At 41.1% G+C, this 72,089-nt stretch overlaps 1 protein-coding gene and 1 long non-coding RNA gene across 2 annotated transcripts in view; one reads left to right on the top strand and one right to left on the bottom strand.

Annotated features, from left to right (window-relative positions):
- Positions 1-1,016, bottom strand: part of LOC134475904 (uncharacterized) — a 3,139-nt gene extending 2,123 nt beyond the window's left edge. The window contains exon 1 of the long non-coding RNA XR_010047230.1: positions 937-1,016. This is a non-coding gene — a long non-coding RNA (uncharacterized LOC134475904). The remainder of the gene's footprint in view (positions 1-936) is intronic.
- Positions 1,017-40,778: 39,762 nt separating this feature from the next.
- Dnaja2 (DnaJ heat shock protein family (Hsp40) member A2) lies at positions 40,779-65,447 on the top strand. The gene is made up of 9 exons (XM_003469346.5): positions 40,779-41,282; positions 42,626-42,685; positions 42,981-43,204; positions 46,328-46,408; positions 46,715-46,848; positions 49,656-49,852; positions 62,476-62,620; positions 62,749-62,876; positions 63,722-65,447. The coding sequence occupies exons 1-9, from the start codon at positions 40,794-40,796 to the stop codon at positions 63,911-63,913; spliced, it is 1,650 nt and encodes a 549-aa protein (XP_003469394.2). The 5' UTR covers positions 40,779-40,793; the 3' UTR covers positions 63,914-65,447.
- The last annotated feature ends 6,642 nt before the right edge of the window (positions 65,448-72,089 follow it).

Raw genomic sequence — 72,089 nt, 5'->3', positions numbered from 1 at the left:
GCCCGCCCCAGGGAACAGGATCCTGTCACCTCTCCTTCACACACAACACGACTCCCCCGCCAGGCTCAGTGTCTCCTCTTGTTCTTTCTCCAAGAGGGAGCAGGGTAACTGGGGCTGTCATCTGCCTAGCACACGACACAACTGTGTGGTTACTGGCTGTCTGGGGTTGGTGCTCACCCCGAGCTAAATAGCCATGACATTATAATAAATAAGAGGCTCTCAAGCTGTGCCTGGATGGTTTAGTTAGATTTAAAGGTTAAAAACAATTTAACAGACCAGATGTTTAATTCTGCACAATGACAAACCCGACTCATTCATCTACATTTCTTCTACTTTCCACTTGAATGTTTTAGAATAAGATGGGCTGGCTCAACCTGCCCACAGCAGAACCTACTGGATGACTTTGTGTGCCCATCCTTTATAGCCAAGAAGGCAGAAAGGCTCTGCCTGAGAAGTCTAAAGCAAGGCCACAAGATCCTGTCACCCCTCCAGGCTGGTGGGACCCCCATTGTCTACAGGGTCCCCTGGAAAGATTTCTTTCTCTAAAAGCCAGGGGCTATATGCCTTCCTTAACCTTGATTTTAATGAGAAAGAGCAATAAGGAACAATTACTGGGCCAAAGATCCCCAGGCTACAAGGCTCTGGCAAGTCCAATTCATCACCCTCTTCTTGTTTCAAACTCAGACTGGCTCTTGAGACTGCGTGAAGTGGCCTCAGGAGCGCTCTCCCTGTGCCTGGAGCCTGTGACGTCACAGAGCACCCACATCACCCGGCAGCCCACTTACAAAGCTTTGGCTACTTTAACTGCTCCAAGTTAACTAGACTCTAATGTGCAGCATTTCTCTGGTCTCCACTTGAAGGCTAAGTTACTTTTTACTCGTTGCTGAGACAAAATACCTGAAGCCCAAGTTGGGAAAGGAAAAGTTTATTTCTTACAGTTTTTGGAGGTTTCAGTCCACACTCAGTTGGAGTGCGCCTGCCTGGGCCACAGTTTATGGCTGCCACCAACAGCAAACAGGAACCAGCAAAGAGCAAGACACACCTTCCTGCCATTACACCACATCCTGGCTCCACCTCTTTGTGGGTGGAGCACTGACACCATCAGTACAAGCACTAGACAATGAACCATCACAAATGCGCAATGCAAACTCATGAGTCCTGGGGGACACAGACATAAACCATGACAAAGGGTAAATTCATTATTCTAATGTTCACTGCTAAACTTACAATTTTATTTGCATGGAGAAAACTCATGAAACAGAAACGATAGATAAGACTGGAAAGTGACTTTAGTATTTGGTGATTTCAGAACCTCCCTCCCCTTCAGCCTCTGTTACTGCTTCATCCCTGGGCTGGAGTGTAGGGTGGCGGCAGGGTCAGCCTGACCCAAGTGGTTTCAGAACATCTGTTCTCTGCTCTGCCAAGGCCAGGGCAGGACAGGGACAGCTCTGACCCTGGAAGCCCTTTGCAGGAGACCTTTGCAGACATCAGCCTCCTCCCTGAGTGGTGGCTGCAGGGGCAGATGTCCCTCAAGGATGCCTCTCTGCTTCAGTTAATGAGAGCACTTGGTGCGGAGTGGTTGGGCCCAGCCCATGGACAATGAGCACCAAGCATCTTGGGGCCTCTGTACTCCTTCCCTCGCCACTGTCCATGCCCCTGCCAGGCATTCACTGTGAGTCTAAGACCACAGCTGCCAGCAGCCTTCCCACCATTGCCCTACAGAGGAGTCAAAGTGCGAACGCGCACCCCCCCCCGTGTCTCTCTCTCTCTCTCTCTCTCTCTCTCTCTCTCTCTGCCTTTCCCAGTTCCCTGTCTCCAGCAAGAACTCTCCACTCTCCAGCCTTCCAGGACCACACCCAGAAACTGAGAAGTTTCTTTGGTTTCTCTTGAGATGCTCTTTTGTCCTCGGCTGTTGTGGCAGATGCTTTTGGTACCTGGCCCATGTCCTCTGGACTGACTGCATTGGTAGCATTGCCACCATGACAACTGTTGGGATCTACCTGGGGAAGCCAGAGAAAACTATCTTTCTTGGCAAGACAGAAGGGAAGTGGATGTGGTGGTACCAGCCTGATATCCCAGCACTTGGGAGGCTGAGGCAGGAGGATCGCCATGAGTTCAACTCCTGTCTGAACGAGCTAGTGAGATTCTGTTTCAAAAAAAAAACAACCAAACAAACAAGACAAGTGGGAAGAGCCAGGAAGTTGGAACTATTCAGAAGCAGTCTCCCATATTGCTGGAAGGCTTCTCATCTCTCTGGGAAGTGTGCCTCGCAGGACTAGGCCATAAAGGTACGACCTGATTCAGAGGTGCAGGGCAATGTGGGGTACTGCTCCAAAGTGCCCAAAACTCAGGGCAGGTAAGGATGCTTCCAGACAGCTTTGAGGACATGATCCTCCTGCCTAGACAGGTAATCACACACAAGCCAGTACAGCACTATACAAGAATGTAAATATGTGATAACCACCTGTGTAAGAGCTAATTGATCAAGATGTGAGGGGCTCTTGCTCTGCTCGGCTGCCTGCTATGGATATGTTGCTGACCCCTGCTTCTGTGCACCTCCTTTGGGGGCCTCTCACATGAATTTACCCCTCAGCTTTCCTGGCCCAACAGGTAGGTACTTGCACAGGACCCCGAGCTCGGAAGGGCCTGGAGGTGGGTTTTGTACTCTGCTGCCACCACTTTGAAATTGAACCCACAACATGCCCAGAACAGATCCTCGGTCCTTTTTATTTCTTTTAAGACCATCTAGTCTCAAATTGGAAATCATCCTGCTTCAGCTTCTGGAATAACTGGGATTATAGGCATGTACCATCATGCCTGCTTCACTTTGAAATTCTTCACAACCTGTGAGCGAAAGACCTGCATGCCTTCAAGCTAGTCCTGCTGGATTCCCTCCTTCCTCCCTGTTTGGCCTCTCCACTTACCTGTCACTCTTTGCTGCCTCACAAATAAGCACTTCTACCCAGATTCTTGCTCAGCTCTGTCCTGAGCCCACTCTGCATGCATTTCCTGGGTGCTGCTGGCTTCACTCCATCACAATGGCAGCTCCTGTGTTTAAACTGGAGATTTGTACACAGAGGCCTAGAATCCTCTTCTACTCCTGTATATATTTTAAAAATTCCATAACTATTAAAAAACAAAACATCAACTGCTTCCCACTGCTCCATGCTGTGTTTTTGTTTTGCTTCTTGAGACAGGCTCTTACTAAGTCCCTAACTTGCCCAGTCTGGGCTCAAACTGGTGATCATCCTGCCTCAGCCTCCCAGAGTGCTGGGATTTTGCTACCATCTGTTGCTCTCTTCATGGCCCAAATCCCTGTGGCCCATAAGAGCTGTGCAATCTGGCAGCCTTGGGTTCTTCCTCTCTAGCAACAGCAGTGGCCCAGTCTTTTCCTCAAATGCATTGTTCCTTTTTGCCTCAGGGCCTTTAGGCATTCTGTCCTTCTGCTGGGAAGCCTGATTCTTCTTCAATATTTCTTTGCCTGCTTAATCTCTCTCTTTCTTGTTTTTTTCCCTGCTCTATAAAATAAGGGTTGTCTTATTTAGCATGTGTGAGGCCCTGGATTCCATTATTTGCAAAAAATAGAAATTAAAACATACAATGACAAAAAATATTTCCTACCTCCTAGGATTTTCCCCTATGATTGTTATTCGGGTACAAGTTCACCCACAAAGCAAACATTGCATAAATACCTGCTATTATTACCATGAAAGCCCTGCTGTTCCTCCTGGGCTTTCGATACCCTTGTCAGCCCAGTGAACTTAGCCACCTTCTGTGGCTTCCTGGGGCCCTGCAGGCCCTCAGTTTCTGCACTGGGGAGAAATGGAAGAGGACCAATGCCTGGAAACAGTGCCCACAGGCCACCCCCAACTGTGGTAAGAATAAGTAATCCTCAAAGAAATGGAGGCCCTGCTGTAAGCACCAACATGACTGGCCAGCCCCAGCAGTGCCTCTGTGAGTCAGAAGCCCCAGGCTAGAGCCTACCTACTGGGCTGGTTCCATCCAGCTGTTGCACACCACACACTTAATCAGATTCTACATGCAGTCATCAGAAATATTTGAGACGCAAACACTTCCTCTCGGGGACCCAGCTGACTTCTGGGCCTGCTGTGTGGCGGACTGGCTGTGTGTAATTGGCTGCCACTGCATGGCAGTGGTCTCACATCTAGAGCAAGCAGGGGAGGGTGATCCACTAGGACCAAGCACCAGTAGTATCAAGACTACAAGCCCCGCTAGCTGATTAACTCACCCCACAGCCACTCTTCCTTCAGGTTCCGAAGCTCAGAATAAAGGAAAAACCTGCTCCAGGGCACAGACAGGACTGAAAACTATTGTGGGCTGATCAGGCCCCAAATCTCCCAAAAGAGTGGACAGTGAAGACTTAAATAAAGGAAACAAGTGGTGTGATTTTCAGGGCTCCAGGAGGATCAAAACCCTCTTGCAGAATTCAAGATTCCCTTGGGGCTTAGACAAGGACCCTCTCTGAGCGACCAATATATAGTCAGTTTTCAGACAAGGAGAGGATTAGAATGGCAAAGGAGGGAAACTGAGCAGGACCTTGGGAGTGGTTCAAGGACTTCCCCAAGTAACAGATTATGTTAATTCAGAAGAGGGATCTTAAGTTAATTTAGGAGAAGTATCTTAGGAGAAAGTCTCCAACTTGACTTTTACTACAGGAGTGAGGCGCCTGCAGCTGCAGTCTCTATTTATTTAATTGAGGTTGGAGTCAAGTGTCCTCAGCTCTGGTCTTATCCTGTCCTTCCAGGTGTCACAGCATCAGGGGCCACTGCAGGCCCAGCCGGGACCAGTGACCCACAGAGGTTCACTTTCTATGAGTCTGCCGCTCATCTCCAGACAGGAAGTTCAGGTCACGGACAGACTCACAAGTAAACATAGAAAGGCAACTGGTTAATTTTAAACCTTGCGCAGAGCTGCTTCATAGTGGTCTCCATCACAAAACCAGTTCTTTTTTTTTTTTTTTTTTTTTTTTTAAGTTTCCTGTGCAACTCCAAAGAGTAAGTTTGAAAACCATTTACCTGAAGCCACTTTCCTCAAATCCAAACAAGATGACCATGTGACTTATCATTTGAGACCCTGGCCAGATTTCACATGGGCTTTAAACACAATCTGAATTCACTGTGAACCATGCCTGATCTTATTTCAAAGTGGCCATTTAGCATTTCAATAGAAAGCCTTATTTATTAAATCTCTCCTCCCAGACTCATTTATTCCAGGACGGTACACATTTTTTGGGCTCTTGTCCAGAGCCTCCTGGAGCAGAAACGAGCTTCTGATCACTTTGCTGCAAAAGGGAAAATGTTTATTCACTATGTGCCTTAGCCAGCATCCGCTGCTGGGTGGCAAATGGCACATTCCTTGTCTCCCTCTCATTTTACAGCAACAGTTTTGGCTCTAGGGGTCATATCAGGGTTCTTTTTTGGCAGAAAGATAAGGCCAAGAGCTGTATTACAGATATAGTTCCATGCCCTCTAACCAGTAATAGACTGGAATCATGTCAGAGTTTTCTAGAGCATAACATCCCTGCAGTCAGAGCTGAGCCTGACCAACTCAGGAGAGAAGCCACTGCTCATGAAAGGAAGATTCACTGAGCATATAAATGAAATTTTAATGAACTTCTCACCCTGAGTCTAATTTCAGGGGTGAAACATACTTAGATTATGCTTCTAGCAAATACTTTTCCCAATTCAAAATCTGGGCTTTTCACCAGAGCCATTTTTACTAAGTTCCAGCATCTATTGCAATAGTAGCTTATTTCATATGCACCATATTTCTCTCTGTTAAAATAGTATGATCAGTGGCCTAAGTACCTGCCTTGCAAGCAGGCAGTCGTGAGTTCGATCCCTGGTAGCAATAAAAAGACAAAAAAAAAAAAAAAAAAAAAAAAGGCATGATCAAATATGAAAGGGTTTTGGCCCAGATAGGACACTGTAGCCAGGAAAACCTCAAATGGAAGCAGGAAGCCCCTATCTCTCTCACCCCTAGGAATTTACCTGTGATGCCATCTTCCCACCCCTGGAAATTTACATATGGCCCCCAAACCTAGGACCAGTGGGCTACCTGTGCATCCCTAATGCCTTCCTTAGGTTCCACCCCAAACCAAGGCTACTTACATACCCCCACGCCACGTGTCCGCCAGAGAGATCACCAGATGCCAGCAGTGGGGGGTGCCAGTCATCTCTCTCCGTGTTCTCAGAATAAAGGCCACTTTTTGTTTTATATTTCTCATCTTTTGGAAATATTTTTCATCTTTTGGAAATAATCCTATCATTTGGTGCCGTGATTCGGATCGGCAGGCTATTCACTCCTGGGATACACCCAGTTGAGTCCCCAGCTGATTCACAAACCAGATAACATCCTGGATTAATTCCATGCTTTTTCCTCTCCTGAGATGTCCTTGTTGCCAGCTGCCTGCACTCACCATCGGCCAGATTGATTTCAGGTGAGCAGTCTCCAGGGAACTTTAGGCACTGGGCAGCCCCAGTCGACTGTTCCCCCTGTTTGCGTGGGTCTGTGCATTTTCACGTCCTTAGGACAGCCCAGGGCAGGGTTCTTTCTGGGCAAACCTGTGTCCACACTCTAAAATCTCTCACGTTCTTTGGGTTCAGATAGCCCAAAGCAGAGATTTTTGGACCGCCCACACTGAAAGGACCACCTCACTTCCCTTAAAGCCTCACACTTTCACAGGCAAAACTGTTACTGACCCCACGTGGGCTCCACTCGTAAATCTCTCAGTGACCACTGGAATATACGAGTTTTTGGAACCATAGCCGCCGTGTGGTGCCACAAATGAGTGACGGCTTGCTCTGAACCATGGCTTATTTCTTGCCTGAATAGTCAGTCATGGGAAACGTATTTTCTAACTCCCAAAAGATGCCTTTACAATGCCTAATTTCCAATTTACATACTTTAAAAATTAAAAGTACCATAAAAACTAAACAATTAACTTTTTACTGCCGGGAGGTCTGGCCAACCTACCCACTTAGCGGCAGTTGGCCCAAAGAAGGAACATTTGACCCCTGCATTCTCAGGAATTTGTATGATTTCTGTCAGGCTGGCGACAAGTTATTACAACTCCATTATATTCAGGTCTTTCTTATTCTGAGAACATGCCCATCTCTCATTAATTCTTGTGCTCCCGCTCAGATACTTTTAGCTAACTCTACTGCGCCACAAACTTTTCTGTCCTGCCCTCCGGTGTTTTCCCTGCCGCCGCCTGCCTACCCCCAAAATGGTTCCTTGCCGTTATCTCCCACTGTGGGATCCTCTTCCCCTCTGTCTCCCAGGACCCATAACTCTCCCAGCGGCTCTAATCCCTCTGTTAGTGCTTCCTCGCAGTCTCCAACTTCTTCTTGTGAGAATTCTCTATCCCCTACAGCATTCTCACCGCCAGCCCACCATACTAGATCTTGGTCACTATGTCCTTCCAGCAGGCCACATGATTGTTCCAGCTTGTGCCAGAATGGTCACCATGTTACAACCTGCCACATGGCCAGGCGCCACCATGTTCACAGGGGTCTCACTGTCAACAAGTGCCCCCTTGTGGCTCCTCTTGTGAACTGCAACAGCCACCCTGTTGCAATGCACATGACGCTTCATTGTTCTGCTGGCAGCAATGCTCTCACTGCAAGGCACACAGTGAGACGCCATCTGCCTGTGTTTCCCAGGGTGACCAGCAGCAGCTCTATAGCCACTCTACAGATGATTGCTCACATGCACCTACTGGACAGATGGCTGCCCAATGGCCCTCTGCTCCAGAATCTTCTCCTCAGGCTCTGCTACCACTTTGGGAGCAAGCTGGCCCCGAAGGACTTGCTAATATACATGTGCCTTTTTCCCTTTCTGATCTATCCCAGATTGCCCATAAATTAGGTCGCTTCTCTGTTGACCCATAGAATTATATCAGGCAATTTGAATTTATTACTAATTATTATGATCTGCATTTTAAGGATGTTTATGGGATTTTAAATAACATCCTTAGCTCACAAGAGCGAAATCAGCTTTCGCAAGCAGCTCAAGAAGAAGCTGATCACAGACATAAGGTAAACACCACTGATAATGACCCTGGGCCTACAGCTGTGCCAGAGCAGGACAAGCATACTAACTATAACAAGCTTTTTTTTAAAATTTTATTTAAGGAGAAAAGAAAAAAAAAGCAGAGAAAGGGTACAAGTTATACAGATTTACAGAAAAAAAATAAACAGTAGGAAATCACTAGTTAATGGATTACATATTGTCATCTTAGAAATAACTGTTCAAGTCACAAAATTAAAGCTTGTAAAGTGGACATTCCAACAATAATACTGCAAACAGTTCTGTTCAATGATCCAATAAAACTCTGTGATATCATTTCCTATCTTATACACTTAAATATACATGCAGTTATATCATTTAGACACAGCACTTTCTTTTCCTCTCTTTTGTACAATGACTATTACACATTTTGGGTTTCATTGCTCCCACGGTTCTTATTACTTTTTTGGAAGAGAGTAGAGCCAAATGTGACATAACAGAACAGAATCGGTCAAGTCAAAGGGGTGGACATAATAGATAATGTAAAAACATAATACAAGGTGATCAACAATGGTTACCATAATGCCTCCTGCTATCTCTAATAGAATTGCCTATATCATTAGTTATAATACAATTGAACAAAACAGTAAAGAATAAGACCGACAAAACCAAAGCATTGGAGACATTGTAGGTCTTCAAAAGGAGATAAAAGTCAACGAGAATGGGCGTTATAATGAATCTCATTATCTTCACAGCTGATGCCTAAACTTTTGAACCTGATACTATCCAGCAAAACAGAATAGGGGAACATCAGTCAAAAACAAGATGGTGAGAGTAATACAGGGCTTTAAATTGAGATAATGGAAAGTCAAAGTGGGTTACTATAATATATCCTGCTATTTTTTTCCTTTAATTAAAAGGATAAAAATGAAAAAGTAAATAATGGAGTGGAGATTGAGATAAAAGAGGGCATAACAGCGAAACAGTGCAGATCAAAACATAACCATTTAAGCAGAATAGTGTTTCACCACCAGATAATCCTGACCTAAAAGTAGTTACCATATTGTCTCTTTCCTTGAAATCCTTGAGTACAACTTCATATACTGTAGCATTAAGTATATCAAAACAATGTAAAACCATTTAAGAGAATGACAGCATTACAGAGTATTTAGAATTGACTAACAGAAAATGAACAATGGTTTCTGTATAATCTCCTTGTCTTTAAAAGGTTTTTGCTTATACTATCATACATAATAAAATCCAATAAGATACAACCTATTTAGACCATTGGAGACAGAAGAACAAAAGCTAGATGAGACTTCAAAACAAGATGATACTAAATCAGTATTACCTATTAAGATGTCATTTTCTCCAAATTAGCTGTTCCTATCATCCAATCTTCTCTGCCTCATTTCTGTTGAGCTCTTTTCCTGTCAGTAGCTATCAGTTTGTCTTCTTCATTTTGTTCTCTGCTCCAATTATTGTGGCCTCCCCACCACTATTTCTGGATTCTTTGTATTTTTCTTTTTTTAGAATATCCTGCAAAACTCTCTGTAGAGTTGAATTGGTGGTTGAAAATTCCCCCAGTTCCTCTTTATCCTGGAAGCACCTTGTTTTTCCATCAATTTCCAGGGACAGTTGTGCAGGATATCTCAATCTTGGCTGGAGATTATTATCTTTCAAAGCTTGAATTATTTCCCCCCACGCTCTTCGTGATTTGATGGTTTGTGCAGAGAAATCTGCTGTAATTCTGATGGGTGTTCCCTTGTAAGTGGTCTGTTTCTTGTCTCTGACAGCTTTTAATATTCTGTTCTTGTATTGAATTTCTGGAATTTTTATTATTATATGCCTGGGTGTTGCTCTGTTTGGGTTTAGGTAGCTGGGGTCCTGTATGCCTCATACATCTGAGTGTCTTTACCTTTTGCTAAATTAGGAAAGTTCTCCTGGATTATTTCTGTGAGTAGCTTTTGTAGTTCACTTGTTTGTGTCCCTACTTCTTCTTTTATGTTCTTAATCCTTAAGTTATGGATCCTCTTATCATCTTCTTGCCTTTGTATTATTGCTGTTTGTTTCTTTGTTATTTTTAAGATGTTTTTCATTTCATTCTCCCATATTACAAGTCTGCCCTCCAGTTCAGATAGTCTGTCCTTAGTTTCTTTCAAGCTGTTATGCCAGTCTTCGATAGACTTCTTAGTATCTTGGTAGTCCCTTTGAACCTGCTTCACGTATTCTATGCTTTCTCTATTTTCTCCATCAAACAATTCTCCCCTCTTTTTCTGTTCTTCCATTCCACCATCTGTTTTTTCTCGGGTGGTGCTTAGCATTTCTCTAACTATTCTGCATACTTCTAGCTTCAGGTCATTGATAACTTCATTCCTGAATTGGTCTATGAGGCTCTCTATATGGTGCTTTATGTCTATTGGTGCGGTGTCTGCTATTGCCTGTTTCTCAGAATTGGGGGCCGAGGAGCCTTTCTTGTTGCTGCCTTTTCCCATATTCTCTGTTCCTTATATATGCAAGCTTACATAGGAGGCCCAGCTTCTCTCCCTGTCAGTCACAGCCTGATTGAATTGCCCTGGCTAGGTGTTCCCACCTACTGCAGCGCACCAGGGAGTTACGGACCAGGCAGCCTACGTGGGGGACCCTCCCGGCCACCGTCAAGCTCTGGGATCTGGGTTGGACCAGCCTACCGGGTCCGCCAGCAGCGTCACGCAGGCCAGGCACTTTTCATCAATCCCGCCCGAGAGGGGGATGTGTGGCTGGAGTCGCCACCGCGCCCTGTTCCCGCAGGACTGCCCGGGCCCAGAAAGTCCTCCGCTGGAGTCAAACTGTGGTAGAGTGTCAGTTTCTCTCACTCACCTCAACACAAGTCAGTGCACACCTCCCTGCCCGTCCTGTTTTTGACTCTGTTCGCAGATTGCTGTTCTCAGAGCTTCCGCGCATCTCTCTCTTTGCCAAGCCGCTGTAGAGGCATTCGCCGTGTGGCGGGAAACCCAAATCACGGCTTCCAATGGCCCGGGCTCCAGCCTCCACACTGAGGCTTTTCTGTTTCTGCTTTAGCACCAGGACTGCATTCCAAATTGGTTTCTCTCAGCCCAGTTCATTCCTGAGTTAGCAGAGCATATCTCCACCTGCTTATTTCCCCTTACTCTGCACCCTTCCTGACTTCTGAACCAAGCCTTTCAGAGAGCCTCCGTAGCATCTGTTATCTGTCCGCCATGTTCTCCCGGAAGGCCAAACTTCTAAAACAGGCCCAGGAGGCTAATCAAAACCTAGCTGTGTTCCTAAATTGGTTTTCTAATCCTCGTGCCCCACGAGCAGTTCCAGCTTCTCACGCTATGTGGGGCCACCTCCCAGCCCCTCCCCATGTGCTGTCCCAGCCCCTCCCTCACCCGTGTGCCATTGTTGCCACCGCCTTACGCGTTTCCTGGGGCAGTCCCAGCCCGCCCCTGCACCCTACGTCCCGATGCTCCCCCCACCCCCATGCTGGGCCTGCTCTGCTGGCGTGCCGCAAAACAGCAGCTCAGCAGCTCCACTCAGGCATGCTTTTTTAACAATTCAGCTCCGCTCAAAAGATGCTATTTTTTTTTACAATTCTCAAACCATTTAATCAAGGTTATTGGCCACCTGATAATTTTACCAGCCTTGTTTATCAATCAAGGCCTTCACTAATCTCCTGTTTTAATGACTAAAATTAAAAGATATTTATCAATTCCTTTTGCTGTAGACCACCACTACTGTTATATGTTGAGCTTATTGCCTGCGGCTTATTGCCTACATTATACTCTGTTGTCGCCAATCTCCTGTTTAGGTTTAAAAACAAATAAATGTGTTCAGAATTTAAAAATATTAGATCAGTTTTGGTAAAAGTATTAATAAGATTGGTAAACCTTTACTGCTAAATGTTTCCACTAAAATAAGATTATACTCCAAAAGAGAGAGGGCAGACTGAAGCCTTTTTTGGGCAGACTAAAGCCTTTTTTGTCAAGTATGTAATTTCAGTAAAACAATGGACTGCCACATGGCACCCTAAAAAAAGCAGTATGCCATCCAAATAAAGCCTGGTCTCTAATCTAAAATGCCAATATTAAACTCCTGCATACTTACTTAATTTTACTGTAATCCAAATCCCAAACAAAAAGGCAAAACCTGACCTTCAAACCTTAGAGCGATCTTAATATGGTTTTTCATATTTTTAACACTTTTGACACTTGGAGTTCTGAGGCAGGTAAACCTACACAAGGTGGAGCTGCCTGGCCCCCCATGGACCATGCTCAAATGCAGCAGAAGACACTAGGCAACAAAATGCCCCATCCTGGCGTTCTTTGAGACCTTACTCCAGGGCTGCTGGACTGTCCTAGCCACCAGAGAGTGGGTAAGCCATCCTAACTTCTAGCCCTCACAGAAAATGTCAACACTGCCAGATTCATCACTGAGAAAAATTGCTGCCAATGACTGAGGGGGCTCAGGGCCAGCAGCCCCCTTTGTGGGTGTCCGTCTTGGAGTCCAAGTTCCACTAAAACTCTCAGGTAAGACATTCTCTATATATGTGGACATAGAGGCCATATATACAGAGTTCTTCCTGGTTTTCAGGCTGCTATATTAAGTCTTCAATCTCTATGACGGGGTATTGATGGTCAACCTATACCATTTACAAACAGGGCCTATTTCATGCAGGTCCCAGTCCTAAATCTTAAAATGCTTTCACTCCCTTGTGTTTATGCAGGCTCACTTAGACACACTGAGGCCTCAACAGCTTCCACCTGTTGTCGCTTGTGGACCTCTCCTCAGGGATATAAACCACCCCCTTCCTTTCTTATTCACCAATTTGTCAGCCAACCCTGGTCAAGACTGACAGATACATTTTGTCTTCTCACTTTGTTTATGCTTTTTCAGGATACATAAAAGCCTTTCCCACAACCAGGTAAACTGCTGATACAACCAGGTTACAGCAACCCATGCCTAAATCAAAGTTGCTAGACTGCCCTTCTGGTTTCGCATCACTCAAGCCCTAGATCTAACCATCCTTTTCCTACTCATCTCTGCCTTACCAAGGCCTCACAGCCACAGTTAACAGGCTAAGTCATGTTTTGTTATCCACTTTGGTTCCTAATTTCTTATGTTCTATTAATGATCATTTTTATAGCAGGACTCTTGACAGTCTTTCCTAAAGACTCCCACATCATGCGTAAGATAATCTTTATAATGTTCTGTATGATAACTGTCGCAGTTCTTTCTACCCTCAGCTGTCTGGTTAAACGTGACACCCCTGAAAGCCTAAACCCTTACCTTCCCTATACTGGTACAGCCACCTCCTTCCCTACTCCCCCTATTTTTTCCAGTTCAACTCCTAGACCAGAGACAAGTTTTACACACCTACCCTCTTAACTTTTATGCTTTCAGGTGGGGGAGTAATCAACACTCATAACATCATTTCCCCTAACCTTACACTTAATTTTCAGAATTCTGCCTTACCATGGAACATGTCTAAATCAAAGGCACCTTTCCTTCTACCTCACTTGGGTCCTTAAATATGACAGTGCCATGCCTCCTCATAATATCTTATCTCTTTGTTTTTCCAGTCTAACATATGTGCATTCACCAATGAAGTTGTCCTGGCTAAAACACCTGGCACCAGCTTCTACCTGGGCATCAACCTTTATCCCATGGACTCCCCTAGGCTTCAGTACAGCGCCCTCTGCAGCAGGAAGTAGTTAAAGAGAGAAATCTTCGCCCCTTTTCATAATAATAATCATAAGATGGAATATGAAAGGGTTTTGGCCCAGACATGACACTGTAGCCAGGAAAGCCTCAACCAGAACCAGAAAGCCCCTATCTCCCCTGCCCCTAGGAATTTACCTGTGATGCCATCTTCCCGCCCCTGGAAATTTACCTATGGAGCCAAATCTAGGACCAATGGGCTACCTGTGCATCCCTAATGCCCGCCTTAGGTTCCACCCCAAACCGAGGCTACTTACATACCCCTCATGCCAGGTGTCCGCCAGAGAGATCGCCGGACGCCAGAGGTGGGGGGTGCCAGTCATCTCTCTCCATGTTCTCAGAATAAAGGCCACTTTTTGTTTTATACTTCTCATCTTTTGGAAATATTTTTCATCTTTTGGAAATAATCCTATCAAAATCCATTTTATTTCAATGAGAAAAAAAGAAAATAAAGAAAATAAAACAGTATGATCCTCTTGTATTCCATTACTACTCACAGAAAGCCCTGGAGAGCAATAACTAACTTAAAAACTAAAATAAATGTTTAAATCCTTGTAAAAAAATTAGTAATAATAATAACAATATAGCCATACTTATTTAAAAGTAAAGCTGAGTGTGGTGGCACACTCCTGTAATCCCAGCACTTGGGAAGCTGGCACAGGAGGATTGTTGCAAGTTCAGGACCGGCCTGGGCTACAAAGTGAACTCAAGGCCAGCCTGAACTGCATAGTGAGACCCTGCCACAAAAAGACCCCCCCAAAAAAAGTATTTAAAAATAGATTGTCAGCTTTCCTGATGAGTTTTTTCCTGCAGAGTTGGTCAGAAAGGACTTAAAGTATCTCACAGAATTTTTTAATCTAGGAAGAGGAGACAAAATGACAGTATGAGGGATGCCAAAACATTTGAATATAGAGGAAACTTTCAACCAACTACCCCATGTCGAGCTATTTGTGTGATCATTTCCTATTCAACTGCAGTTTTTCTTAATAAATTAATGTGATTTGCCTGCCAGCTGCCAAGATCGTGTATCCCAACTTCTATCAGAGCTGGCAGGATGGTGTGCACCCCCGGGAGCCCATCCTCTCCAGCTCCCTTCCAAGCCCTGCCAGGGTTTCTGCCCTCTGCTGGCCCTGGGGGCTGAAGACACTCAGGTCCTTAATGAGAGACTCCACAGACTCCGAGGGGATATATAAAAGGCCCGAAGAAGCAGGAGCCGGACTGAGTCTGGGATGGGGCCAGGAGAGGGATGTGCACAAGGGTGTGGCACCAACGTCTTGAAGGGTGAACAGAACAAGTGACAGGTCTGATGCTGTCTCCAGGGACTGCGCTGGCTGCATGAGTGTTGCACACCACCTCACTCCACGCTGCACACCTGGTGACACCCAGCCCTCTCTCCTCACAAATGTCCTCTCCTCCCCTGTTTCTGGCAGGAGACTTCTGGCTCTCCCTCGACTTTCCACTTCTCAGTTTCAGTAACTGGCCTGTGGGCCTGGTGGTGGCTGTGGTGACAGGCAGTGCCTGTCAGTTGTCATGTTACAGTCTTGTCAGCTTGGATATGTCATCCTGCCCAGTACTCATTTCCAGTTCCTCTAAGCCAATGTCAACCTCCAACCTTTTAATCCAGCACTTTGCACAAAGTAGGGGAACAAGATTGATGGACAGTCATCAGGCCATAGGGGACAGGAACTGTGGGGGACTCTTCCAGATAAATGCAGGTTTGGTGCCCTGAATCTTTGTCCAAACATTCAGATATTGGTGGCCTCTTTTTGTTTGACTGCCACCCTTAATTCCAGTGTGCAGTGTACTCTCTGTAAGAACACTTGATTTGTGAAACTCTGCACTAACAAAACAAGTACCTCCAGGTTGCATCAGGTTTTATTTATGCCACTGAGCATTCTGGAAACTTCTGCAAATCATTTATTCATCAAATTTGACTTCTTTTTCTGCAGCGTAGTTCAATTATTCAAGCTCCCGGGGACACCTGCTCTTTCTTATCTCTAACCGGGGAAAGATTGCTGTTTCTCAGGGGAGCTCATCTTTTTCATATGTGTGTGTGTGTGTGTGTGTGTGTGTGTGTGTGTGTGCACAAACACCTGTCCTATGAACTCTGCAAGTGCAAACAGCCCTGTTATGGATTAAGAACTAGTGGTCAACTTAATGTTAGCTGAATCAAATCAGCAGGGCACTGAGCATAGATGTTCCACCTGAAGAAAGTTGCCAGCATAAAGAGACATGGAGAAGGAGAAGCTATGTGTTGATGCATTGAGGGTTCTCTACGTGTTGCTGTTTGAGCCGTTGGTTCTCCTGGAGAAGCTCTGTTCCTCACATTGAGCATTGCCTTCTGGCTCCAGAGAGGAAGATGTGAGGCAGGAGGATCACTGTGAATTTGAAACCAAACTAGGCTATAAAGCAAGTACAAGACCACCCTGAAGTATATAGCAAAACTCTGTCTCACAAAACCAAACAAAAAGAAATAAACAAAGTAAAATAAGTAGTTTGTTAACCTCATCCTCCTCTCAGGAATGGCTAAATGTTTTTTTCCTTCTGATCCCTGCTCGGATTCAACATAGTGTGTGCTCACAGGATAGCATCTAGGTCTTTAAAAAATACCAGGCAGGACTGGTCCAACCAGAATTTTTCTGGTTGCTCACGAATTCAGTATCCTTCTATTTATGCCCTTTCAGATATTTTTGAATTTCTATAAGCATTTTTATCCAAGTTTGAAACGTGTTGAGTTGTTTTTTTTTTTTTTTTTTTTTTTTTTTTTTTAGTACTGGGAATTGCATTTGAGACCTTCACAATGAGCTATATTCCCAGCCCTTTTTTATTTTTTTTATTTTGAAACAGAGTCTTACTGAATTGCTCAGTTGCCCATGGTGGGCTGGAATTTGTGATCCTCCTGCCTCAGCATTCAGAGCTGGGATTACAGATACATTCCACCACACACAGCATCTATCAAGATTTTAGGCACTTTCTTCATAAATTTACTTTATAGGGCTGGGCATGGTGGCACACACCCGTGGTCTCAGCACTTGGGAGGCTGAGGCACAAGGATTGCCATGAGTTTGAGGCCAGCTTGGGCTATGAAATAAGTTCAAGGCCTGGCTGAAATGCATAGCAAGACTCTGCCTCAAAAAAAATTTTTTTTTGGGTTACTCACTTGGGACCCCTTTGGTCTCTCTCTCAGACAGAAGCTTTCTTTCTTTCAATAAATATTTCTACTCTTAACCTCCATGTTTCCTAAAATTCATTCTTCAATTTTAGAGAACACAAACTTGTCCTGAACATATAGTAGGTCCGGAGTTTCATTCCCCTATATTATTTGGAGGTTCCACTGAGATCATTGGACAGAGACTTAAAGCTGTACAGCCATCCAGGATGAAACTGCTTGGTGTCTACCAAGGGCCTTTGGATAGACCCTCTGCAGAATATCTCTGACTGCCAATCAACAACTATGACCCTTTTCAGCCTGAAGAAGCCAGATGTGTCATCGCCCATTCTCCCTCACGGCAGTTGGGATACTTCTTCAGAGAGGGGAACATTACAGGCAACTGAGCAAGTTAGAAAAATTAAGGCAGACAGGGTTGGGCCCTTGAAGGAGCTGGCACAGAGGACCAGATGTCTGATGACCTTGGAGGAGATATACCTCTTGCTGTGGGCCAGATCTCAAGACAGAAGGCAAAACAAATGCAACCACATCCTTAAGTAAATCCTTAGAGATTAAATCTGGATCACCTTGAGAAGCCAAGAGTCACCATCCCAATCCCCTACAGGAGGAGTCACTGATCTCTAAGAATGCCTGCTTTCTATGTGTGTTGCCTCCCTATTTATTCCCAATTTAATCAATTTTATCTGACCTATTAATCTTATTAGCTAAATATAGCAAGTTCCTAGTTTTTCCCAGTTTAGACCCATGGTTTTACTTTATAAAAAATCCTGAGAAAATACAGAATCTTTGGCAACCAACTCATGACCCCTTCTGTCTCTCAAACAGAAGCTTTCTTTCTCTCAATGAATATTTCCACTCTTAAAAAATGTTTCTTCAGCCAGGCAGGGTGGCTCATGCCTGTAATCCTAGCACTCAGGAGGCTGAGGTGGGAGGATCGTTGTGAATTCAAGACCAGCCTGAGCGACCAAGTGAGCTCAACCTGAACTGCATAGCGAGACCCTGTCTCAAAAAAGACAAAAAAAAAAAAGTTTTTATTTTACTTTGTAAGTATAATGAGAACCATATTGAAAGTTTTCACCACAAAAATGGAAGTCTATATTATACTAAGATGCTGAAAAATTAAGATAGTTAATTAAAAGATAATTAGCAAAAATAGTTAGTTAAAAGGATAGCTATTAGTAGCATTACCATTTTGTGCTGAATTTGTTACCCTAATAACCAAGACCAACCACATAGTTATAGATTAACTGACCTCTCATCATGCTGTTCTGTATGGTAGTCCCCCAAGTTACCTGTTTGCTATGTCAACCTTTGTTCCCCTTGTAAGAGACAAATGATGCTGTGTCAACCATTGTTCCCTGTATGAGAGACAAATGTTCCTGAAATTGGCAGACCAAAGGCTATGAATTGGCTAACCACCCACTGTGAAATGCCTCTGATCTCAAGCAAAAGGCCCACCTTGTTTCTGTTTCTCATTGCTATGTACTTGATGATCAATGAGCTAATCATAAATGAACTATAAAAATCAGTCAAAATTCTAACTCAGTTGCACAGCTTTGCAAATTCCATCTGCACTGTGTCACTGGACCAGCTAAAATAAAAGCGCTTCTTTTAAAAAAGACGTCATCTTACCCCCTTTACCATCTCAGGGGTCTTGCCCCTTTTTCATCATGGGGCCTTGTTTTTTTTTGGTGGGGGTTACAACAGTCTAAAAAAAATTGATGTTTGAGGAGACAGATATGTTTAACTGATCTCACAAACCTCACTAAATTACTAAATTAGCCAGGGTAAGCTTGTGATTATGATACTACTGCCTCAGTCTCCCACAGTGATGGAAATACAGGCATGCAGCACCATACCCTGCTCTTTATCAGTTCTTGGAAAAAAAATAGAAATGATTGTGAAGCAACTACAAGTCTAAAATATGATAAAAATACAATAAATCAATACATTTGTCAAAATTTAGAGTAAATGTTTTAATTAAGTAGAAATTATAAAAGAAAAACTTTAAGCTCCTACTAGCATCCCCAGAGGCCCTCCCTCTGCACTGGAGGCTGCTGGGGTGCATTCAGGGTTTCCAGAGTCCTTTCAGTGGCTCTTGTCCCATCCTTTTCTTTCTTTGTTTTTTTTTTTTTTTTTTGGTGCCACAGATCGAACTCACAACTACCTGCTTACAAGGCAGGCACTTATGCTGCTGAGCTAAATCCCCAGCCATCCTTTTCTGAAAGATGCTCCCCACATGGACATTCTTCAGTGAAATTTCTGCTCTACTAATCTCTGTGCATAATCTCTACAGAAATGTGTCAGTAGAGCCCCCATTTGGAAGTTCTAATTTCTCACTCTCTTGCCGTGATTAAAATAATTTCTCTACTGTTACTGTCCATTGGATGTCTCCTGGTGGAACTTGCCTGTGGAGTCCTGTAGTTTCATTTTTCATCACAAGAGGATTAAGTCCGAAAGTTTACAATAGAAATTGCAACCTGTAGGTCAACTGTGGCATATGACTTTGGCTAAGTCTCATCATGCAAAAAACAAAAACAATGACAAAATGTAAAAATTGGATTGAAAATCTGGGTATTTTCTGGAAACAGCAGTTCTGTGACCCAGGCTCACATTTTCACATGGTTACCATTAGCTGGATCTAGACAGGGGCTTCCTCACCAAGCCCACAAGTGAGCCTCAAAGGCCACAGTTCGTTTGCTAGTCCTGGCCTCTTCAGCCCTGAGTGAGCTAATCCGATCAGAGGATCAAAGGCTTTCTCAGTCTACATGATTTCTTTCAGCATCACAAAGGGAGAGAGAGACAAAACCAGTTTAAAGCCATGACTTTGCACATTTTTAGAAAAAGGTAATAAGCAAATCAAAAATACTTTACTGTAAGTTCACTACCTTTACTCAAATACTCTCAGAGTGAAGCTGCCAGCTAAAAGTCACTTTCCCAGCAGCACTGCCTTCTAGTGCTGGAGGCCTCTCTGCAGTCCTAAAGACTTTTAAATTATGTGGTAAAGGATTTTCTAAATTGAAAGTGTAGCGCTTAATTTTAGTTGTTAACCCACTTGATTAAGGAGAGCCCAGAAACCCGGTAAAGCTTTGAGTGTGTCTCACCAGTGTTTCACGAGTATGTGAGTCTGGGGGTAGAGAGGACAGCCTTTCCTGTGCCGCCAGTGTGGGGGGAGGGCGCCTCCAAGCTGGCCCCAGAGCAAGTAGCAGTAAAGGTTCTGCAGGGGCTGGAGGTTTAGCTCAGTGGCATAAGCACCTGTCTTGTAAGCAGGCAGTCGTGAGTTCAATCCCTGGTACTGGTAAAAATTAAAAAGACAAAAAAAGAGGAAAACAACGTATCTTCCTTGACAGCTGGGACACTACTTTTATGTTGAACAGAAGACAGAATCCTCCACCCTTTGGTTCAGGTTGCTGAGTACTCTGTCCCTTCTAACCTTGTGAAGTTGGACAATAGTAAGATTTAAGTAGCTGGGTGTGGTGTGCATACCTGTGATCCTAGCATTCAGAAGGCTGTGGGAGGATGTCAAATTGCAGGACAGACCGGACTACCTAGCAAGGCCCTGCTCCACCCCAAAAGAAAAGAAAGGAAAAGAAAAGGCAAAGCAGAAAGATCCTGAAGATAAGTAAGTGGTTCCCACAGGGAAATGAAATGTAGACCAAATGCAGGCTTTTTATTTTTATTTTTTTAAGATGGTCTTGCTATGCAGTTCAGGCTCTCCTTGAGCTCACTTTGTAGCCCATGCTGGCCCTGAACTCGGATTACAGGTGTGTGCTACCATACCTGCAGCATTTCTAAAGCACTGCATGCTGTATGTGTGTGCTGCTGGGAATTGAACCCAGGAGCGCTCTACCACTGAATTATTTCCCCAACCCTTTTCTCACATTTTTATTTTGAAACAACTTCTCATTAAGTTTCCCAGGCAGGCCGGCATGCTGGCGCATGCCTATACATCCAGCACTCAGGAGGCTGAAGCAGGAGGATCTCTGCGAGTTTGAGGCCAGCCTGAACTACATAGTGACTTCCTGTCTCTTAAAAAAAAAGTTGTCCAGGCAAGATTTGAACTTGCAATTTTCCTGCCTTGGCCTCCGTTGGTGCTGAGATTATAAGTGTGTGCCACTGCACCCAGTTTAATGAATTTTTTTACATGGTGTAGCAAAGTGGGCTGACTCACTGAATCAGATATAAACTGCTATGATTTGGATCTGGAGCGTCCTACAAGGTTTGATCCCCAGTATGAACCAGTAGGTAGCAGCAGAGACTTTAACAGAGGCTTCTGGGGAGCCCTTAAACCCCTGGTGCAGTGCTCAAAGGGAGTGGTGCGACCTTGGCTTTTCTGCTGTTGCTCTCTTTTCCTTTGCGAGTCACCATGAGATGAACTGGCTTCTTTCTTGATGTGCTCTGCCATGATGGGCTAAACACTATACAACTGTGAGTAGGAATTACCTTCCTTCTTCCTAAGTTGATTATTTCACATGTGTTATAGTAACAGAAAGCTGATTGTCACAGAAGCTGAAGAAACACTCAGCAGCAGCATAGTCTCCCTTTATCCTTTCCACAACTATCCCCTGCCTTCATCTGTCACAGGATGAAGCCAAAGACATTTTGATTGCAGGCTGGGTGGAGGTGGGAAAGGGAGGTTAGAGGGAAAGTGATGGCTTGTGAGTAAAAGGAGACACAGCTGTCCCAAGACACTATACGGAAGGAAACATTAAAATACAAGTGGGCCAGAACCCCTGTGTGGGAAATTGTAAAACCTAGAGAGGAGGGCCAAGGATTTAGCTCAGCGGCACAAGTACCTGCCTTGCAAGAACTCGGTCATGAGTTCGATCCCCGGTATAAAAACAAAGCCAAACCAAACCCAGAGAGGAAATGACTGCAGAAAAGTGTGGGCGGATGTGGCAAGTGACAGCAACAGTTCCTTCCCAGTCTGGAGCATAGCAGCAGAATGACCTTGACCTTCCTGGTTCATGAAAGTGTGGGCCTGAAGAACACAGGCAGATGACAGGAGAGGTGGCTCTGCAGACACTGGGAGGCAGCACAGAGGGCAAACCCCACCTTCCGGAGGTTACCAAAACCCCTAGCCCTGGGACAAAGCCACAGGTGAGAAAAGGGCTCCACATGCCCACCATGCTGGCCAAGGGAGGGTCAGAGGCGAGGTTACATTGGGTTACAGAATAGGCAAAGCTCTATTTGTTACACCTTTTTGTTTTTGATTATGGGGCTCAAACTTATGATCTTCCACTTGCCAGGCAGGAACTTATGCAGCTGAGCTAACACCCCAGCCTCTTCTTGCACATTTTTCTTGAACACCATGCAAAATGTAAATTGATCTGATTTAGGCTAGAGACAATAGCACTGTGAATCTAAGGTCATAAAATATTCTCAGTCACACACATCCACGGCCAGTGTGTCTAAAATGAATAATGCATGGTGTCATACAATTTATTGGGAATGAGTGATTTGTTTTATAATATAAATTTTATAATCCTTTAATATGTTTCACTTGGGCACATCTGATTTGGAAAGTGAAAAAGGAAAACTAAAGAATGAATAAAAGTACAGAGAAAATAGAAATTGTCTCACTGAATTTTTTTCTGATATGATTTCTACTCTGATGAAAGATGAATTGGTAAATCAATCTCTTTCTTGTTACAATTTTTATTAAAATTTGATAAAAGTGGAAAGCTGTATGTTGAATGCGTTTATTTGTACATAGGGAAGGTCTGTGTTGATGCCTAAGAAGATAGTATTAACAGACGTTGCTTCCTGGGGAAGAGAGGTAGGGATGCGGAGAAGGAGAGAAAGAGATTTTACCATGTGTTTATTGCTTTAATTTAAAAGCAACACAAGCAATTACACATACACACAAATCAGTTAATAGAGATCAAGGAAGCCAGTGAGCAACAAGGGCAGCAAGCCACACTTGGGGGCCCTCCGCTCCCTAGGTCTGGGTCCAGGTTCCTGGTGATACGTCTCATCCATTCAGGTACTTACAGCAAGATGCCATACCCTAGAAGGCTCATCCCTGACAGGGATTCGTTACTCATGTTTCTAGAGGCTGAAGCCGGAGGTCAAGGTGCCAGAAAACTGAGCGTTCAGAGAGAGCCTGTTTCTGATCACGAGCAGCACCTTCTGCCTATGTCCTTGCTGTAGAGCACACTAATCACCTGTCAGGGAGCCCCATCTCTCAATATCTTCACCTTGGGAGTTAGAACTTCAACATGTGGCTTTGAGGGCACATACATTTAAACAGCAGCTTGGTGGTTCCTGGTCTCAGATCTCCGGTACCAATCCTGCAAATCTTTATAGGAAAACCTTCTTAAGCAAACTTAAGGGCATCTCTATTGCTGGCCATCTGCCCACTATGCCCACTATGGCCTGGATCTGGATGGCCCAAGAGCCATCTGGTGTTGGCTCAGTCCTCGATCCATGGCACTGCTGGGAGTTGGAAGGGGGGGGGTCCTAAATTACCAGAGGGGATATTGGATCCCCAGACTCCTTTCTCCTCTCTGCTTCCTACTTGCCATAAGGTGAGCAGCTCTGCTCCATTACAAGTATCTGCCACACCACAGGGCTTGATCCATGAAGCCAAGGATAGCAGACAGAAAGTTCTGAAACCAGGAGCTGGAAAAACCATTTCCTTTTCTGCAATGATTACTTCAGGTATTTTATCACACAACCAAAAGCTGACTAGCAGTAGCCTGGACTGCAGTCTCTTGCTCTTTTAGGGGAGGATGGCTGATTTGAAGACAAAATATCTAGACAGACAGTCAGTTACTTCATCCACTGTCCCCACTAGCAATGGAAAGGACTTTGATTCACTTTTTTTTTTTTTTTTTTTTTTTTTGGTGGAGCTGGGGATTGAACTCATGACTTCACATTTGCCAGACAGGTGCTTATCCCTAGCCCTTTTGATTTACTGTTTTATCCTGTACGTTTCACCTTTTCTTGCTGGGCCTCTTGTTTGCCTTATCTTAGCCTCAGGTCTAACACAAATTAGACCTGTGGAGCTGGATTCTGTATCCACAGCTAATATGCTCACTCAGCCAGAACTTCAACTTATCAGTATGATAGTGTAGTTTTGTTTGCACTGCTGGGACTTAAACCCAAGGACTTTGCAATGAGCTACATCCCCAGCCCTTTTTATTCTGAGGAAGGGTCTTGCTAGACTGCTAAGTAACTCTTTTGCTTCAGCCTCCCAGAGTACTGAGATTACAGACGTGTGCACCACATCTGGCCCATTAAAGCTGAACTGACCAAAATAGATGGAGGTAGGATTTAGATCACAGATTATAGTTTGCTAGACTCTGGTATGATTTATAAACACAGGATTAAATGCCTCACAAAGAAGAGTTTCAAATTCTTGAGAAAATCAGGTATATTGTCAATGGATAAATGTTGGCTCTGGAGCATTAATGCAAGCTTTCTCATAATCCCATCCCAGGTACCTTTGGTTGGCTACTGAAGTCCTTAAATATTGTAGTCAGGATTTACAAAGAAAAGACTAATATAGGATACATAATTTACAGGACTACATAATTTACAGATGAAAGAGTGCAGGAGATCTGTGCACATCACAGATCCAAAAAGAATCCAGCTCAGGGTTTGCAGCCCATAGCAATGTTATCCACAAGTGCAGCTGCAGGCCTAGAGCCCATAGTAGAGTCTCATGCAAGTCTGTATCAAGGATTTGCACTGGTGTGGAGAACCACTCAGACTGCTTCAAAGCTCAGGGGTGCCTAAGGACTCTTGAGAACATGACCCTGCTTGTCTAGCACACGTGCACCATGGGGCAGAGTTATGTACCCAAGACTTAGCACAGGTAAACACGCATGCACTGGTTGTAGCACTACGTAAGAATGTAAACATGAGATAACAACCTGTGTAAGAATCATACAATAAAAAAAGAATTCTACAATAAAGACACCAGTGGCTCTTGCACTCCGCTATGCTCCTTGCTGCCTGCTGTTGTTGCTGACATCTTGCACACATGCATTCTTTAGCCTTGGGACCTCATCCTTGAAAATCTGCCTTTGGCTCCCTGAGTGGGCTGACAATGGGAAGGGCAAAGTGGTGGAAGCCAGAACATCTATACCAGCAGGATGAAGGATCTGTGACAGCAAGCCAAGGAATGTGCACTGGAGCCAAGAAGCTGGTGCTCAAGGTAAGGACAGAGCTCCCTGGAAAACTACAGCCTTCCTCAGTGACAGTGACGACTTAAGCTCCTCCAAAATAATGAACAGCTGAGCTCCTATCAGGAAGCCAGCGTGACAGGCTTCTCCTGGAGACTGCACAGCACACATCTTCCCTCCAGGTCTCCTTTCATGCTGCTGGCACCAGTCCTCAGGTGGTCCTTCCACACCCAGCACCACGGTGATTCAGTTGGGCTGGGTTTTACAAATTGACCATTAGTAAATCCACCACAAATGTATAGAGGTTTTTTGAACAAGTATGTATTTACATAGATAATTTGGGATGTATTGTTTTGTTTTCTAAGTCAAGATGGTGGGCGATTGGTCTGCCTCAGGTATTTTACCTGATTAGTCCTAGAACAGTTCACTCTTTCCTCTTCTAGACATTCTTCTTCTTCAGTGTTCTGTCATTTTAATACTGTGTTGTTTCTGTGAGTCTCATGGCTGTTTGATATCTCCTGCAAGGCTGGGCATATAGCTTAGTGGCATAGGGCCTGCCTGGCAAGCATTAGGTCCTGCATTTGATTCCCAGTACCAAAAAAAAAAGTCTCCTATGGATAACTCCTCTAATTAGCATCTCTTCCACAGTTTCTCAGTATTATTACCTGTCATTCTGCTATTTTCATAACTTCTTAGAACTTTTAATCTTTGATAATGTTTTACAAATGCTTGGATAAACTGTGTTAGTTATCACCAACATGTATGAAGCATCAGAGATCATCCCACAGGATTAGCTTGCATTGAAATGTGGGAAGGTAGTTGCCATCACCCTCTCCTTCACTAACAGGGAAACCAAGAAACGGGTAGGACAGCAGAACTGTGACAAGCCACCCTGTGGTTGGCAGAATTCCAACGCGGCTTCCAGATTCCTGCTTACTCTTGTCCCTAGGCTGCATGGGAGTGGGCTGGGAGTCACACTTGTGATTGTATCCTATATGGCAGGGCATGCTTCGCAGACACAGGATCTCCTGACTCACATTTGGATAAGCACACAGTAAGCAGAAAACATCATAAATTGAAAATAATTGGGGGCTGGGGATTTGGCTTAGTGACATAAGCGCCTGCCTTGCAAGCGTGTGGTCATGAGTTCAATCCCTGGTACCGGTAAAAATACAAAAAAAAAAAAAAAAAAAAGAAAGAAAATAATCAACTATACCAGGCCCACTGCACAGCATAATGTAGCCTAGCCCACTCCAAACATCTGCACAGCTCTCACCTCTGCCTATGCTTGGGCAGAATCATCACCATCAAGCTTATTTCTAAAACAGTACTGAATATCTTACATAATTTATTGAACAGCATACTGAAAATGAGAAACAGAACAATTCTGTAAGTACAGAAGACACAGATGGGTGTTTTGTAGACATAATAGCATTTGAGGCTGGGGATAAAGCTCAGTGGCACAGTCTCTGCCTGACAAATGTAAGGTTCTGAGTTTGATTTCTGATAACAAAATAGTAATTTCAAAACATAAAATACAGTATCCAAAACACCCTGGCAGTGCAGCATGCAGTGAATCTGTGGTTGTTATCCCTATGATTGAAAGTTGAAGGCCAACCTGGACAATTTAGTGAGACCCTGTGTCAGGGGAAAAAACTGGAGATGAAGTTCAGTAGTAGCATACTTGTCTAACAAGTACAAGCTGCTGGGTTCAATTCCCAGTATCCCTACAGTAAACTTCTGTTGTCTGTAAATTACATATATATATATATATATATATATATATATATATATATATATATATGAGAGAGAGAGAGAAGACAAAGAAGAAGAAGAAGAAGAAGAAGAAGAAGAAGAAGAAGAAAGGAGGAAGAGGAGGAGGAGGAGGGGAGGGGAAGGGAAGGGGAAAAAGTATCAAGGAAGGAGAGAGGGAAAATGTAAGGAAAAAATGGAAACAAAGCTTTTGTAAATGGGAGGGGATAAAGGGTTGAAGGAAGGGAGAGAGAATGGGACAAAAGTGTTACAATGTATTAGGTACAAGTACAAATTCCCCATGATGAATGTGATCATTATGTATGGCAAACAAGTACTAATAGTTTTTTTAAATTAAAAAAAACAAACAAAATATTTCATGCTTATAGCAACAATAAAGAGCTTAACATATCAAAGAACAGACATCTATAAAGTGATCTCTCACACCATATTGGAATTAAAATTGAAACCAACAGTAGAAACATACTTAGAATACGATGATGTTTTTCCTATTAACTTTGTCATATAAGGGAAAACATGCAAAAAGATCATTTAATTCTTGCTAGATGTAGTGATGCATTTCTGAAACCCTAGCACTGGGGAAACTGAAGCGGACAGATGCAAGTTCATGGCCAGTGTGGGCTACATAGCAATATCCTGCTTCAAAACAACCTAAAAAAAAAAAAAATCACTGACTTCCAACAAAGTTCTTAAGTTATTTCTCATCATGGGGACACAACATCTGCCACCCACAAGTTAAAGGAGAGGTTTATTTTGACTCACAGTTTATAGAGCTTTTATAGAGCTGAATAGAGATTCAGCTGGCTCTAAGGCAGGGCGGCACGGCAGAGACATCACGAAGGACATCTAGATATAAATCGTAAATGTCCTTGTATAAAACAATTTGGAAGTGTTGCTTTTAGATTGCCTGGAGGACCTGTTACTTTAAATTAAGTAAATATTTATCTACTTTTCTTAAATATCTTCAGGGATGGTACACCTTCATCCTTGAAAGAGACTTTACTTTTTAAAAACTAAATTTATTCGCGACAAGTTTGTCCCGAATTACTTATGCTACCTAAAAATTACTTATGCTACCCAAGAAACCACCCCCAAACAACAGGTACACACATTAGTGCATGATTCTATGCACTGGCAGTTTGGGCTGGGCTTAGCTGAGCAGTTCTTCTGGTCCTGTCAGGGATCACTTACGAATCTAGTCAGCTGCTAATCTTTGTTTAGGTGGGTGGAGGGCAGGCTCACTGTCATGCCTGGCAGATAACCTAACCTTTGATGATGACAGAGATGACAGAGTGCCCATGATGATCTAAGAGGGTGGCCTAAATTTGTTTATGTGGCAGCTCAGCCAGTCCAAAATGAGAGAGGAGAAAAATGCCAAGGCTTCTTAATGCTCACACTAGGGACATCACTCTGGTATTTTCTGTGGGGAGAGAGAGTGTGTGTGTGTGTGTGTGTGTGTGTGTGTGTGTGTGGTTACTAGAGACAGTCCAGGTCCTTCAAACTGTTCCAAACCCTAAGTTCCTTTTTCAACTTTAATTTTTGAGATGGAATTTTGTTAAATTGCCCAGGCTGAAGTTGAATTTGCAATCCTTCTGCCTCAGTATTCTTAGCACTCTAGTATATTCCATTGGCCAGAGTAACACACATAACCAGCCTGGATTCATGAGGAAAAAAAAATAGACTCCACATACTGATAGGAAGAACTGCAAAGTCACACTGCATAGAAAATAAATATAAGAAGGGCTAGAAAATTGTATTTTTATAATCTGAAACTATCATTAAGCTAATTAATGCTATTGAGTTTTAAAAATTTTATTAGTACATGTTTATAGTATATAATGATTATATTCATCATGGGGAGATGGTACACATTTTAATTTTTATGCCCCTCTGTCTTTTGGTCCTCTGCCCATTTGTAAAAGATCCATCTCCCTGTTTCCCATTATCTATTTTTTATTTGGCTCTGTATATTTTGGGTTTCTCATATCAAATATCATGCAATATTTAAGCTTGTGTGTCTGATCTATTTCATTTAACATTATTGTTGCAAGGTACACTGGTTTTCCTCCATATGACTCATTGGCTTTTCATTATAACAGAGTACTCCATTGCTGTAGATACTACACTTCCTTTGTCCATTCATCTATTGAAGTACATATAAGTTACTTCCAAGATTTAGCTATTACAAATTATGCTGCTATAAACACAGGTATGCATGGATCACTGTAATCCTTTTAGGATGGTATCTAGGAGGGAAACAGCTGGATCAAATGGAATTTCTAGTTTTAGTTTTTTTTTTTTGAAGAATCTCTATACTGATTTTCATACAGGCTGCACTAGTTTACATTCCCAGTTTACATGCAGAAGAAGCTCTTCCTTCCTGCCCCTCACAGCCTCATCAATATTTGTCATTGGTTAATTTCTTGATGATGGCCATTCTTTCTAGGGTAAGATGGGCTCTCAGTGTTGTTTTAATTTGCATTTTTCTGATGTCAGAGATGATGACATTTTTCATGTATTTATTGGTCATTTGTGCTTCTTCTGATAAGGATCTACTTCAGGTGCTCAGTTTTATTATTTTGGGGAGTCTAATTTTTTGAGTTCTTTCTATATTCTAGATATTAGTTCTGTGCTCAAGGAGTAGCTAACAAAATTTTTGCTCAATTGGTAGGCTGTCTCTTCACTCTGATTGTTTCCTTTGCTATGCAGGTTTTTTTAGTTTGATACAATCTCACTTGTGGATTTCTCATTTGTTGTTATTTCTTGTGCTACTGGAGTTCTGTTTAGAAAGTCCTTGACTATGCCCTGGTCAAGAGTTTTACCTGTTTTCTCTTCCAATAGATCATTTCTGTTTTAACATGTAGACCTTTGACCCATTTTAGTTTAGAACCTGATGAGATGTGGCTCTAGATGCTATCTCTGCATGTGGATAGACAGCTTTTCTAGAACCATTTGTTAGAGACTATTTTTCTTTACCATATTTTTAGCTCCACTGTAGAAGATCAGATAATGTGCCTGGGGCTGTTTCTGCACCCTCTGTTCTTTCCCATTGGTCCACATGTATTTTGCACTAGTGCCAAGCTGTTTTTATTGCTATAGCTTTGTAGCACAACTTGAAATCCAGGACTGTGATCCTCCTGCCTTGTTTTTTTGCTTTGGAATATCCTGAATTTAAAGCCTGATTTTGGCCAGGGATGTAACACAGTGGTAGAACACTTGCCTAGCATGTGTGGGTAGCTGGGTTTGATTCCAAAAAGAAGAAAGAAGTCTGACATTCATGGATAACTGCTTCGAAAGAACATTTCAAAAAAGTACACAGGGACAGGGTTATAGCTTAGTGCAAGCACCTGCCTGGCAAGCATGAGGTTGTGAGTTCAATCCCCAGTACTGGGCCAGAGATTTAGCTCAGAGGCTCAAGTCCTTGCCTGGTAAGTGCAAGGCTGAGTTCAGTCCCTGGTACAAAAAATAAAAGTACCCAGCCAGGCATAGTGATGCATGTCTGCAATCCCAGCTACTTGGGAGGCTAAGATAGGAGGATCACAAATTCAAGAACAGCCTGGGCTACATAATGAGTTTGAGAGTTGTGGCCAATTTGGACTACATAGTAAGGCCCTGTCCCAAAACAAACAAACAAACAAACAAACAAAGAAAGGCCTAGAGGTGTAGTTTAGCAGTATAGCATGGGTTTAGATTGTGAAGCTTTTGATTCAATCTCCAGTACTAAAAGGGGAAAAAAGTACAAAATTATCTTTTTTAAAAGCATCAGTGCCAGTAAAATAAATGAATATTCCCTTTTCTCCCAACCCCTCCCTGATGACCAGCACTGAGGGAAAGTCTGTTTCTACTGCTGTGCTCATTTAAAAGATTAGTTTTATTACTTTATTTTGTTTTAAATAATCTGTTTTAGTGGTACTGTATTAGGTATGTTACCACAGTAATTCAATTTCAGCCTTAGAATCAGTATGCAGAATTACATGACTGCACAGAGAGCTTCCAGAACCCAGAGATTATGTGCAGACAATCAGCATCAAACCCAGCACCCAAACTTGAAAAAGTCTTTTAAAGACTTCTATAATGGTGCTCTACATAGCAAAGCACATGTTATGATCAGAATTCTATGTTGAGATCTAATCAATGCAGCATTATTAAGAGTTAGAGCTGCAGAGAGGTGATTAGGTCATGAGGGTACTGCCTTCATGAATGTCATTAGTGTCCTTATAAAAGAGGCTCACTCAGGTCCTGTCATTTCTGCCACATGAGAACACAGGAAGTACCAAATCTGCTGGCAATGTGAACTTCGCAGCCTTTAGAACCATGAACAATAAATTTCTATTGTATACGAATATCAACAGTAAAATATCTTACAACAGCAGTCTCAGAAGTTAAAAACAATACACACAATGCCTTTGGCATGTATATATTTGTGTGCACAAGCATTTTCATGTATAGTGGGTGAAAAGTTGAAAGATGCACACCAAAAATAACACTAGTTATCCCAAGAAGTAGTCACAGTTTAGTAGGAAGCTAGAAGTACAGAGGAATCCATAATAGCTTATTCTAATTACTTGCAATAATATTGTAAACTATAGCATTTATATATTATATGTTAAAAGGTTAAAAGAAAAATTAAATAATATTCATGTTTTATAATCCTTCAAATTATGTCACTCCAACTTCTAATTTTTTTTTCCATACCAAAAATCAAACTCATAACTTCATGCTTATCAGACAGGCACTGTGCTGCTAAGCTACAAACCTGGCCCACAATTTTCTTTTCTTGAAGTAGTCATTTTTTTCTGCTTATGACCTGGATTGAAACCAGGATCATGCACATTTGTAACTTTTTATGCTGTTTGGTTTATTTTATAATAAAGAATTTGGTATCACTTTCTGATGGTTGACTGCTGACACTTTGAAGCATCATGCTTCCCTTTGTCATGTGGAGACAAGATGCTAAGAGAGCAGGTGCTAAATCTCAGCCACTTAGGGAACCTTCTCCCTAGGCACACTCCCTGGCCGTTATAAAAGCTCTAAGCCTCGCTCTTTTCTCTTATCTCTCCAGTCTTTTCAGATCAGCTCGGATAGTCTAACTTGCAGAAAGACTCAGAAAGGCATATGCTTTTTGTACCTTTGTGTGCATATGCATCTTAGGTCCTTGGTCCAGCCAAACCAAATCTGAGTAGGGACCTAGTCCACCTTTGTGTAGTTTCCATGACATGGTTCAAGGCTAATTTTCCTATGTATCTGAAGAAAAAAATAAAATCTTGTTTCCTCTGTATTAAATTGCTTTTCTCAAAATTTCTAGAACATTTCACTCTGATACCATCCAATAACTCTTTGGATATCACCTGGGTATCCTAAAATTTAGTTATGGTGTTACTATCACTGGACTCAGAGCACATCCCACAGGACTGCCCCCAACTTTGGATACCAATCACAAGTAAGGGATAAAAGTTATCCATAATTCTGTCCAACTTAGCTACAAATCAGGGGCTCCCATGACCCACACATCAGGTTGGATCATTTGTCGCGACAGCTCATAGAACTCAGGGGAGCCAGGGAAATAGCTCACAGCACAGTGCCTGCCTGGCAAGTGTGAGGTCATGAGTTCAATTCCCAGTATCAAAAAAAGAACTCAGGCACCACCTTATGTTTACCATTTCAATAGAAAGGATATGATGAGTGGCCAGATAATGTGGTATGGAAGGTAAGTTTCTGGGATAGGAGCTTGGGTGTGAAATCCTACTATCATGTGGATGTGTTCTATTGACCCAGAAGCTCTCTGAACATTGTCCTTTTGGGTCTTTTTGTTTGAGGAATTTCTTTCTGGAGGAGACAGGTTGAGACAGGATCTCAGTAAGTTGTCCAGAATAGCCTACATATAGTTATCTTGCTGTCTCAGCCTCCTGAGAATTGAGACTACAAGTGTGCACCACCAGAACCAGCCCTTATGGGGTTTTATAATTTTACTGTACAGACTGATTAAATTATCAACTATTGGCAACTTACCTCAATATCTAGTTCATTTCCTTTCTCTGGAGACTGGGAGTGGGGCTAAAAAAGTGTTTCTCTAATACCCAGGAAGCTATCTAGGAGCCCCTTCCCACCAGTCATCTCATTAGCATGAAGTACTTACCACTTTGACCATTCCAAGGTTTTAGGAGCTACATGCCCAGCATCTAGGGCTAGGATCAAATGTCAAATAGAAGCTTAAGTTTTTTTAATATAAAACATTTGGTTCATTTTTAATGTACATTGTTTGTATTCCAAAACAGGAATAGATGCAGATTAGCATCACCTTAAGATATACATCAAGCCAGGAGTGGTGGTACATGCCTGTAATTCCAGCACTGGGGAAGGTGAGGCAAAAAGACTGCCATGAGTTCAAGGACACCCTGAGCTACATAGTGAGCTTAAAGCCAGCCTGAATTACATAGCAAGACCCTGTCTCAAAACTCTCCCCAAAGACACAGAACAGGTAGGTTCATTGTCTCAAAATTTCCTTCATGCAGACCCTTTTGTAGCCAAACCCTCCTCTAATCCCAATCTCTTCCAGAATAACATACAAATGGAGTCATCAAGTATACACTTGGAGACTGGCATCTTTCAACAAATAAGAACAGTATTTTTTTTTTTTTTTTGTCTTTTTCGGTACTAGGGATCAAACTCACGACTGCCTGCTTACAAGGCAGGTGCTTATGCTGCTGAGCTAAATCCCCAGCCCCAAGAACAGTATGTTTTTACTTTCATAATAGTTTTCAGATTTATCCAGGTGGTGTATATCAGTAGTTTTCTAATTTTTTAATACTGAGCCTTATATTATCATATGGCTGTATCACGATTTATCTATTCACCCATTAAAGGACATGTACATTATTTCCAATACTGATAGACCATTAAGTAAAAATATTATAGGAAATTAGACAAGGCTAGGCCCTCAAAAGTGTCAATGCAAAAGATGAAAACATATTACAGCTTGTGACTAGAGGAGCATCAGTTGGAGGTCAGGCCTCAAGGTAAAGATGGAATGACCAGGTCCACATGGCTCCCAAGAGGTAAGTGATAACACTTGATCTAAAGAGGTCTAACTAGCCATCAGTCATCTTGATGGGTGAGCAAGACCCCCAGACCCATCCCTTCCTGAAAAGTTCTTTGTTCTACAAACACTTGCTAGGTGACTTACATCCCCATTAAATCAGTATTATGCAGGCAGCTATACTTGTAACATTATTGGTTGATCATGTTGTACCTGCCTCATGATTTTGATCTATTAATAAAACTCCCCCTGTGAAATGGGCTTGCTGGTAACCCACTGAGGCCCCCTCCTGCCTCGGAGGAGTTGTCTTTCTCAATACATATTTCATAATCTCCAGTGTTCTTCAGAATTCATTCTTTGATTTTGGAGAACATGAACTCAAAAGTACCTGACACCTAGCAGGTTGGGAAATGCAGTATTTCCCCTCCATCATTTGGAAATCCAGTATCATTCCTGTATGAATACTCTTATATCCAGTGTTAACTATAAATGGGGGAGGAGGGTCAGTGAAAGCAAAAAGAATTAAGATGTGTTATATCTATGTACTAACTCCCCAGGGTGAATGTAATCATTATGTGCTGCAAATACATATTCATAAAAATGAAGTGCTATTCATTCCTGATGCTAGTCATTTAGTTCTCCAATCTGGCAGGAAAAGAGTATTTAAACAGATTACTTTTGTTGACTGAAAGAAAATTTCAATGCAAGATCTGCGTTCCAAAGAGAAAGACTTACACTACAACTATTAGTGTTGCATCTCATGATGCTCCCTCATGAAGAGCTCTCTAAAAAGTATTTCACTGTGCTACAGAAAAAAGAGCTTCCTTCATAAACACCAAGTCTTCTGAACTTCTTCTACACATTTTCCTAGTTAGACCTTGGTAACTTGTTTTGTTAGTTGGAAAAATATGCCGGGCAAGTTCATAGCTAAGGTAATGTATCTATTTGACCTAGACATTGTAATTCAAAGCTACTATTCTTACAATTTTGAAGTATTCTTCCCTGGATCATAGGAGAAAGCTAATGACTTCTAACTCATATGGCAAATGCTAATGCTGATTACGGCTCTTGGCTTCAGTCTACTGGGGAGCTACTTAATCCCTGGATATTTTGAAATTAATTTTCTGAAGAAAACACAAATTTTCTTTTGATTAAAGCAACTTCCTTTAAAAACTAAACTATCAAAAATAAATTCTGAATTTGATTTAGCCTTACAGAATCCCTCCAAAGATTTTCTAAATTTGAGAAATAATCACTTCTGAGGGATTTGCATCTCTGACATATATATCTTAATTACCAGATAAGAAGCCAACTGTGCATCAGTAAAAAATTACATTATGGCATGTTCTTACATAGCATATTTCTGTAAAAAAGAGTGAGGAAAATCTCGAGGTACAGATGTGGAAAGATTTTTAGGATTCATTAAGTGAACAGGGCAGTGTATAAAGTATGCCTCTTTTTTGTATTGGGAATAATATAAATTTTATTTGCTTCAACTTGTAAAAAGAAAGGGCCCAGGATTTAACTCCATGGCATAACTGTCTGCCTGGCAAGTGTAAGGTCCTAAGTTTGATTTCCGGTACCAAAAAAATGAAAAAAGAAAAAAAAAGAAAAAGAAGGATAATAAACAGAGAAAGTGCTGTGAGTCAGCACCATGTGTGAGCCACTGGTGGGACAACCAGATGCCAGCCTCTTCTCGGAAGTCAGCGCCATTCGCAGACTGCGGGGGGGAAGAGAACAAGTCAATAAGAAGCAAGCCTTGTGCAGAACCATGTGCGGGCCACTGTGAGGAGAGCCAGATGCCAGTGCCTTCAGGCACATGGCCTGGAAGACAGGAAGAGCCAACCCACCCCCACCACCATAAGCAATTAAGCTGATCCAGAGGCTGAGCTGATAGCAATTGGAGGTAAAATATAACTTAATGCTTGTAGTGTTCAGTGTTTCACTGACTTTGCAGATCTAAAGCTGGTAGTCTGACCATCTATTCAGAGGATAACAATATGCAATGAAGCCATTTATGGGGATCTCCTTCTGAAGGTGTTAGCCATTGCTAATTCCCTATTATCTTGCTTTGAAGTTTACATCATTTTCATTATTTTGTTGGGCTGAGTTTTATCCTGTTTGGTCTCATTTGATTTTATTATGTATAAAATAGCATGAGCAACTATTTCAAAAATAGCAAGATATATTATGGTAGCCATTTTGGATTTACTATTATCTTGTTTTGAAATCCTTTATTGCATTCACTGTTTTGTTTTTATTGGTTCTTTTCTATTCTGTTTTGATTTTTACTATGTCTGAAGGCATGGGTAGCTACTTTGAAGACAAGAAGGGTTACGGTAACTATTGTTGATTTCCTATTATTGTTTTTAAGTCCTGTGTCACTTACACTGTTTAGTTTTGATTGGTTTTATTGTTTTATTTTGCTTGATTTTATTCTCTTTAAAATAAAAATTAAAAAAAAAGAAATAAATAAAGGGATTAGGGTGAAATAAACAGAGAAGATAGGTATTTTAGCCAGCTTGCTCCTAGAAGAGACACAGTATTCAACATCACAACTTAAAAGAGACGTTTAATTTGCTCAGTATCACTGCATGATCAGTTGGTGCTAAGAAACCATGGTGGCAAGAGGACTGGAAGTTTGAGCCCATCTTGGGCAACTTAGTAATATTCTGTCTCAGAATTTTAGAAAGTTGGATGTGTAGCTCAGCATGAAAACCTTGGGTTCAATTCCCAGTATGGTAAAAAGCAAAGCAAAGCAAAGCTAAAGACTATCAGAGTGATACGATACAATGTTTAAAATGCAATTTATGTCTCTCTTCTAATCAAAACCTATGAAGTTTCCCAACTCAATCAGACAAAAAGTCAGTCTATAATCGACCTGACTGGGTTCCCTACAATTTCTTTGACAATATTTCCACAATCTCCCTAACTTGTTCGCCAGCCCTACTAGTCTTTTTTCAGGCCTACTGTCTGGGAAATTCTCAAATATATTCCTGTTTAACTGCCTGATTTTCTTTAGCTCATGGTTTAAATGTCACTTTATCAATGAGGTCTATCACCTTTCTTTTTCTCTAGAGCATACTTTATCATCTGACATACTACATACTTACTTGTCTGTTTTCTGCCATGCTCATTAGGATATAAATTATGTGAGAGTGAGAATTTGTTTTGTTTATGGCTATACCTACAGAACCCAACAGTGCCCAGAGTGGGTCCACAATACATATGTTGAATGAATGTACAGATCTATCTTCTCTGCTTTTTTTCCACACAACAGTCAGATAGCGAAATTTACCCAGTCAGCTTCTCAGCCCAATATACTGTTACAATGGAATCGATCAATAATAGTAAAGGTTCTTATGTTTGATAATGAATTGGCAAGTGTACATCCAACAGTTAATAGCAAGCAGCTATATTTATTGAAGATCATGTGAGTATTCATGTCACAGAAGTGACAAGTGGTGACAAAAGCATTGCATACAGATTAAAGAACATAACAGTAGCAACAGCAACAAAAAGGGGTGTATAACTTAGGCTTTCAGAATTTAAAGGCCAGGTATATCAGCTTTAGGTGCCTCTCACTGAATCTTTAGATGTAATTGACAAGAATAATTGACAGGGCGCTGAATCATCTTAAGGATTCTCAATACTGCCTATCCTAGAATTCACTGTAATCTTAATTATATTTATAAGCCTATAAAGAGGTGGGAGTAGGGTAAAGGTGACAAGAAGTTCAAGGAAGATCGGACAAGCAAGCATGTGCTCTCACCTAGTGGCATCCAGAGATCTCCTAAGCTTTTGTTATTTTATTCTCCACCTCTTTGGGGCCTAAAAGTAACCCTAACCATAGGGTACTGTTTAGAATTAAATGGAGAGAAAGGAGTGGCTCCCTCAGCTTTACTGTTTCTAAGTGTACCAGTACCACTGCAATGATACAAGAAAATAAAAATTTTACAATCTGCTAATATAGAAGAGTTTCAAAGGTTAACAGTGGTGCTTGTATAATATGTACAACATGTATGCTTGTATAATAGTGTTGCCCCAAAATAACCTACTTTAGATATTGCAAGGAATTTAGAGATTACCTAAGGATCCAAATTCCACAACTGTTTTTTCCAGAGTAAAGCAATCATCAATTCTTTGGTTCCGACACCCTCCTAACAAGAACCATTAGCACCATCTTCTGTATCTTTGAAAAATATTTTTACTTGTATCACCTATTCTATATAGTCAAAACTAATGAAAGCTAGGAAGCAAAACTACTTTCTGAACTGCCTGAATGAGATATATGGGGTTGTCTACTAAGTAACAGATAACACTTCTGTATTCAGTTACTTGGGAACAAAAGTATAGTACTGTCATTCATACACTAGAACTGCAAATACTGTCCCACACTTGGAGAGCCCCTCAAGTCCACACAGTTTTACAAGCATACTGAATCAAAACAAAGGAACCGAATGAGATATTAGCCTTGCTAAAATCTGAAATCCTCCAATTTCAAACTTTAAATCACTTTCCTATGAGCGAATCCCTCAGCTGTACTGTAACTCAGCATTTTAGGGGCCAGAGATGAGAAATGTGACAAAGGTCTTTTCTCATTCATGGTATGAGCTAAATAAAGGAGCTAAAGTAAGTGAGGCAACTCAACAATATAGTCAGAGGCTGAAATGTTACAGCACTCCTACTGAGAAAGGCGTAACCATGGTGACACAGAGGAAGCATGTGTCAGGTGAAGTATACTGTACTGTTCTGAAATGATTATTGACCTATGAAATTAGCAAGTAACATGTTGACTACAATTAACACTGCAATTAAATGTTAAAATATGTAAGTAATTTAAAAATAATAACTTAAATTATTGATCATATAAAAAAAACGGTATCAGAAATTAAAATTAAGTCATGATGATATTTTTCCCTTTGGAGAAAAAAAAAAGATGAAAGTGAAACAGAGGAAAGTTCAGCACACATGGGTAGAAAAAACATAAAACTAAGATAAACTATGAAGGCTGAAGGCTGCAATAAAGATACAGTTTTCAATTCACACTCCCATATGGAGCAGAAACTAATGGAGAAATAAGAGAAAATGCTCAAGTGGTAAGCAAGGAGATCTAGGGAGAAGAAATCTTGAAAAGAGACAGAGGGCATTCCACAAGGATAATGGAGGAAACTGGGGAATTCCAGTAGGGAACTTAAATTAATAAAGACAATAGAGATGAAGAGATAGCCTAGACAAGAATAAAGAACAAGACCAATGGCCAATATTTCACTGCTTTTAACTGTGCTCTCAGTACTCTGTGTTGTTTTTAAATGAGCTCATGATATAGACAATATTATTAATCTTCATTTCACACTGAGGAAATAGCCTTATTAAAATTTTTAATTTGCTAAATTTGGCACTGTTAATGACATAGGCTATCAACATGTGATTTAATTTCACAATCTTATACTGTCACTTAAGAACATTTCAAAACGTTAAAAAAAAATAGAGAAATGGTATTTTGTAGTAGTGTAAGCAAATCTCCTATAAGGAATTCTACCTTTTCTTTACGATGAACCTGCATATTGGGGAAGCACCCTACCACTTCACTGAGTGACGTCCCCAGACAGCCTCCTTCCCTATTTTTTGGAGACAGGGTCTCATTATGTAATCCAGGCTTACCTTGAACTCAGGATTGCCCCAGCTCAGTCTCCCAAATGGGAAGATTACGGCTGAGTGCCACTACCCCAGGCTCCAACACATTTTTAAAATTTCTTTTTGAGACTAAGTTTTGGTAAGCTACCCAGGCTAGTTTTGAATTGTGATAAATCCTGAATAGTTGTGATTACAGGTGTATCAGCAGGAATCCTCCAACCTATAGTTCAGAAATGAGTGCAGCTCAGTGGGAGAACCCTTGTCTAGTAAGCCTGGATTGGATTCCACAGCAGAGGTGGTGCTGGTGGTGTGCATGTGCATGTGTGTAGGGAGGGGTTCAGACATAGTCATACCTGTCCACAAAAAACACAAACTAACAGGAGTGGAAACTCAAGTGAGACAGCAGTGTTCACCAGGTTGTGGAGTCAAAGAAAATTTCTGAAGGGATTTGAGGATAAGGGAACATTTGGTGTAAAAAGCACTGTAATATATTATCAAATTCTTGAAGAGTTTAATTTTCAGATGAGAGAGGGTCTCACTATGTAGCCCCGGCTGGCCTCAAAACTCCATCCTCCTTCCTCAACCTCGGACCGTTGGGATTACAAGTACATACTACCTGACCTAGTACTCTTGAGGGTTTTCAGATTCAATTTTAAAGTTCTTGGTATGGCACTGAATGCCCTCCACAAGATAGAAAGCCAAGAAGGAGTACCTTGATTGGCAGGCTTATGCTGAAGACTTTGCTACCAGTTCAGGTGCCAAAAAAAACCCCAAAAAAATTACTTCACTGTCTCCATACACAGCTCTGCCAGTGCAAACATATCCCGAGCTAAACTAAAACAAATGTACATCAGTGGGCACCAAACCATCAAGTGCGCGCAGCCAGACTGCCTTAGACCATCTAGCCTTCTGCGGTTGTCTAATTTTTTTTTTTTTCCGGTTGTCTAGTTTTAAAGCTATCAAGTGAGAGAGTCTGAACATGAGCAAGGCGGGACGGGCCAAACCCGCCTTGGCTCTGGATGCCACGAATCAGTTATACAAGCTCAAGAATGGGAAAATCCAAGTACAAATTAGGAAATAATTATTGTTATCAACAATAGTGTTAACAGTAAGATTACGTCTTAACAGGGTGTGACAGATATTCAAATTTAGGGTTTTTATGAATGGCTTCCTTCACAACACTTGAGGTGTGGGGAGGAAGGTAAGTGAAATCAATTGCTGTAACATAATTAAACTCAGGAATACATTTTCGGTGAATGTCTGACAATTTTCACAAGCTACAACACCCACCCATATGCCGTTTTCACCGCAAGCCCGAGGGACTCAGGCCTGTGGGTCCGCTAGTGCCTGGGTGCTGAGCGCGACCCTCCACGCGCGTCACAGCCACGGAAGCTCCCGGCGCAGGCTGAGCTCAGGAAAACGCCACGCGAGCCTGTCCTCACCGCCTGCGTCGGACACGCGTCGCGCCCCACACTCGAGCCCAGGGGAGAACCTCTATCATTCGCCACTCAAGCACCAACTGCCGGTAGGGGAACAGGCGCACCTGCGCGGTGACGTCACGGCGCGTCGTGCGCCGGGTCAAAGTTCGGCCCCGCCCCGCTTCCGCTCGCTGTCTCCCCTAGGCCTGCGCCGCCGCTGCTCGTGGCCCGGCTCCGCTCGCAGTGCGCCGCCGCCATCCTCTCCGAGCGCTGCCTCGCAGGCCGCCATGGCGAACGTGGCCGACACGAAGCTGTACGACATCCTGGGTGTCCCGCCCGGCGCCAGCGAGAACGAGCTGAAGAAGGTACCGGGCCGCGGGTGGGCGGAGGGTGCGCAGGGCCTGCGGGGCCTGTGCGGCCGCGCGATGGAGCTGGGCCGGCGTGGAACCGGCCTCGGCTGACCTTGGGCCACGGCGTGCCCGCTCGCTGATGCAGCCGGTGAAACTCGCCTTGCGCAAACCCGACGGCATCCTCTTTGCCTCCCTTCCTCTGCCCGCGAGCTCGGAGACGGGGCGGCTGGCCCTCCGCGCGCCGGGTCACTTCCCCGGAAAAACAGGTCGGGGCGCGGTGCCGGGTGTCCGGGCAGTGACTCGGCGCGGCGGGGGAGGCCGAGGCCGCCCCTGCCGCAGCCAGGCGGGCTGGTTTGTTTCTCGGGGCCACAGCCGCCGTCCTCGAGCTCCTCCCTCTTCCTCCCTTGGCCGGAGAGCCTGAGGCGGCGTGGGTCTGTGGTTGCAGGCTTTGTTCTGGGGACAGGTAGCCTGGCCGTCTGCCGGCGTCGGGAATGAAGCGCAGGTCCCAGCCCAACACCTGAGTGCACCCTGAAAAGAAAAGGTCTTCCTGTCGCTCTGGGTAGTAGTACAAAAACCTTTCATCTCCGGATCGCAAAGCCACTGGAGGCGTTTCATTAAGTGCTCCCGCTTCCAGCCCAGCATCCCCCTGGGTTTCAACCCAGAGTATCAACGTTGGTGAACTGAGAAAAATGAGAAAGCTCCTTTGGTGGTGAGACCGGTGGAGTCGTGTAAAATGGACTTCCTGTTACCTTACCGGAAATGTTAGTCGGTATTATATAATTCATGAGTCTGAATGAAGATTTGAATGCTTCGTGTCTGCACCACGTAACTGAGAATATGCTTGTCACTAAGACCAAGGTCACGTTAGACCCCATCACCCAATGGCATGCACGTTAAACACCCCAAAACACCATCTTATGACATTTTTATGCTCTTAGAAAACAGGAGCCATAAAAAACAACAGCCGTCATGGGCAGGGATTATTGCTTTAGCCTAATTCATAGTAATGGTTTGCAGACCACATGAAGCTTAATCTTCTGTCCTGCGTTTTAACGTCTTTCTTGGCCATCAAAGACAATTGAAAATGGTGAAGACACGGAATAATGTTTCAATATTTTTTTTGTAGCGTCCTTTCATTGTATCTGGTTTTTACTTAGTGTAATCTATTCCCAAGTATAACTACTGTCCATCAATACCATAAATAGTACTGATGGAAAAAACCAAGCAGTCTTGATTCATAGATGATTTTCTTGGAAAGTTAAGATTTCAGCGTGCTTCTTCTTAGAAAAGTAGGTTGAGTTACTACAAATTTTTAAACTGGTGTTTCTTATAACCCTTTTTTAAAATCTTTTTTGAAGGCATACAGAAAGTTAGCCAAGGAGTATCATCCTGATAAGAATCCAAATGCTGGAGACAAAGTAAGTTATTTGAAAGTTTTTTTATTCCTGAGATTTTAATTTTAAACTTAAATCACTCTCCATGAAAAGAGCAGTATTGTAGGAAAAAACCATATATAGCCATTGATTCAAACTTTGTATTTTAATTTTGTAATGGGAATACAGTAGTGCTAATATTCTGAGCAGTGGTAATAGGTGGTAAATAGGAACAGAATTGAACCAAAGAAAACTTGAAGATTCTATTAGTTGAGTGGGTTCTGGGTTTCTTTGGCCTTCCCCCATTCCCCTGTTTCAACGTGGAACTCTTTGTTTATAGTTTAAAGAAATAAGTTTTGCATATGAAGTATTGTCAAATCCAGAGAAACGCGAGTTATATGACAGATATGGAGAACAAGGTCTTCGGGAAGGTAGCGGTGGAGGTGGCGGCATGGATGATATTTTCTCTCACATTTTTGGTGGAGGATTATTTGGCTTTATGGGCAATCAGAGTAGAAGTCGAAACGGCAGGAGAAGAGGCGAAGACATGATGCATCCACTCAAGTGAGTATCTTGTTTTTTTTTTTTTTTTTTAATTTCCAGTGGAAAGAGAAGCATCAGGATGTTCTGTGCTTCATCATTTAAAAAACTTGTCTTACTGTGTTCATTAGGTAACTAAAATAATTTGGTAATTGGATGCTTGTGTTTTGCTTCAAATCTGCAAGGGGGATTGATAGTGTTTACTGAGTGGCAGGGTAATATTTTCATATACTTCTGAGGCTGCTTGTTTTGTGATTATTTAAAAACTTATGAAATGTCTGTCTAGTGCGTTTAGGTATTATAGTCACTTATTACTTAATCCTCAGTGTGAACTCTCCTAAAATGATTTCCATGGAGCTTTCTGGCTTCTAGCCTGGAATTAACCTGGCATTAACGTATGAATGTTATCAACCTGGCTCCAAAAAGCTTCCCACAGTATGAAAATACTCTGCAAGATTGGTGAAAGTATTTTGTGCCATTAATATTTTCATGAATAATGTTTTAACTAGCAAATGCCAAGACCAAGGTTCAAAATGTATGTTTAAGAGCTGGGCATGGTGGCTCACGCCTGTAATCCCAGCACTCGGAGGCTGAGGCAGGAGGATCCTTGGAAGTTCGAGACCAGCCTGGGCTACAAAATAAGCTCAAGGCCAGCCTGAACTGTATAGCAAGACCCTGTCTCAAAAAGACAAAAAAAAAAAAAAAGTATGTTTAAAATATTTAAGAAAGTAAAATATTTTTTGTTTCATATTTGAGTATATGAAATGAAATATGTTTCATATTTGAGTATATTAGAATTTATGTTAATTTGTTATCTTGAGTCTCATCTTACAATTTATACATATTTTAAAAGAGTTTACTCTCAGAAGTATTACTTGGCCATCACTCCCAAGAGTAATATTTGTGCAGCATGAGTTACTTCTTTCATATTTTTCTGTGATACAGGAGTTTTTATGGTGTAAAAAGTAAATAGATGAAAGGTAAATAAATTTGAGAATGTTTACCATACCTTATGATCATGTTCGCAGAAAGTTTTCATACTATATAGTAAATGCACTTGTCTGAAGATTTAACATTTTGAAAATTTCCTATTGCAAACATTGCCTTTTGGATGGTCTTATTGTATTCCATTTTATGGTGTGTTTAATCATTCACCTTTTTATCTGGATTCTTTTTTTTTTTTTTTTTTTTTGTCTTTTTCCTTTTTATCGGTATTGGGGATCGAACTCATGACTGCCTGCTTGCAAGGCAGGCATTAATGCCGCTGAGCTAAATCCCCAGCCCCTTTATCTGGATTCTTGTTGATATTTTCTGTACTGTTACTGTAAATGTCTTATGTATAGCTTTGTGTTTCATCAGTGTTTTGTGACTGATAAATACAACTGAATTGTCTTGTTAAAGATTTTGCTATTTTTTCATTCCTTAGCTGTGTTTGTTGAAATACAGATTTTGATGACTTATGGGATAGTGAGATAGTGGTTTTGTGTAGAAATTAGAACTTAATATGTAGGGTTAAAAATAATCTGCCAAAACTTTAGTTAAACATTCCTATCAGTAATATAAAAACATAGGTGGGAACATATGATTTTTGTTAAAGGCTGAAAATACAGGCATATCGTTATTTCAAAATGGTGTGGATAGGTTTTGTCCTTTGGTGTTTTATCTTTATATTGCCTACGATGAATAAAACTTCTACCTTAAAAATACAACTTGAGAAAGTTTAGATATCATAATGTAGTAGTGTGCCTTTTAAAGATGTCGTTTGTTTCTTTAGCTTCTAGTATTTTAAAGTAAATCGTTATCCCTAAAGGAATTTCAGTGGCTAGGGATGCAAGGAAAGGAAGAAGAAAGGAGGAGGAAGGAAGGATGAATGGTAGAGTGCTTTCCTACCATTCACAAGGCCCTGGATTTAGTTCCAGTTCCACCAAAAAAACTATTTTTATTTTTATTTTTTTGATACCAGGAATTGAACCCATGACCTCGCGCTTGCCTGGCAGGCGCTGTGCTGCTGAGCTTATATCCCTGGCCCAAAAACATTTTTTTAAAGGAGAGGTTTTTTTTTTTTTTTTGTCTTTTTCATTTTTATCGGTACCAGGGATCGAACTCACGACCGCATGCTTGCAAGGCAGGTGCTTATGCTGCTGAGCTAAATCCTCAGCCCCTTAAAGGAGAGTTTAAATCAAGAAGTATAAAACTAAGTTAGGAAATGCAATGCTGCAAAATCCTAATTGAATAATATTGGCAAAACTTATGATGCATGTGATTTGTTTTTATGGAGCTGGAGATTATTGAACCCAATGCTTTACCTGTTCTAAGTTCCTTTTTTTTTTTTTGCTTTGAGAGACCGTCTCACTATGCAGTTGAGGCTGCCCTTGAGCTCGCTTCATAGCCCATACTGGTCTTGAACACACAATGATCCTCTGCCTCAGCTCGCTTGGCTCATCTTTTTTTTTTTTTCTTTTTTTGTACCTGTTATCTGAACTCAGGATCTTGCACTTGCCAGGCAGGTGCTGTACTGCTGAGCTATATCCCTGGCCTCTCCCCTCTAAGTTTCTTAAGCAGTAATATAGCTTTGTACCTTCTAATTGTCCAGGAAGAGAGAACAGCCTTGTTCGCAAAGCCTGGATTTGGATTCAGATGCTTTTGTCATATTGAACAAGTTTGTTAACCTCTTTGTGCTTCAGCTTTATTATGTAAAATGGGAACAATACTTGTACCTCTTTGATGAAGTTACTCATATTTAGGTGAAGGGTTCGTGCCTTTAAGGTCAGATAAAGCTGTTTCCTTTTGCTTCAGTTTGTATAATCAGTCAGCTCTGTCAGAAATTTTGTGATAAATTGTTGGCCTGATAGCTGTAGTTTCCTGGTTTTAAACATAATATTTATGGTCCATCATCTCTGAATGTGAGTGACAAAATAAAACCTCAGTTGGCTGAATTGATATAGTAGAAGTCTCTTTGAATTCTTTGTTTTAAAAAGTTACAGTGGAAAGGGTGGAGATTTTAGCTCAGCAGCGTAAGTGCCTGCCTAAGTTTGATCCCGGTATCAGAAAACAAAACATTTGCATTGAAATTTGCAGTTAATCCACTGTATCTTACATTTTTAAAATTTTGCAAAATTTGGTTGAACCTGATTCTTTTCTTCCCAGAGTATCCTTAGAAGATCTGTATAATGGCAAAACAACCAAACTACAACTTAGCAAGAATGTACTCTGTAGTGCATGCAGTGGGTAAGTATGTTCTGCTTTATGCTGTATGTTTTGTATATTGTTTTAACTTCCATTCTAAAACTACTGAGTAGAAATTGTGACTTGAAACCTACTACCCATCAGAAAGAGCGTTTTCTGATACCTCCGAAGTCACGAGTTACTGGGAGTTGAAGGTGAATGTAAAAAGAACAGTGCCTGGCATGTTCAAGGCCCTGGGTTCAGTCCTCAGAACTGCAAGGAAAAAAAAAAAAGAACAATTCCTATTACTGTAACTTACTGGAAAAATCTGTGGGCAAAAATCTAATTGATAACCTTTGCTTGCTTTAGTCAAGGTGGAAAATCTGGAGCTGTCCAGAAATGTAGTGCTTGCCGAGGTCGAGGTGTTCGCATTATGATCAGACAACTGGCTCCAGGAATGGTGCAGCAGATGCAGTCTGTATGCTCTGACTGTAATGGAGAAGGTACATGTGCCAGTGTTTCTTTGCTTTTATGTTAGACTGGATTGGGAATGCAGATAATAGAGACTTACAATTTTTCTTTTTCATAGTGAATTTGTATTCATAAGAGAGTTCATAAAGTATGAAAATTATTTCATTATACCTAGGTCCAGCGAACACAGTTAAATAATAAATTTGTATTATGTTAAGTGGAAAGATTAATCTTTTTATTGGTATTGAGGATTGAGCCTCATGCCTGCTTTCACTGAACTCTACCTCTGAGCTACACCTCTAACTCCAGATAGATTAGTCTTTTTAATTTTGGGAAGGTGGACAAAATGATTATTTTCCCCTTTACATTTTAAAAGATTATAATGTTTGGTAAATAATAAGATGGTAAATTGCTTAGTTATTCTGATGAATGGAGGATTTTATTGTAAGCTTTATTGAATTTGGGGATAGGTCCTAGGATTGAAGTAGGGTTTGTTGTTGTTGTCCTCGATGTCAGGTTTTTTGTTTTTGAGGCAGTGTCTTGCTTTGTAGTGTAAGCTGGCCTTGAACTCACTACTATCCCAGATTATGGCAGTTCTGCCTCAGCCTCCCAAGTGCTGGGATTATAGGTGTGTACCACCACACCTGGCTAAAGTTCTTTTTTTTCCAGTTGTATGTGTTTGCAGTACATAATGGTTATATTCATCATGGGAAGTTTTGGAAATGTTGAAGTTTTTGTCACAGAAATGAATACTATGGGTCAAATAATTTCTGTCACAATTACTCACCTATATCCTTTTACTGCTTTTATAGCCACTTTGTATAAACAAGTGAGCATGTCTGTGTCCTCCTAGTAAGATTTTATAAAAATAAGCAAAGTAACTGGTTTGGCTTGTGACATAACCTCTGTTCATAGAGCAGTGTTACCTACTCGGTAGATTTTTTTCCTTGTGATAATGGAAATGTTTTGTATCTGTAGTAGCTGGTAGGAATGGGAACTGTAGCTCAGTGGCCGAGTGGTTGCCAAGCATGCTCAAGGCCCTCGGTTTGATCCCCAGCAATACAAAAAAGAAGAAATGTGAAACTGAGCTTTTCTTCATTTTGATTGCTTTCCATGGTAAATTAATTTGTGGTGCTGAGAGTTGAACCCAGGCCTTGCCCATATTAGGCAAGAACTCCACCACTGAAATATACTCTAGCCCTCATTTTGGTTAATTAAGGTTTAAATAATCACATGTGGTTAGTGACTGCCCTATTAGACAATGCAGTTATAAAGCACTCTTCCAAATTTTTCTTGGAACTCATGAGGTAATTTTAAGTTAGGTATTATATTCCCCTCCTACAGTCTCCCTGAATTTTACTTTCTTAAAGTTGCTAACAATTCCTGATACCAAGAAGGCCAAGTTAACTGAAATCTTTCCCCATTGTCTGGAAGAATTGTTTCACAAAGCATACTTTGCAAAAGTACTGCTTTTGCTGGGTGTGGTGGCACTTGCCTATAATTCCAGCACTCAGACTGAGGCAGGAAGATCACTATGAGTTCAAAGTTAGCCTGGGCAATATAATAGTTTAAGGCCAGCCTGAATTGTATACTGAGACACTGTCTCAAAAAAAAAAAAAAAAAAAAAAGCAAAAGTACTGCTCTAGAAATAGTCCCTGAAGTTAATAAATTTTTTTTTTTTTTTTTGTCTTTCTGAGATAGGGTCTAGCTGTGCAGTTCAGGCTGGCCTTGAGCTCACAATGATCGGGCTGACCTAGAGCTCACTTTGTAGCCTAGGCTAGTCTTGAACTCACATCGATCCTCCTACCTCAGCCTCCCTGGGACGCTCCCTGGGATCCCAGCGATCCTCCTGCCCCAGCCTCAGTGCTGGGATTACAGGTGTGCACCAGCATGCCTGGCTTGAAGTTATTCATTATTAATTATATACTTAATCAGACATTAAAAACTTAGATTAACTTAGATCTCACGCCAGGCGTGGTGGCTCACGCCTGTAATCCCAGCACTCGGGAGACTGAGGTGGGAGGATCATTGGCCAGTTTGAGATCAGCCTGGGCTACAAAGTGAGCTCAAGGCCAGCCTGAACTGTATAGCAAGACCCTGTCTCAAAAAAGACCAAAAAAAAAAAAAAAAAAACCAGCAAAAACCTTAGATCTCCATTTTATTTGATAGTATAAATAAAAGGAAGACCTGGCTAGGGGGTGTGTCTCAGTGACAGAGCATGTGCTTTGCTTGCAAAAGGCCCTGAGTTTGATCTCCAGCGCCACAGCAGACAACAAAAGGAAACTGGTGGGAATCCTAAGCAAGGTTGTTTGAAATAAACTCCAGTACTACATATGCAATTTAATAATGGGCCATAAAGAATATTTACAATTTTATTAGAATTCTGTCTATCGTTCAACTAACACAAAATTAGAACCGGAACAAAAAAATGCTTCAACTTCTCTTCACCCAAATGTTTTCTTGATTCTTGGGCCTTGTTTTAGTTTTAAAAGTAGAGTCAAGCTGGGCGTGGTGGTACACATCTATAATCCCAGCACTTGAGAGGCTGAGGCAGAAGGCTTGCCTTGGTTCAGACCAGCCAGGATTATATAGTGAGTTGAAAGTAGAATCAGGAGCATACTGCTAAGGCATGCTACTTGGGATAGTGGATACCTGGGTCCTTGAGGCAATGTCTAATAAGGCGTGAATTTTTGTCATTCAGAACAATACTTAAATTTTGTTAAGAGATTAAAAGAAGTTTAGAAAATATACTTAATGAATTAAAGACACTGTCAAACTTACATTTTTAAGTGTGCAGTGAATTATGTGTATTAGAAGTCTGAATGACCTCTCTTTCCAGGAGAGGTAATTAATGAAAAGGACCGCTGTAAAAAATGTGAAGGGAAGAAGGTGATTAAAGAAGTCAAGATTCTTGAAGTTCATGTAGACAAAGGCATGAAACATGGACAGAGAATTACATTCACTGGGGAGGCAGACCAGGCCCCAGGAGTGGAGCCAGGAGACATTGTTCTTTTGCTGCAGGAGAAAGAACATGAGGTAATATCCTTTTGCTTTTTGTATTTGTCTCATTTGGAATTGGGTCTGCTTGTGAGAAACAGGGTAGACCTGTTTGTTACCCTAAAGTGCCAGTGAACATAGCTGGAGTGAAGGGAGCAAGGCCGAGCTAATGCTACATTCACTTCGCAGGTGATAGGAATGGACTCATGAAAGTAAGACAGCAAGGCAGGTACAGTCAGAAGGCCCGTGGGCGTTAACTTCAGTCCCTCCTCACACTGTAATCTCTGCTAGCCTTGTCTCTCAACCGTTTACTTGCTTAGGAAAACAAGGGCATTGACCTAGATTACCTAAGGGGTCTTATTTTTCACTATGAAACTCCTTTGATGTACCCATGAATAAACAGGAATGTAGCATACAGCACTGCTGTACTTTATTGTGCACTGAGTAACCAGGTGAACTTTTCCTTGAAAGGGTTCTGGGATATGTTGTGTTGTCTTTTAAAGTATTTTTAAAAAATTTTTTTGTGGTGGTGCTTGTCTGTAATCTCAGCACTCTGGAGGCTGAGGCAAGAGGATCATTAGTTCAAGGCCAGCCTAAATTGCATTTTGGAGACCGTGTCTCCAAAACAAAACAAAATTATTATTTAATTCCTGGAGTCAAAACAGTCCTCCTGCCTCAGAGTTCTTGGAGCTGGGATTTAACAGGACAGAATGCATCTGTTTTTAAATGTCTTCTGGTCTTTCATAGTATCTTGTGATGTAGATTAGTGATGTAGAATACATCTCTGGAAGTAGTCATGAAACGTCCCTTCAGTAATCATTCAGAGCTGTAAATGTGGCAACGTTTGATAGGAGTTTGGTTTAGTGTCTGATCACATTTACTCAAAGAGTCCTTGAAAGGTTATGTTATAAGTTAACCACCCGCTTTACACTAACATTTTCTCCTGCTTGGTGGCCAGTTCTACAAACTTGGTTTTTGTTTTTTTTTCCCCCCATGATTTCTCCTTTTTTGTGTGTGTGTCAGGAATCGAACTCAGGACGTTGCACTTGCCAGGCAGGTACTTATGCCACTGAGCTATATCCCTCACCCAAATTTCGGTTTTTTCAATTAAAACATTTTTAATAGCTTAAAGAATCTAGTTGAGAATGGGTCCCTCTTAGGGGCTGACTTTGTGAATTCAATTGTATTTCCTCCCTGGATTGTGACCAGCTATGATAGACTCCTTTCAGAGTACACCATTGAAGATTCACGCTCTTAAGTTACTATGAGTTTGGCTTTTTCCTGGGTATTGCCACACCTATCGATGGTAAGGGTACCCCTAGTTGGCCAAAAGACAGGAAAGTAGAAAGACATGTAAGTGAAGAAGTTTATAGATACTTAGGTGTAGGTTAACCTGTGCATACTGGTACAAATCGCAGTAGGGCATTTCCAATGATTGATAGAGGGCAGCTTAGTGCCTGGCAGTGCCTCAGAACTAACACTTAGTTGGACAAGAGGAATGCTTTTCAGTTTGATACGTTTCAGACTAAATGGTGAAACCCTTAATCTGTAAGTTTTAGTATGCTGTGTAATTAAATGAGGATTTTAAAAGGGGACTGCTGGGTTTATAGGCAAAAAGACTTCAGTTCTGATTCCTGTTTGGCCTTCCTGTGCTTACTAAAAACAGACTATCCTCCCTCAGGAATGACATTGTAGAGCCACACCAGATTGGATAAACACCTTTTTTAGGTGTTTGAAGAGTTGTTCAAAGTAACTCACTTTTTTAAATTGTCAGCAACAGTGGAGTTTCCAATAGAAGATAAGACCGATTGTTTAAAGTACAAAATAGAAGTTGAGTGGAAGCTCATCTAGTTCCTTCTTGGTTTTGTTATTTCTAGAATACTTGAGTCAAAGAAGATTTACACTTCTTAGTTAACCTTATAACTCCAAAACTGAGTCTTCCGAAGAAAGTTGGGATACAGGGAACCTAAAACATTTGTTCAAGAAAAACCATCTTCTCGTGGGTAGTAGTGCATACCTGTAATCCCAGCACAATGATCACCATGAATTTGAGATCAGTTCACTCCATGTAGTGAGTTCAAGGCCAGTCTGAACTACATAGTGAAACCCTAGCTCAAAAAAAGAAAAATTGCCCCTACCTCTCGCAGGATTTGAGGACATAATGAGATTAGCCATAGCTGCAACAGTGTAAGTCTTCTGATCAGAGAATATATTGTTTTGGGACTGTTAGAATCTGTATATTTATCATGCTTTTCTATTTGTGTGCATGTTTCAGTGGTCCAGCTGCTATTAGAGTTCATATGTGCAGCTCAGAGCCACAGTGTCTGGGATGTTAGTCTTTCCTCTATAATCTGTATTTTATTTATTTATTTATTTTTGGCGGTACCCAGGGATGGAACTCACGACCTTGCGCTTGCCAGACAGGCGCTTATGCCACTGAGCTAAATCCCCAGCCCCTATAATATGTATTTTTGTTTTTCAGAAATTACTAAGAATTTTTAAGTGTTTCATTACCTGATATTTGACAGTTGCTTATCAATCTTTTCAAAAATTCTCTGGCAACAAGAACAAAAGAATCCCATGGCATATTTGCTTTTTCATTTCTAACTGTAGCACTAAATTGTCTAGCCCACCCCTACCCTGCACCAAAAGCACAGCAGCCATTCTTAGTGTTTTTATTTGCATCACTTTAAATTGATATCATGATCTTTTTCTGTCCCCTATTTTTATAGTAATAAAATTCCTTATTAATGTTCACAAAATTGTCATGTAATACAACTCAGATATACTATAATCAAAAATCTGTTCTAGTCTTTTATACTTAATATTAATCATATAATAAGTGAGACTCACTGTGAGATTCCCAGAACCCTGGCATTTTGCAGTATAGATAGCTCTTTTTTGGTTTGGTTTTGTTTTCTGCTTATTACTGTGTCCTGAACCCAAGGGCACTATACCACTGAGCCAAATCCTCAGATCTTTTTTTAAAAATTTGAGACAAAGGCTCACTAACAAGCCTTGAGTTTGCTATCTTCCTGCCCTAGTGCCCCAGAGTGCTGGGATCTATGCTTAGTGGCCCACAGCCACCATTTGGAAGGGGAGGGAAATGTAAAAAGGATTAATACATGTTATGTGTACTAATTCCACATGGTGAATATAATTATTAGGTACTGCAAGCATGTAATAGTAAACATTGATAAATATTGATGAATTCTACATTAAATCTTATGTTGGGTCTTGTCTTTACACTTGAGTAAATGTGCATAGAAACATACATTCATTCAGCACTGCATTATAATCACCTGGTGGGCTTGTTAAAACTACTACTGATTACCGCACCTCACCCCCATGGTTTCTGGCAGTGAACATGGAGTAGGGCCCAACTTTTCTGGTAAGGCTGCTGGTCGAGAAACACTTACAAGGGAATTATTTAAGAAAATAGTTTATTAACGTTCCTGCTCATATGTACTTGAATACCTGGCTACTCAGGAACGTGAAGCAAGATCAGACTGGGCAATTTTAGCAAAACCATGTCTCAAAATAAAAATTTTAAATTTTGGTAAAGTACTCACCTCCACAAGGCTGTGAGTTGAATCGCCCAGTACTATAAATCAAGACAAAACAAAATATTTTGTCGTGGGTAAATTTAGGAAAAGAATGAAAGTATCTTTCAGGTTTGTTTCTTTCTTTCTTGATTTCTTTCCTTCTTTCTTTCTCTCTGTCCCCCTCCCTTCCTTCTTTCCTTCTTCTGTCTTTCTGGTGCTGGGAATTGAACTCACATTGTGCTTGCCAGACAGGCACTGTGCTGCTGAGCTATACCCCTAGCCCCACTTACAGATTTCTTCCAGTGAACCTGTCACAATTTTTTTGTTTCTGTTTTTTTGAGGCAAAGACTTGTGTGCTATAAGCTCAGGCAGGTCTTGAATTCACTTTGTATCTGTGGTGTCCTTCCTTGACCTGAGTGCCAGGATTACACATGTGTACCCAGGTCTGGCTCAGATTGGTTTTTTTTTTTTTTTTTAAAGACTTCTTTGGAAGAGAAAGTTGTATTTAAAAAATCTAGGTGACCCTTCATTGGAGTTAATTTTGTTTCATCTTTTTAAAAAATTATTTTGAAGTGACAGAAGTAAAACACAATTTCAAAGCAATAGGAGAGTAACAATGGTTAATATGTTGCATATTATTATCTTTAGTTATGCAGAGTACAATATATAGGCATTAAATTCTCCAAACAATATTAACATAAACTTTTCTTTATAGTGAACTAAGAGAAATCTAAGAGAAATTAATATTATAATGATCTTAACTTTTTTTTCTTTCTTTTTCTCTTATTTCCCCATTCCAGTTTCACTTTCCTTTTTACAATTTTTTCCATTTTTACAATATCTACTGTATATTTTGGATCTTATTTATTCTTTCCGCTCACACTAGGGAGACAATACAGTGTTTACACATGTGAGTCTGGTTTATTTCACTTATGAATATGGACTCGAGTTGCATCCATTTACCTATAAACATCTGCAGTTTACCATTCTTTAAGGCTGAGGAGTACTCCATTGTATAAAAAGACCACATCTTTTTTTTTTTATCCATTCCTCAGTTGATTGGCATTTGGGTTGTTTCCAAGATCAAGCTACTACAAATTGTACTGCTATAAACATAGGTGCATATATATTGCTGTGGTGCAATATTAGTTCTCCTGGGAAGATATCCAGGAGGGGAATGATTGTGTCAAATGGGACCTCCAATCCTACTCTTGAGGAATCTCATTGATTGACAGTGGTTGCATCAGTCTACACTCCCACCAACAGTGAAGAAGGGTTTCTTTTTTCTCCACAGCTCCTTCAAATCTGTTATTGGTTGATTTCTTGATAATAGTCATTTCTTTCTGTGGTGAGACAGAATCTCAGTGTTTTAATTTGCCTATCTCTAATGGACCAGTGATGTCAAACATTTTCATGTATTTATTGGCTGTTGTATTTCTTCACCTGAGAATTGTGTATTCATCTCAGATGCCCAATTTTGGATTGGGCTTTTTAATTTGGGAGGTCTGGTGTTTTTTTTTGTTTTTTTTTTTTTTTAGTTCTTATATTCTTGATAGTAAGCCTTTGAGGAGTATCTTGCCAACATGTTTTCTCACATTGTGGGTTATCTCTTTGCTTTGTTGGTGGTTTTTCTTGCTGTGCAAAAGCTTTCTATTAAGGTGAGATCCCAGTTGTTGATTCTTTGTGATAGTGCCTGTGTGATCAGGGTTTTATTTGTAAAGTCTTTGCTACACCAATGTTTCCAAAGTTTTACCTGTTCTATCTCCCAGCAGATTTAATGTTTCTGATTTAATATTTAGATCTTTGATCCTTTTGAATTTAGTTAGGTGCGTGGTGAAAGATATTTTTCAATTTTCAATTTTAATCTTTGGCATATGCAAAGCCAGTTTTTCCAGCACCATGTATTAAAGAGGCTGTCTTTCTTCTAGTGAATGTGTTTGGCACCTTCGGTAAGTATACAGTAGCTTAGTTTGTCTAGAGTTGTTTCCGCATCTTCCAATCTGTTCCATTGATCTTCATGTCTGTTTCTTAGCCAGTACCATGCTGTTTATCATAGTAGCTTTATGATACATTTTACAGTCAGGGATTCTAATGTGCCCTACCTTGCCTTTGTTGCCCAGAATTACATTTGCAAGTCTTGGTCTCTTCTGGTTCCAAATGAATTTCAGTATTGTTTTCTCTAATTCTGTGAGATATGCTGTTGGAATTTTGATTGGAATTCCATTAAATCTGTATATCAATTTTAGAAGAAAGGCCATTTTCACAACGTTGATTCTTCCTACCCAAGAACAAGGGATAGCTTTCCATTTTCTGGTATCCTCCTGAATCTTTCTGAGTACTATAGTTTTCAATGTCTTTTACATCCTTAGTTAGATTGATTCCTAGGTATGTAATTTCTTTGGATGATATTGTGAAAGATGTTGTTTCCTTTAATTTCTTTCCCAGTGAGATTTTCATTAGTGTACAGGAATTGATCTTTGTGTATTGATTTTGTACCCAGCTATGCTACTGAATTTGGTTATTAAATTTAGCAGTTTTTTATTGGAGTTTTTGGAGTCTTCCTTGTTAGAGTATCGTCATCTACAGATAATGATAATTTAATGTTTTCCTTTCCTATCCATATTCTTTTTAGTTTTTCTCATATGATTGCTCTGGTTAAAGTTTCCAGGACTATGTTGAATTAAGAGTGGAGACAGTGGACATCCTGTCTTGTTCCTCATTTTAGAGAGAAAGCTTTCAATTTTTGTCCGTTTATTATGCCATTGGCTATTCTTTTGTCATAGATGGCTTTTATCAGATTGAGATAAAGACCATGTATTTCAATTTTCTGTAGCGTTCTGTCATGAATGGTTGGACTTTTGTCAAAGGGTTTTTCTACATCTATTGAGATGATCATAAGATTTTTGTCCTTGGCTCTGATTATATAGTATATTACATTTATTGATTTGCATATATTGAACCTTCCCTGCATTCCTGGAATGAATCCCACTTGGTCATGGTATATAATCTTCTTGATGATTTGCTGCATTCTGTTTGCCAGTATCTTACGGAGGATTTTTTTTTTTTTTTTTTTTTTTTTTTAAAACCGGTACCAGGGATCGAACTCACGACCATGCACTTGCAAGGCAGGTGTTTATGCCGCTGAGCTAAATCCCCAGCCCCTCTTATGGAGGATTTTTGTACCTATTTTTGCATTTTATTAGGAAGATTGGCCTGTAGTTCTCTGTTGGTTGGGTTTTTCTCTAGTTCTGGTATCAGGATAATGCTTGCTTCCAGGAATGATTGCTCCCCTTTCAGTTTTATTAAGGAGTTTGAGAAGTAGTGCTGTTGGATCTTTTCTAAATTTCTTGTGGAATTCAGCAGTGAATTGGATAGGGCCTGGGCTTTTCTTTGTTGATAGGTTTTTAGTTACGTCTTCTATTTCATTGATTGATGTTGGTTTATTTTGGATTTTTCAACTTCTTGATTCAGCTTTGGCAATTCATGTGTATTTATCAGTCTGTCCATTTTTCTACATTTCCATCTTATTAGAATACAAGCTTGCTTTCTTTTTTTTTTTTTTTTTTTTTTTGGTCTTTTTCCTTTTTATTGGTATCAGGGATCGAACTTAGGACTGCCTGCTTGCAAGGCAGGCACTTATGCCGCTGAGCTAAATCCCCAGCCCCAGAATACAAGCTTTCAAAGAAGGAGTATAGATGATGTTCCGGGTTTCTGCAGGGTCTGTTGTGATTTTACCCTTTTCATTCCTAATTACCTGGATAGGAGATGTTCTTTTTTTTGATAAGGTTGGCTAAGGATTTGTCAATTTTATTTCATCTTTCAAAGAACCAACTCTTCAATTTATTGTTTCTTTATGTTGATTTCTTAATCTCCAGTGCATTAATTCCTGCTCTGATCTTATTTCCTCCCTCCAATAAGCTTTTGACTTAACCTGTTCTTTTTTCTAGAACTTTGAGATTTACCATTAAGTTGTTTATTTGTACTTGCTCTGTTTTCCTGATGTGGGTATTCACTGCTATAAATTTTCCTCTTAAGACGGTTTTCATTGTGTTTGATAAGCTCTGGTATGTTGTGTATTGTCATTATTGTTGAATTGTAGAAACTATTTCTGTAATTTTATCTGTGACCTTTTGGTTGTTCAGAAGAGTGCTATATAATTTCCATGTCTTTTTTTGTGCAGTCGATCATTGTTTTTGTGATATTGGGGTATTGAGATCCTCTAGTACGTTTTAGTGCTTAGTTGATCTTTCCTGTCCATTAATAATTGTTTTATATAGTTGGGTTCACTGGTATTTGTTGCATATATTTATGATTGTTATCACTTCTTGGATTGTTCCCTTTATAAAGATGTAGTGACCTTGTAAATTTTTTTTGTCTTTGAGACAGGGTCTCACTACATAGTTCAGGCTGGCCTTGAACTCACTTTGTAGCCCAGGCTAGTCTCGAAATCACAACGATCCTCCTGCTTCAGCCTCCTGAATGCTAGAATTACAGGCTTGTGCCACTATACCTGGCTTTGTCTCTCTTAATCAGTTTTCATTTGAAATTTATTTGTCTGCAAATAAGATAGCTACTTTTTTTGGGGGGGGTCCAGTTTCACTGAGTATTGTTTTCCATTCTTTGTCTTTCTGTTTATCAATTTCTTTTTGAATTAAATGTGTTCTTGTATGCAGCATATTGTTGGATCTGATTTCTTGGTCCATTCTGCCAGTCTGTCTTTTGATTGGTGAATTGAGACCATTACCACTGATGGTTAGAACTGATGTGTATTAACTTGTCTTTGTCATATTATTTTCCTTATCCCACCTCCCCTCACTTTTTTGTGCCCTCCCTCTGTTTAATTGTTTGCCTTCCCTGGTGGATTCCTTCTGATGGGGTTCATGGAGCTGTAGTCCTTATTGTCTGTGTGGTTTTTTTGTTTGTTTGTTTTTTGTGTTTTTGAGACAGGGTCTCACTCTGCAGTTCAGGCTGGCCTTGAGCTCACTTTGTAGCCTAGGCTGGTCTCGAACTCGCAGTGATCCTCCTGCCTCAGCCTCCCGAGTGCTGGGATTACAGGCATGAGCCACCACACCTGGCTCTTTATTATCTCTTTCTAGAATGTCCTTCAGAACATTTTGGAGTGCTGATTTTGTGGTTAGAAATTTCCTCAGATGTTCTTTGTCATGAAAGTATCTTATTTCTCCATCAATTTTTTTTTTTTTTTTTTTTTTATCTTTTTCGTTTTTACCAGTACCGGGGATCGAACTCACGACTGCCTGCTTGCAAGTCAGGCACTTATGCCGCTGAGATAAATCCCCAGCCCCTCCCTCTCCATCAGTTTTGAAAGATAGTTTCGTGGAGTACATCATTCTAGGTTGAATGTTGTTTTCCTTTAAACTTGGAGTGCTTCACTCTGAGCTCTGCTTTACGTCAGGGTTTGTGTTGAGAAGTAAGCTGTGATTCTGATGGCCTTTCCTTTATAGGTGATTTGTTTTTTCCTTAACAGCTTTTAAGATTTTATTCTTACGTTGAATTTCCAGAATCTTTTGAGTGGGTTTGTTTTTTTTTTTGTCTTTTTGAGACAGGATTTTACTATACATCTTGGGCTGGCCTTGAACTCACAACTGTCCATATGCCTCAGGCTCCTAAATGCTGGGATTGTAAGCATGTGTTGTCACACAAGGCTCAAATTTCTGGAATATTGAGTATATGCCTGCCTGGAGTTTTGTTTGTTGTGTTTTGTTTTGTTTTTTGGATTGTGGCTAACTTGAAATCTATATTCCTCATTTGCCTGTATGTTAGATTCTTTTTCCCTACCAGAGAAGTTTTCTGCCATAATGTCTGTAAAACAGTTTTTCGGGGCTGGGGATTTAGCTCAGCGGCATAAGCGCCTGCCTTGCAAGCAGGCAGTTGTGAGTTCGATCCCTGGTGCCGATAAAAACGAAAAAGACAAAAAAAAAAAAAAATTTTTTTTTTTCCTTTGGGTATATCATTTGTCCTATCTCCTGCTTTTTCACTGACTCCAATCTTAAGTTATTCTTTTCCTCATCTTCTAGCAGCTGCTGGTCCCTTGTTGTTTTTAAGACATCATGATCACTAACTGCAGTCCTGCCTTCCGAGATCCTGAGATCTGAGATCCTGTCTTTGCATTGGCTTTTCCTCCTGTGAATTCTTTCAATGAAATTATTCTTCTCCTGAATATCTGCTTGAATCAGCCTTATGGATTACATTTGTTTCCTATGCTGAGCATTCATAGTTTCCATAATTTTCTTTTTTTTTTTGGTACCAGGGATCGAACTCATGACCTCGTGCTTGCCAGGCATGTACTTACACCACTAAGCTAAAACCCAGCCCCATGGCTTCTATAATTTTCTTAAGCTCATCTATTTTTAAATCTGTCTGCACTCTGGGGTCACTAAGCACGGTTTTCATTGTGGACACCATTTCCACAGTTCTGAGAAATTATTTCAGATTAGATTTTTTTCTAGAGCCTCATTCAGTTGCTTCAGAGAGGCCAAGTGAGAGGCTTTTGGATTGTCCCATCTCATTGCCCCTGGGTTTGCCTTTGGTGAACTGGATGTTTGGGGTTGCATCTTAAGTGTCTTCTCATTTTCTTTTCTTTCTTTCTTTTTTTTTTTTTTTAATTCTTGGGATGATGCTTGTAAAGTGCCTGTGGTTTGTTGTTACTAGTATTTAGAACTAGCAATAAAAGTAAATGACTACTTCTCCAAGGTATAACTGGTTTTTGGTTTTGAGTGTGTCACAGGATCCTACCTCTTCATTTTGTTGTGGATGAGAAGTTGCTGCCTGCTTGGCTTAGCCCTTTGTTCTTTGGCACTGCTTCACAGTATTTTCTATGACCCTTAGTCAGTCTCAGTCTTGGAAGACCAGGAAGAATAGCTGTTTAGAACAGTTACATCACTTTGGTTAAAGTAGTACCATCAGCATCAAAAGTAGTACCAACAGCCTAGAAAATGACAAACTGAGGTAACCATTAACTTCTTAGCATTAACCAAAAGAACTAGGTTTGTAATTATGTAACAAAATTTGAAACCACAAAATTATATGCAGTATTTAAGTCCTTAACGTATCGATTTTACCCTCGGATTAAATTTAAAAGCAGTAAAAAAGAGAGAGGTACAATAAGTGAAAGTGATTAAAAGTAAGGCAGGAGGACGGGGGGATCGTGCCAACTTTAGGAAACTGGTGCAGGAGACTGGAGGGAAAGATAAAAAAGAACAGAACCACAAGGAGGCTAGAAATCATGTTCACACTCATAACAACATGATCAGACAATGAAGGAGAAAAAAGAAAAAACTGAAAACCACCACCACAACAAAGAAAAAAAATGAGTAGCGGAGAAAAAACAAACAAAAAAAGTCCATTTCAGCTTTGTCTCTGCTGTCACCTGCTAGCTAGACTACATGTAAAGAGTCCCGATCCCTGCTGATCTGTCCCAGCAAATCAACAGTAGCTTTTTGGCAGGGTAATGCGTAATCAATGAACCTGCACCTTCTGGCAGAGACCAGACTCATTCGGCCTGTAGCTGTCTGTGCACCTTCTGTGGGCCTGAGCCCAGCTGGGAGCTGCTCATTGGAAGTTCAGTCAGCCTGTCTCCTACATGGCTCCCAGCCAATCCCTCTCTTGCAGGAGATGACTGAGCCCTTAGCACTCCCTGCCTGCTAATGCAGTCCTCCGTGTCCACTGCTGCGTCTCCTTATGGAGGCCTCTGAGGTCACCAGCCATCACTGTGTCTGCAGGTTTGAGTGTCTCTTCTCGCCCAGTGAGTCCTGTGGGGCTCAGGGAGAAGGAGCTGCAATTTCCTCCTCCTTTGAGTTTTCTCTCTTCACTCTCTCTGTGGTCTTCAATTCACACTTCAGGTCCTTCCTAGGTCCGGGGGACCCACTTCTTTCCTTATCTTCTTCATGTTGCTGTATTCCAGCATCTGGATGGCAACTGTCAGAAGAGCCCTTTTTCTGCTGCTTACTACTCCACCATCCTGGAGCTTCTGTCCTATTTCATCTTTAGCTATAAAGACTTGCAAAATTCTTCTGAGTAGAAATTGCAAGTATTTAATTTTTTTTTAAATTACAAGTATTTGTGAAAGTGGATTTATTTTTCATGTAAATTTCCTTTGTTATAGACTTACAGTATAAGATTAAATAAGTTTGTTTTAGCATTATTTAACTTACATTCATCTAAGCAAGTTTTAAATTTTAGGAAAGGTAAAATGCGTGTACATGTAAAGTACAAAATTGAGCCACTTCAAACTTTTGTTTCTGTTTTGTTTTGTGCTGAGAATTGAACCCTGGGCCTTATACTAAGTGCATCCTTAGCCCTTTTATTTAACTTTATTTAATTTTATTTTTGGTACCTGAACTCACGACCTCACGCTTGCGAGGGCAGGTACCTATGCCGCTAAGCTAAATGCCTGGCCCTTTTATTTTTGAAGTTAAAAATTTTATTAGTATATGTTTGCAGCACATACTGTTTATATTCTTTGTGAGGAGTTGGTCTGTACATATTACATCTTCATTCCTTTTCTCATCCCCTTCCTGTCCCCCCATCTCTTGATCACTTTGTAATTGAGAAAGGTCTGTCTCCCTACTTGTTATCTAGCTTTTATTTTACTCTTTAAGTTCCCTTTTTATTTTTAAGATTTTGACATGGTTTGGCTGTGAAGCCCTTTGTGATCTTCCTGCCTCAGCCTCCTGAGTAGCTAGGAATACAGGTATATACGAATATATCTGACTTCAGCTGAGCTTTTTAGTATTGTATTTGGGCTGTTCCTATCCCCTTTCAGATCATGTTTAGGGAGCGCCCCGGGCAGAATCTGTTCTACAAAAACCCACCTGGATTTCAAAACCTAGTGCTAGACTTTTTTTTGGTGCCTCAGCTGTATTGTTTTTATGACTGTGTTTTATTTCCAGGGCCTTCCTGGCAGAAATTGCATAATCATACTTGGGAATATCTAGCTCTTTTAACATAAATTTAGTAAGTTAGGGCCAGTGGTACTTTGATTTTTGCAGTGACTGGTAGAATTAAGGTTTTGAAAATTGAACGAACGTAGTCTAAATGTTACGAACCCATAATTTAAAAAAATATATATATGTTTATATTTATACCTCACGTGTACAGGTGTTCCAGAGAGATGGGAATGATTTGCACATGACTTACAAGATAGGACTTGTTGAAGCTCTATGTGGATTTCAGTTCACTTTTAAGCACCTTGATGGCCGTCAGATTGTGGTGAAATACCCCCCTGGCAAAGTAATTGAACCAGGTAAAATTTGATTTTATCTGATCCAGGTTTCCTTTGTATTCTTAAAATTTTTTATTAGTGAATAGCTTTCAAAAGAATAGTATTGAACACTTTTCTTAGTAAAATTCTGATTTCCTCTTAAATAATAGGATGTGTTCGTGTAGTCCGAGGTGAAGGAATGCCTCAGTATCGTAATCCTTTTGAAAAAGGTGATCTGTACATAAAGTTTGATGTGCAGTTTCCTGAAAACAACTGGATCAACCCAGATAAGCTTTCTGTAAGTGGTCTTTAAGTGTATTGTGCGGGTGTGGTTCAGACAGTTGAATGCAGATGTCTTGTGCCCTTGGCGAACGATTTGGGAATGACAGTACGCAATATGTGTATCATTGTTGCCCCAAATGATGTGTTTTGAAATTTTGTTGTAGTTATTTTTTTCTACTTTTTTTCTTGAAACAAAATGGATTTAGAAAATAAATAAATAAATGCAAACATATTGGGGAATGGGGGTTGGAGACAGCACTTCTATCTGTAGCTGAGGCATGCTTTGATCTCACTACCCCTGCCTCAGCCCCTGATAGACAAGTGACTTTATCACCTTTATTTCGTTTGTTTTCTGTATGTATGTTTTCTGTATGTATATCCCCAGCCCTTTATTTTGCTTTTGTTTCTAAAATGAGATCACATAATTTTAAATGTCACTATTTTAACATTTATGTGATTAATCAGTTTTTCTTCTGGTTATGAAATTGAGGGCTGTTGATTTAAATGTCTGGGGGTGGGCAAGCAGGCCATTACTAGAGCAGACTAGGTGAGATGTCGTAGACTTCTGGAGAAGCAAACCCCACTCCTGAGTAGGGCGAAGGGGTCGTGTCCCCCCCCCCCCATAGCCTTAGCCACTGTTGGTTGCAGGAAAGTGTGACATTTTCCAGTACTGAAAAGTTGTACATGAGTTACACAAAAGGTGTCTGCAGAGTTTGCCTGTGCGTCATCTGTTGCGATCTCTGACTTTTAAGTACAAGGATTGGTCACTTCCCAGTTTGAATCTGAGAGAAGCAAGCCCCTGGATTATGTGAAAGAGGAGGCTGAAGAAAATAAACTAACCTCATTTTTGTTTTAATGAAGGAGTTAGAAGATCTTCTGCCATCTAGACCAGAGGTTCCTAACATAATTGGAGAAACCGAGGAGGTAGAGCTTCAGGAGTTTGACAGCACTCGAGGCTCTGGAGGTGGTCAGAGGCGGGAAGCCTATAATGATAGCTCTGATGAAGAGAGCAGCAGCCATCACGGGCCTGGGGTGCAGTGTGCCCACCAGTAAACTCTGCAGGCAAATTGCACAGGTGGATTTTCTTTCCATGTTTGCCTGATTTGTTCTCAGCAATCCAGCTGGAGTGTGATCGATCCAGATGAACTGATGGACATCTGTTGGTCTCTGTGTAACTTTTAAAATTGGTATAGTATCTTACAGAGTGTATAATTTAAACTAACCACAAAGCTTTACATCTTCATTTTGACCTTTCTGTAGCAGAATAAAGCACTCGAAAGGAAACAAGACTCCCTTTCACACCTGGGTTCTAAGTTTCAGTCCTGGTATCTGTGCTTGATTTTTATCAGTTTCGTGCAGATTTTATGTTTATTTTAAATTCAGACCCCACATTGTAAAGTTTGTACAATTTGCCCTGAAGCTTTGTGTTTGGCTGCACCTGCATAAGCTGCTACAAATAGAATAAAGAATCTCATAGCCTGTATCTATCATTTAGATGCATGGAAAAATGGGCTTTGCACACAATGGGTTTGGAGCTGAGTGGGAACAATTGAAAAATTACATTAGCAATGGTTGTAAAGTTTTTTTTTTTTTTAACCATCTTGTGAAAGGTGTCCGAAACTCGATAATAAAAAGCAGTTGGTGTAAATTATTCTTTGTGTCACATTTTTAGAAGGAAGAACATAGTTTGAACTATAAAATGTATTCTCAAACTAAAGAACATTTTGCTTAGTTCTGGTTTTTAAACAGCCCATAGAAACCCATTGGCCTAAAGCATATACTGTAGGCACCTGCCCATTTGTAGTCTAAAAGATAAAAATTGGTAGAAACAGGATTTATTGACTTCAGTGATACTTTGTGGAGTCAAGGACATCTGAGTTCTATGTTAGGATCCTGAACACTGGGGCTAGCCCAGGCCTCTATCCATCTCCCTTTTTAAAATAAGGTGATAGTGAATCCATAGTAGAACCATGTTTGCATAGAACCCGTTAAATTGCTCTGTTTTCATTAAATGTTAAGTTAAAAGATGCTCTGTCTCTATTAAGGTGAATATTTGAAATTGGGGGAAGCATTTGACTATTCGATTTTCTATGTTTTATAGAAAAGTAAGACACAGGCTGGTATGAGAAAAATTAGGTAAAACTTTGAAAAGGTGTTATTCCTCTCCATTTGATTATTACCTTTTTACTCCCAGAGTAGATATGTTTTAAGCATGCTTATTTGAGGGAAAAGAAACATCAGGTGCACCTTTTACATTTGTAAAGCAACATGGAGAAAACAAAAACTAAAATTTTAGAATGGATTATGCCATCGTGGTCCTAAATACAGTACGTAATTTTTTTTTCTGGGTCTTTCAGAATCTTGATGAGAAAAAGTGCCCTGACATTAATCAAGGCCTGTGAGGTTTAAATTATTGCCCTCTTTTACTCTACCTCCATTGTACAAAAAACACTTTGCAACAAGCCTGGACAAGATTCAACAGCATAGTAGTTTTGTATTCAAGGTTATTTCCCCACAACACTTTAAGCATAAGAAATGTAGTGGCAATATAAAGTTTGTAGCCTTTCCAATAAAGGTTTATAAAACAGTTGTTCAGTGTAGTCTTTCTTTCAGCTTCTACCTAGAATTTTTGCTATAGCAAAGAATATTTTTGGAAGGGGGCAAAACTGTTGGGTCTGTTACTCTATGTGCTCTGCTGTGTAGTGTGCTTGTCTAAAGAGTACACATATATAGCGTCACAGATTTTTTGGAACAGCTTTATTGAGATACACTTTACATACCACAAAACTTACTGTATTTCAGTATTCTCCCATGTGTGTATTCATGTTTATATAACTATCACCAACAGTTCGAAAAATCCTCAATCCATTAGCGGGTCTCCATTCTGTTCTCTCCCTAAGGCTTTGTGCAGTTACTAATTACATTTCTAAATGTATATTTTGGGATTCATATAAGAGATATGTGACAGGATAGTGTCCAGGTCTAACCTTGTCTGTAACACAAGGACTCCATTTTTATTCCCAGAAAACCCTCTTCCTTAGATAAAGCATATATTTTACTTAGTTGCTGAGCAGTTGGTAGTTGAGTTTGTTTTTTCTGTTTGGAGGTCAGGTGAATAATCATGAATGACACTGATAAGGAACATGGGTGCATTTTGTGTGTGTGTTCTCCATTCAGAAGCATAATGAGGTGTGGAATTGGGTCATAGGGAAATTTGTAAATGGTGCAGCATTTATAGTGGGTGTAGCATTTTATAATCTTACCAGCAGAGTAAGGAAGGTTCTAGTTTCTTCCCATCTCTGCCAGTATGTTTGAATACTGCCATCCTAGGGGTTGTGAAGTTATTTTGATTTGCATTTCCCTGATGCCTAGTGAATGGTAAGTGTCTGTGTGTGAGTAAGTCACCATTTGTATATCTCCCTAATTATCCTTTTATGATTAGATACCATGTATTTGTTAGATGTGCATAGGCTGCTAAGAGGCCATTTTTGATTTTTCTTGTTTTTGATGATCCAGACACTTGGGAGGAATACTGGTCAAGTAATTGTGGGGGTATGTGTGGGGGGGGGTCTATTTTTTTTTTTTTTTTTTTTTTTTTGATACTGGGGATCAAACTCACAGCCTTGTGCATACCAGCCAGACACTTGACACCACTGAGCTAAATCTCCAGTCCTTGGTCAGGTAGGTATTTTGTGAATATCCACTGTAAAATTTGTCTTTCTGAAACTGGTAAAAAAGTTTTTGATAGTACTAGTTGCATGAATGGATCAGTATAATGTCACTTAAGTAGAACAGTTTACTACTCCATGTAGTAAACTTTGTAAAAGAACATTTTATTCAAGTGAATCAGCATAGTGTTCTTTCAGCAAATTGGAAACCTGACTCACCATCTGCCGTCCATTTACTTAATTGTTCAGGTCCTCCATTCAACTGATCCTTGACTTGCGGATTCACATCTTGATAAACCCATAATAAATTGAAAATACCATAAGGAAGAATGCTTTTAATATACCTAACATTCTTTCAGTGTGCTTCTAACACAGTAGCCAACTTTGGTCAAACACAAAGGCTGTTACTATACAGTAAAGTGTAAACATGTAATCCACATCCAGAAAATACCAGCAACAAAAATGTGGCAGACTCCTTCTTGCAATCCCAGCATTTGGGAGGCTGGAGGAGGAGGGCTGACAAGGTCAGCCTGGGCTATGCAGACTTACACTGCTACCAACAAAGCATGCGAGGTATCATCAATTCACCCTCATGGTTGCGCAGCTGACAGCTGTGGTTCACTATTGCTGTCCAGCAGCATGTGAAGATAATACAACACAGTGCTCGCCCAGAAAAAGATCAAAAGAAGTATGGTTTCTTCTGAATGCATTTAAATTTTACAGATTGGGTCCTTGTAAACCAGGGACCACCTGTATGTGCATAGCAGTTTCAGAATTTTTAATCCCATATCCACATGGAAACAACTTTATCAACTAGAGAGTGGGCTTGTGCTGTTCCTTGTTCCTTTCGTTTGTGGTTTCCAAATTACTTAAGTAGCAATTTTGTTGTTGGGGTCTGGGCCTTTGTAGGTTCTTACGTGCTGAAGAATGAATTGTTAAGCCGGGCATGGTGGCTCATGCCTGTAATCCCAGCACACTGGAGGCTGAGGCAGGAGGATCATGAGTTCGAGACCAGCCTGGGCTATAAAGTGAGCTGAAGGCAGCCTGAACTGTATAGAGACTGTCTCAAAGAGACAAAAAAAAAAAAAAAAAAGTGAGTTGGTAAAGACAAGTACAAATGGTAGTGAGGTTTTACATTAGTTATAGGTAGGAAAGGAAGTGTGCTCTGCAGAAGGTGGCAGCCAATTAAGGTAGGAAAAGCAGCAGCTCTGCAGGGTACAGAGTGGGCCACTGTGGAAGAGAGCAGTGGTCCTAGGTTAATGGCTACTGTCTTTTGTGTATCTGTTCCTATGTTAGATCAAGGGTGGCCTCATCAGAATCTGGTCTCGTACCACAACGGTTGAACATGCAGCAGGCACATTGCTTGGAAGCCGTCGACTGCACCAGAGAGCTCCCTGGTCGGAGGTGGAGGTTGAGTCTGGAGCACAGAGTCCAGAGTCCATGTTGGGCAGCAGAAGTCTGCTTGGAATGCTTTCCACTGGAAGCCTAAAGGATTGGAGGCAATGTTCAAAGGCAATGGTAGAGGGCTGCATTCCTCTGAGGATGGAAAGGGCAGACTCCTTCCTGCTGTCTCTTTTATTTTATCTAGGCTACAGGCCTATTGGCTGGTGCCACCCATACCTGGGGTGGCTCTTTCCTCTGTTGGTGGCCTACATGTTGGTCATCCAGATACCCAGAGCTTTACTGATTTAGGCGATTCTTAGAAAGAAAGCTAATTAGGAGGAGTTTACCTACTGAAAAAATGCAGTACTCCAGGTGAAACATCTGTGTAAAAGAGGGCCCCAAGTCAAGCCTTAAGCGCTAATCTTTTTTTTTTTTTTTTTTTTTTTGTCTTTTTCTTTTTTATCGGTACCAGGGATCAAACTCACGACTGCCTGCTTGCAAGGCAGGCGCTTATAGCCGCTGAGCTAAATCCCTAGCCCCATTAAGCACTAATCTTGATGTCACTGAGAACTGTTTGCCCTGCATGCAACTGATTCACTTGGATTGGAGTCACCTAGGTCCTAGCCTTGCCCAGGCATCTAAAGGATGGGTCTAGAGAGCTCATCGAAAGTGTTGAGCTATTCCCTGTGACGGTGCCCAAACCTATTGATTGCTGAGCTCTGACACCCCATCCTGTTCTTTCTAAGCCCACTGGTTTAGGAATAGATGTTTTTCAGCTGAATCCCTTAGGTTCTTGGTCTTTTCTTGGCATCTGTTATGCAGAACTGATTCCAGGACTGACAGTATTGGATCTGTACTGTATATCCCAGTAATCTAGAGGTGGCCACCATAATGGCCCTACTACAGGAATTTATGTTTGGATTGTTCAGCTTTCTGTTCTATAACAAAATACCTGAGATACGAAACAGTCCACTTCTGTTGGGATGAAACAGAGCAAAGCTGGTGCCCTCCTCCAGGGCCCGAGTGACCCCACAGGAATCCTCAGCACCTCCCTGGGGACCCAGCCTTTCCCACACAACCCTTAGGGACATGCAGGGTCCAGAGCACCTTACACAAAGGGCATCTCAATGGGGACAAAGGCAGACTGACTGAACACAACTCCAGGCAAGTGTTTCCACAGCACAGACTCCTGTCACTAGGTGTGGGATGCAACACTAACAACAGAAAGAGCTGCACATGGTACTGCGTTTAGTGAGGACGCATGCAGGTCCATCTGCACCCCGTGGTTAAGAGGTCACCTCTGTGGTGATGCAACAGAGAGAAGAAGACAAGGAAGTAGGGCTCAGGGCAGTTTGTGCAATTGAGACCTTACCTCAAAATAATGTTAAGGAGGGGCCTGGGATATAGTTCAGTGACAGAATGTCTTAGGTTCAATCCCCAGTACTGTAGGAAGGAAGGGAGGGAAGGTAAAGGAGAGGGAGGGAGAATGAGTATATTGAAGTTTTACTTTGGAAATGACAAACAGTAGCTAACCTTAACCATAAGGCTAAAGGGTCACAAGGTCTTTTGGAGAAGATTTGACCTCATGTAAATACCAAGCAGTATAAGGGATTCCTGTTCCTAACAGTGCTAACCCATTATGTGGACTTGTATCAAAACCAGAGGTTGGGGCTGGGGATTTAGCTCAGTGGCAAAAGCAATGCGCATGGTCATGAGTTCAATCCCTGGTATTGATAAAAAAAAAAAAAAAAAAAAAAAACCAAAACCAAAGGTCTACAGTACCAGACCTTAGGAGACAAGTTCAGTTCATGACACACTTTTCCTTGTTTTTTTGTTTTTTGAGACAAGGCCGCACTATGTAATTTAGGCTGGCCTTAAACTCACTATGTAGTCCAGGCTGGCTTTAAACTCATGGTGATCCTCCTGTCTCAGCCTCCCGAGTGTTGAAATTACAGGTATGTGCCACCATGCCCAGCCCAGGACATACTTTTTATAGTAATACTATAAGTAGATCAATAACCTTTGTATTTCCAAAGCACAGACAAGAAAATGACCTCTGCACTCTGGTTAACAGAATATGTTCACAAGTGTTGAAAATGTTGGAAATTATCCTGTGCCTCTAAACTTTATTTGCATAATTCATCTGGCATGCCAAGGTCATATTTTTTCAATTTCAGCTTTATCAAACATACTCAAGGAATGTGCTCAGCAAATGTATCTGCTTGCTAGGAATTATGATGTCACACTTAAAACGTACACTTGTTCTATTACCCCATGACTGGGTGTCACTAACGCCACTTCACAGACAGTAGCAGTGACCCACAGCTCTTCTAAGTACCACAGTCAAGGTTCTCATGCAGCCCATTCCTCTCCAGACACTGTCTTAGCCGAATGCCTTGGACACCCAAAGAGTTTGTGGGAAATGCCCACTCCTCTGGAGGCTCCATAGCAACCCTAAATAAAAGTGGAGGAAAAATATCTATTTCCCTAAGAATATTCTTCATGCAGGACTGTTTTAATCGATAACAGCCCGCACCTAAATGTTTATGTTTTTGTGAATGTGCCAGTAGCTAAATGACTGTTGTCCATACAATTGATGAACCAGCTCATAGCAGTATTCATCAGGCCTTTCTCCTAATGTGTTCAAACATCCCAGGTGAAGATTAGTATCAACAACTAACACACACAATCAGGAAAACAGTAGGAATATATTTTCAGAATTTGATGAACTTGTTGCTTGGTAAACTCTGGTTAGAGGATTATAACAGATTTCACATTTTTCCCCTTGACTTTTGTTTTTTAGCTTTTCCACGAGTATACTTAATCTGAATTTTTTTTCAGAGTTTAACACTTTAATGTACCCTTTTATGCTCTCTCTTTTTTTTTTTTTTTTTTTTTGAGACAGGATCTGCTGTGTAGTGCAGCCTAGCCTTGAGCTCACTATATAGCCCAGGCTAGTCTCGAATTTGCAGTGATCTTCTTGCCTCAGTCTCCCAAGTGGCAGGATTAGAAACATGTGCCACTACACCTGGCCACTCTGATCTTGTTCTAATCATCACTAGTGTCCTGGATCCATTCCCCTTTTTTTAAGAGGTGGCTGATATTTTTATTGGGCTATGTATGAATCCCCACCCAACCCCCTAGAGGACTGAGCCTGGGGCCTTATACATAGAGGCAAGGACTCTACCACGGGATCCGTTTCCAAAGTTTAAATTTTAGTACTGTGTCTTCAAATAGACTTCAAAGGATGCTCTAATAGTCACATTGGAGAAAAGGCAGATGAATTTGGGGAAACAAAAAAGCAGGCATTCTGAGGTGCAGTGCACTGGACTGTCTGGTGGCCCTGCCAACTTGGTCTCCTTGAAGACAAACCTAGCTTCCTACACCCAAGGAAGCTCCTGACTCACGCTGGGTCCTTATGGAACCTCTGCCAAGAACATTCTAACTGTAGCTGCAGCACATACTAGGCTGAGAATAATCTAGAATAACAAAGGTCTTTTCCCTAACAGATTTACTGTACAACGAAGGACACCGAGCTTCCCTCCCAGACAAGGTCCATGCTCCTAGTGCAGGACACAGAGAACACCTGCAGTCCCCTCTGCTACCAACCAGCAAGGGCCCTGAGTACCACCCCATTCTGTTCTTCTCTAACAGGCTCCTGGCAAAGGGGATTCCTTGGTGCAGCTCCACCTCCAAATGTTTTTTTTTTTTTTTTTGGTTCCGGCAATCAAAGTCACAACTTTGTGCTTGCCAGGAGGCGCTGTGGCGAGCTCCATCATCAGCCCTCTGTCCCCCTTTCTGCGGGGAGCAGCTCCTCCTTTAAGAGGACTGATAGGTTCCAAGTTTCCTACCTCTTCGTCTACACAAGAGGTGCTCCTGTGTGAGGAGCACAGCAGGGGACCCTCAGGTGCATGAGGGAATCCATTCCGAGCTGTGTGAACCCCACAGGCCAAGCCATCTTCCCTCCCAGACAGACATTCCTGCATGCCTGAGCTACCTGAGTGGTTTCCTAACAGTTTTTAAATAAGACAGTACTCATTTCTTCTTTGTGTATTTTTCAAATTTTCCATAATAAAAACAAAAAATTTAATTTTGGTGGAAAAAAATGAAAACCTCCAGCCTGTGAACACAGGTTTATTTTGCTTCTGCCAGAAAGCCAGTTTGCATTCACTTTTACA

This window comes from Cavia porcellus, unplaced genomic scaffold, assembly GCF_034190915.1.
Source record: "Cavia porcellus strain 051 isolate PalLab524CR breed Dunkin Hartley unplaced genomic scaffold, mCavPor4.1 scaffold_5, whole genome shotgun sequence".
In the NCBI taxonomy this organism is placed as follows: Eukaryota; Metazoa; Chordata; class Mammalia; order Rodentia; family Caviidae; genus Cavia; species Cavia porcellus.
Note: the sequence above shows the minus strand (reverse complement) of the source record. Positions and strands in the feature narration are given on the sequence as shown.

Coding starts and splice junctions, on each gene's coding strand:
- Dnaja2 (XM_003469346.5), top strand. CDS start 40,794: ATGCCGTTTTCACCGCAAGCCCGAGGGACTCAGGCCTGTGGGTCCGCT. Junction 42,686..42,980: donor ATCCAAATGCTGGAGACAAA/GTAAGTTATTTG, acceptor CTTTGTTTATAG/TTTAAAGAAATAAGTTTTGC. Junction 62,621..62,748: donor TGGCAAAGTAATTGAACCAG/GTAAAATTTGAT, acceptor CTTAAATAATAG/GATGTGTTCGTGTAGTCCGA.